We start from the raw sequence: 72,089 nt of genomic DNA on the forward strand, positions 1-72,089 counted from the left end.
TGCTATTTTTCTTATACAGCGGGTTCGGCTGCTGTTGTTCTGAGATCATATTAATCTTCAGTGCTCTGCACACAGTAAGTGCTCAATAAATACAACTGATTGATCAGAGATCTGGACATCCCTTCAGATGAAACTCCATCTGATCTGAGTTCTTCGAGATTTCTGGTCCATGTCTAGTCTTCTTTTGGACACATCATGCAACTCTGGGGTCTATTTCAATAGCGAGAAGAATGCTAGGCTTACGATTTTCCCTTTATTTTACGTTGTAGGTGTTGTAAGGATGAGAGGTGTGGCTCTCTCTCGTATTTACCACTATTTTCACCCTCACCTTTCTGAGAGAGAAAATCTAATCTGGTGGTTGGGATATCAGGACTGGATCACTGCCACTGTCCGCCTCCTTCGCTTTTATGCTCAAGCTGCCGAACACTGCTGGCGAAAGTCTAAACACCATGCCAACCTCGTTCACTTCAAGTTTATCCTTTCCTGCCTTAACTCAGCCCTCTCCTCTGCCAGACAAAACTATTTCTCCTCCCTTATTGACACCCATGCCCATCATCCCCGCCAGCTCTTCCGTACATTTAACTCCCTTCTCAGGCCCCTGGTTCCTCCCCCTCCTCCTTCCCTCACCCCCAACGATCTGGCCTCCTACTTCATTAACAAAATTAAATCCATCAGGTCCGACCTCCCCAAAGTTACTCCCCCCCTCTTCTCCAACCCCCCGGCTCTCAACACTCTCTGCTACTCTCCCATCCTTCCCAGCGGTATCCTCAGAGAAGCTCTCCTCCCTCCTCTCAAGTGCTACTCCTGCCACCTGTGCTTCTGACCCCATTCCCTCTCATCTCATGAAATCTCTCGCTCCATCCCTTCTCCCCTCCTTAACGTCCACCTTCAACCGCTCACTCTCCACTGGTTCCTTCCCCTCTGCCTTCAAACATGCCCATGTCTCTCCCATCCTAAAAAAACCCTCTCTTGACCCCACCTCACCTTCTAGTTATCGCCCCATATCCCTCCTACCATTCCTTTCCAAACTCCTTGAACGAGTTGTCTACACTTGCTGCCTCGATATCCTCAACAACAACTCTCTCCTCGACCCCCTCCAGTCTGGTTTCCGTCCCCTACATTCCACGGAAACTGCCCTATCAAAGGTCACCAATGACCTCCTTCTTTCCAAATCCCACGGCTCATACTCTATCCTAATCCTCCTCGACCTCTCAGCTGCCTTCGACACTGTGGACCACCCTCTTCTCCTCAACAAGCTATCCGACCTTGGCTTCACAGATTCCGTCCTCTCCTGGTTCTCCTCTTATCTCTCCAGTCATTCATTCTCAGTCTCTTTTGCGGGCTCCTCCTCCCCCTCCCATCCCCTTACTATGGGGGTTCCCCAAGGTTCAGTGCTTGGTCCCCTTCTGTTCTCGATCTACACTCACTCTCTTGGTGACCTCATTCGCTCCCACGGCTTCAACTATCATCTCTACGCTGATGACACCCAGATCTCCATCTCTGCCCCTGCTCTCTCCCCCGCTCTCCAGGCTCGCATCTCCTCCTGCCTTCAGGGCATCTCCATCTGGATGTCTGCCCACCACCTAAAACTCAACAAGTCGAAGACCGAACTCCTTGTCTTCCCTCCCAAACCCTGCCCTCTCCCTGACTTTCCCCTCTCTGTTGACGGCACTACCATCCTTCCCGTCTCACAAGCCTGAAACCTTGATGTCATCCTTGACTCCGCTCTCTCATTCACCCCTCACATCCAAGCCGTTACCAAAACCTGCCAGTCTCGGCTCCGCAACATTGCCAAGCTTCACCCTTTTCTCTCCATCCCCACCGCTACCCTGCTCGTTCAAGCTCTCATCCTATGCCATCTGGACTACTGCATCAGCCTTCTCTCTGATCTCCCATCCTCGTGTCTCTCCCCACTTCAATCCATACTTCATGCTGCTGCCCGGATTATCTTTGTCCAGAAACGCTCTGGGCATGTTACTCCCCTCCTCAAAAATCTCCAGTGGCTACCAATCAATCTGCTCATCAGGCAGAAACTCCTCACCCTGGGCTTCCAGTCTGTCCATCCCCTCGCCCCCTCCTACCTCACCTCCCTTCTCTCCTTCTCCAGCCCAGCCCGCACCCTCCACTCCTCTGCCGCTAATCTCCTCACCGGGCCTCGTTCTCGCCTGTCCCGCCATCGACCCCCGGCCCACGTCCACCCCCGGGCCTGGAATGCCCTCCCTCTGCCCATCCGCCAAGCTAGCTCTCTTCCTCCCTTCAAGGCCCTACTGAGAGCTCACCTCCTCCAGGAGGCCTTCCCAGACTGAGCCCCTTCCTTCCTCTCCCCCTCGTCCCCCTCTCCATCTCCCCCATCTTACCTTCTTCCCTTCCCCACAGCACCTGTATATATGTATATATGTTTGTAGATATTTATTACTCTATTTATTTTACTTGTACATATCTATTCTATTTATTTTATTTTGTTAGTATGTTTGGTTTTGTTCTCTGTCTCCCTCTTTTAGACTGTGAGCCCACTGTTGGGTAGGGACTGTCTCTATATGTTGCCAACTTGTACTTCCCAAGTGCTTAGTACAGTGCTCTGCACACCGTAAGCGCTCAATAAATACGATTGATTGATTGATTGAAATCTTGCTGCTGGCTCTCTCTATGACTGAGAGCGTTCCACTTAATCCAGCCATAAAAATAGGAACTTGCCTGGGGGATTAATAATAATTATTATTATTAATAATAATTTCTAGACTGTGAGCCCACTGTTGGGTAGGGACCATCTCTATATGTTGCCAACTTGTACTTCCCAAGCACTTAGTACAGTGCTCTGCACACAGTAAGTGCTCAATAAATACGATTGGATGAATGAACGAATGAATAATTAATAATAATGGTATTTGTTAAGTGCTTACTATGTGCCAAGCACTGTTCTGTTAGAGGTTAAGGAAAATCTGTCACTGCACCTTAAAGAAGCTGGATCTTCTCTGCTTTTCAGTCAATCAATCCATGGTATTTATTGAGTGCATACTCTGTACTGAGCGTTGATATGTAGCAAACGCTCAATAAATACCATTAATTGATTAATCACCAAGTGCTTGAGAGAGCACAGTATAAAAGAAAAGGTGTAAGTGATTACTGGCCAGAGGAGACAGACATTAAAATGAATTACAGAGAGATAGGTATATAATTATGATATTTGATAAGTGCTTACTATGTGCCAAGCACTGTTCTAAGCGCTGGGGTAGACCCAACGCAATCAGGTTGGGCCTAGTCCCTGTCCCACATGGGGCTCACGGTCTTAATCCTTATTTTACAGAGGAGGGAACTGAGGCACAGAGAAGTGAAGTGACTTGACCAAGGTCACAGAGCAGACAAGAGCAGGGATTAGAACTCACGTCCTCTAACTCCCTAACCCCTAATCTTGTCACTAGGCCATGCTGCTTCTACATAAGTGCTGTGGGACTGGAGGAGAGGTGATTATTAAAGTGTTTAAGGAGTATAGCACAACATAAAGGTGACTCGGAAGGGAGGGCTTAGGCAGGGAAGTGAGGGCTTAGTTAATAATAATAATAATAACTATGGTATGTGGTAAGCGCTTACTATGTGCAAAGCACTGTTCTAAGCGCTGGGGGGATACAAGGTGATCAGGTTGTCCCACTTGGGGCTCACAGTCTTAATCCCCATTTTACAGATGAGGTAACTGAGGCCCAGAGAAGTTAAGTGGCTTGCCTAAGGTCACACAGCTGACAAGCGGTGGAGCCGGGATTATTATTATTAATAATAATAATAATAATAATAATAATGGAATTTTTAAGCTCTTACTATGTGCAAAGCACTGTTCTAAGTGCTTGGGGGATACAATGCGATCAGGTTGTCCCACGTGGGGCTCCCAGTCTTCATCCCCATTTTCCAGATGAAGTAACTGAGGCACAGAGAAGTTAAGTGGCTTGCCCAAGGTCAGACAGCTGACAGGTGGCGGAGCCGGGATTCGAGCCCATGACCTCTGACTCAATCAATCAATCGTATATATTGAGAGCTTACTGTGTGCAGAGCACTGTACTAGGCGCTTGGGAAGTACAAGTTGGCACCTTTTAAGGTCCTATACAAGGGCAAGTTAATCAACTAGTAATAATAATAATAATAATAATGACATTTGTTAAGCGCTTACTATGTGCAAAAGCACTGTACTAAGCGCTTGGGAAGTACAAGTTGGCAACTTTTAAGGTCCTATACAAGGGCAAGTTAATCAACTAGTAATAATAATAATAATAATAATAATAATGGCATTTGTTAAGCGCTTACTATGTGCAGAGCACTGTTCTAAGCACTGGGGAGGATACAAGGTGATCAAATTGTCCCCCGTGGGGCTCACAGTCTTCATCCCCATTTTACAGATGAGGTAACTGAGGCACAGAGAAGTTAAGTGACTAGCCCAAAGTCACACAACTGAAAAGCGGCAGAGCCGGGATTCGAACCCATGACCCCTGACTCCCAAGCCCGCGCTCTTTCCACTGAGCCACGCTGCTTCCCCAAGGTGAATGAAGCTTGCAATTCACTGGAAGGATGATCGGAGCCAGGAGAAAGGAGGTCGAAGTTAGCAGACTTGAATTCTAAACTTGCCTCCACTGCTTGTCTGCTGTGTGACTTTGAGCAAGTCACTTCACTTCTCTGTGCCTCAGTTCCCTCATCTGTAAAATGGGGGTTTAGACTGTGAGCCCCACATGGGACAACCTGAGCACCTTGTATCCCCCCTGGGTTTAGAACAGTGCTTTGCACATAGTAAGCGCTTAACAAATACTATTATTATTGTTATTATTATTATTATTATTATTATTATTATTATTATTATTATTATTATTATTATTATTATAGTCTCCCTCCCCTCTAGGCTGGGACACCCTGTGGAACAGAGACTGTGTCTGTTGTGTTTTTATTGTATCCACCTCATTACTTACTTTGGTGCTTGGTACACATATACTGTGTGCCCACTTCTAGACTGTGAGCCCACTGTTGGGTAGGGACCGTCTCTATATGTTGCCAACTTGGACTTCCCAAGCGCTTAGTCCAGTGCTCTGCACACAGTAAGCGCTCAATAAATACGATTGAATGAATGAATGAATGAGAAGCAGCGTGGCCTAGTGGCAGAGCACAGGCTTGGGAGTCAGAGGTCGTGGGTTCTAATCCTGGCTCTGCCACTTGTCAGCTGTGTCACCTTGGGCAAGTCACTTCACTTCTCTGGGCCTCAGTTCCCTCATCTGTAAAATGGGGATGAAGACTGTGAGCCGCCCGTGGGACAACCTGATCACCTTGTATCCCCCCCCAGCACTTAGAACAGTGCTTTGCACGTAGTAAGCACTTAACAAATACCACCATTATTATTATTATTGTGGAATGAGTGTCATTTTTCAAACCTGATTACCTTGTATTTACCCCAGCGCTTAGAACAGAGATTGGCACATGGTAAGCGCTTAATAAGTGCCAAAATTATTATTATTATTAACAAATATGTCATTATTATCATCATTATCGTGATTCTCAATTTTTCCTAACTGTAATATTCGCAGCCATATCGGAAAACCATTTGAAGGCAAGGATCCCGACTACTAATTCTACTGTAGTCTCCTAGGCACTTAGTACAGTGCTCAATAAAGCAGTGTGGCTCAGTAGCAAGAGCCTGGGCTTTGGAGTCAGAAGTCATGGGTTCAAATCCTGGCTCCGCCAATTGTCAGCTGGGTGACTTTGGGCAAGTCACTTCACTTCTCTGTGCCTCAATTCCCTCATCTGTAAAATGGGGATTAAGACTGTGAGCCCCCCGTGGGACAACCCGATCACCTTGTATCCCCCCAGTGCTTAGAACAGTGCTTTGCACATAGTAAGTGCTTAACAAATGCCATTAAACAAATACTTTTGCTAGACTGTGAGCCCACTGTTCGGTAGGGACTGTCTCTATGTGTTGCCAATTTGTACTTCCCAAGCGCTTAGTACAGTGCTCTGCACATAGTAAATGCTCAATAAATACGATTGATTGATTGATTGATTGATTCTTTGAGTTTATCCCCCTCCTTTCCCTGTTAAACTGTATGCTCATTGAGAGCAGGAATTCTATTCTGCTCTCGCAAGTTTTTATTACAGAGCTCTTCAAACAATAGGTGCTCAATAAATTCTATTGCTTGACCGGTTGTTAATAATAGTAATAATTGTTGTATTTGTTAAGGGCTTACTGTACTAAGCCAGGCACTGTAGTAAGCTCTAGGGTGTATCCAAGCAAATTCATCCATTCATTCATTCAGTTATATTTATTGAGCGCTTACTGTGTGCAGAGCACTGTACTAAGCGCTTGGGAAGTACAAGTCGGCAACATATAGAGACGGCCCCTACCCAACAACGGGCTCACGGCCTAGAAGGGGGAGACAGACAACAAAACAGATAAGATTGGACACAGTCCCTGTCCCAAGTGAGGGTGCCGTTCTCAATCCCCATTTTACAGATGAGGCAACTGAGGCCCAGAGAAGTGAAGTGACTTGCCCAAGGTCACACAGCAGACAAGTGGCAGAGCCGGGATTAGAACCCATGACCTTCGGACTCTCAGTCGGTGCTCTATCCACTGCGTCACGCTGACTGGCTGATTTGGCCGCAATGGAGTATTTGAAGTGATGTAACCGGGATTATTATTTTTTTTTTTTCAGTTTGGGGGGACAAAACAATAACAAAAAAAGTCTCTGCCTAAATAGCCCAAGTTCCAGAATGGAATTCACTTAAGTGAGTTTTTGATCAAGAGACGAAAGTAATTTTCTTCTATTGACGGGTGCTATCAAGCCATTACTTAGTAACTTTTGATGTTTTGTTTTGTTGCCTGTCTCCCCCTTCTAGACTGTGAGCCCACTGTTGGGTAGGGACCGTTTTTATAGTTCATTCATTCAATCGTATTTATTGAGCGCTTACTGTGTGCAGAGCACTGTACTGTCATTCATTCAATCGTATTTATTGAGTGCTTACTGTGTGCGAAGCGCTTGGTTGCCCACTTGTATTCCCAAGCGCTTAGTACAGTGCTCTGCACACAGTAAGCGCTCAATAAATACGATTGAATGAATGAACGAATCTAAAGAAAGCCATAATAATGAGAAAATGTGGACTTTTTGGAAAATTCCCTAAACAGCATGAAACATTGCTGCATTTTTGTGTGTGTGTGTGTGTGTGTGAGTGAGAAGGATTTTCTAATAATAATAATAATAATGACGGCATTTATTAAGCACTTACTATGTGCAAAGCACTGTTCTAAGCGCTGGGGAGGTTACAAGGTGATCAGGTTATCCCCACGGGTGGGCTCACAGTCTTAATCCCCATTTTACAGATGAGGTAACTGAGGCACAGAGAAGCTAAGTGACTTGCCCAAAGTCACACGGTTGACAATTGGAGGAGCCGGGATTTGAACCCATGACCTCTGACTCCAAAGCCCCTGCTCTTTCCACTGAGCCACGCTGATTTTCTGGACTGTGAGCCCACTGTTGGGGAGGGACCGTCTCTACATGTTGCCAACTTTGTACTTCCCAAGCACGTAGTACAGTGCTCTGCACACAGTAAGCGCTCAATAAATACGGTTGATTGATTGATTGATTGATTTTTACACACACACACACAAAAAAAAAAACCAGCACAGCTTTTTTTGGCTGGTGAGACAGTTCCAGGAAAGGCATAGAAGGAAAACCACATGGTTACCAAGGCGACAAGCTGCCAGTATAGGCTCCATCCTTGGAAAATCCAGTCTCTTAAGCCCCTGATAGGAGTTTGGGTGTCGGATTCATGGGTTTTTACACCAAAGGATAAACTTGGGCTGCACAATCTGCACCAGACTCACTGAATTCCCTGCTATCGCCCTCTCTTTCCGCCCAAATCGCACCCAGAACTTAAGCCCAATCTCAGGTGACAACATAAGGCAGGCGTAAAACCCTTCAGCCAAAGGGACTCAGACGACCAAGGTACAGGAATGGATCCGTGTCTACATACGTACATGTGTGTTAAGAAAGAGACGGCCTCTTCATTTTCTAGTTTTCTAGAAATGACTTTATATTTTTATTTTCTTTTTTATCAAGATGACTTTTATTTTATTTTTATGCATTATTATTTATATTTCATTTTATTTTATTTTTATTTTTACTCTTAAAAGGATGAATTTTAATTTTTAGTAAGGTGACTTCATATTATTATTCTTCTAAAGATGACGCTGACTTTTCATTCTTCTAAAGATGACGTTGATTTTGATTCTTCTAAAGATGACTTTGATTTTTATTATTATTTGTATGAAGATGACTGATTTTTATTTTTCGTAAGGTGACTTCATTATCTTTATTTTATTTTTATAAGATGACGTATTTTTACTAAGGTGACTTTTATTTTCATTCTTATGAAGATGACTGATTTTGATTTTGATTCTCCTAAAGATGACTGATTTTCATTCTTATAAAGATGACTTTGATTTTGATTTTGATTCTTCTAAAGATGACTTTGATTTTTATTATTATTTGTATGAAGATGACTGCTTTTTATTTTTCTTAAGGTGACTTCATATCTTTATTTTATTTTTATAAGATGACTTGTATTTTTATTTTTACGCAGGTGACTTTTATTTTCATTCTTATAAAGATGACTTTGATTTTCATTTTATAAAGATTACTTTGATTTTGATTCTTCTAAAGATGACTTTGATTTTTATTATTATTTGTATGAAGATGACTGATTTTTATTTTTCGTAAGGTGACTTCATTATCTTTATTTTATTTTTATAAGATGACGTATTTTTATTTTTACTAAGGTGACTTTTATTTTCATTCTTATGAAGATGACTGATTTTGATTTTGATTCTCCTAAAGATGACTGATTTTCATTCTTATAAAGATGACTTTGATTTTGATTTTGATTCTTCTAAAGATGACTTTGATTTTTATTATTATTTGTATGAAGATGACATTTTTATTTTTCATAAGGTGACTTCATATCTTTATTTTATTTTTCTAAGATGACTTGTATTTTTGTATGACTTGTATGACTTGTATTTTTATTTCTACTAAGGTGACTTTTATTTTCATTTTCTTATTCAGATGACTTTGATTTTGATTTTGATTCTTCTAAAGATGACTTTGATTTTTATTATTTGTATGAAGATGGCTGATTTTTATTTTTCTTAAGGTGACTTCATATTTTTATTTTATTTTTATGATGACATATTTTTATTTTTACGAAGGTGATTTCTATTTTCATTCTTCTAAAGATGACTTTGATTTTGATTTTGATTCTTCTAAAGATGACTTTGATTTTTATTTTTCTTAAGGTGACTTCATATTTTTATTTTATTTTTTTAAAGATGACTTTTATTTTCATTTTTATTAAGGTGACTTTTATTTTTGTTCTTATAAAGATGACTTTGATTTTGATTTTTCTTAAGGTGACTTCGTATTTTTATTTCATTCTTTTAAAGATGACTTTTGTTTTTATTTTCATTAAGGTGCTTTTATTTTTATTCTTATAAAGATGACTTTGGTTTTGATTTTTATTCTTATAAAGATGACTTTGATTTTGATTTTTCTTAAGGTGACTTCATATTTTTATTTCATTCTTTTAAAGATGACTTATTTTTATTTTTATTAAGGTGACTTTTATTTTTATTCTTATAAATACTTTTATTTTTATTTTTATTCTTATCAAGATGACTTTGATTTTGATTTTTCTTAAGGTGACTTCATATTATATTTCATTTTTTAAAGATGACTAGTATTTTTATTTTTCCTAAGGTGACTTCATATTTTCATTTTATTTGTCCTAAGATGACTTCATATTTTTATTTTTTAAAAGATAACATATTTTCATTTTTATTAAGGTGCCTTTAATTTTTATTCTTATAAAGATGACTGATTTTTATTTTTATTCTTATAAAGATGACTTTGATTTTTATTTTCCTTAAGGTGACTTCATATTTTTATTTCATTTTTTTAAGATGTCCTGTATTGTTATTTTCATTAAGGTGACTTTCATTTTTATTCTTATAAAGATGACTTTGATTTTTACTTTTATTCTTCTCAAGATGACTCTGATTTTTATTTTTATTAAGGTGACTTCCTATTTTTATTTTATTTTCTTAAAGATGACCATATTTTTATTTTCTTTTTTAAAAGATGACGTATTTTTATTGAGGTGACCTTTTATTTTTATTTTATTTCCATGAAGGTGACTTTTGATTTTATTTTCTTTTTTTAAAGATGACATATTTTTATTTTCTTTTTTTAAAGATGACTTGTATTTTTCTTTTTATTGAGGTGACTTTATATTTTTATTTTATTTCCACGAAGGTGACTTTATATTTTATTTTATTTTTATAAAGACATATTTTTGTTTTCTTTTTTTAAAGATGACGTATTTTTATTTTTATTGAGGTGACTTTATATTTTTTTATTTCTATGAAGGTAACTTTTTCTTTTCTTTTTTTAAAGATGACGTATTTTTATTTTCTTTTTTTAAAGATGACTTGTATTTTTATTTTTATTGAGGTGACTTTATATTTTTATTTTATTTCTACAAAGGTGACTTTTGATTTTATTTTCTTTTTTTAAAGATGACGTATTTTTATTTTCTTTTTTTAAAGATGACTTGCGTTTTTCTTTTTATTGAGGTGACTTTATATTTTTATTTTATTTCTATGAAGGCGACTTTATATTTTATTTTATTTTTATAAAAATGACTATAATTTCATTTTTTAGATGACTTTATATTTTCATTTTATTTTTACAAAGATGTCTTTTTGCTTTTAATACGACAGCTTTTTTATTTTATATTTTTATGGCATGTGTTAAGTGCTTACTACATGCCGGGCACTGTACTAGCTAATCAGGTTGGACACCGTCCATATTTCATGTGAGGCTCCCAGTCTTCATCCCCATATTTAACAGATGAGGGAACTGAAGCCCAGAGAAGTTAAGTGACTTGTCCAAGGTCACACAGCAGACAAGTGATGGAGCAGGAATTAGAACCCAGGTCCCTCTGACTCCTCAATCTGTGCTCTACCCACTAGGCTGTGATGCTTCATCATATCCCAAGCGCTTAGTACAGTGCTCCGCACACCATAAGCGCTCAATAAATACGGTTGAATGAATATTACTCTCACCAACTCACCTTGTCAGTGCTGTGTTCCATTCAATCAATCAATCAATCAATCAATCGTATTTATTGAGCGCTTACTATGTGCAGAGCACTGTACTAAGCGCTTGGGAAGTACAAATTGGCATCACATAGAGACAGTCCCTACCCAACAGTGGGCTCACAGTCTAAAAGGGGGAGACAGAGAACAGAACCAAACATACCAACAAAATAAAATAAGTAGGATAGAAATGTACAAGTAAAATAAATAAATGAATAAATAAATAGAGTAATAAATATGTACAACCATATATACATATATACAACCATATATACATATATATATATATACATTCCTTCAGTTCATTCAATGGTATTTATTGAGCGCTTACTGTGTGCAATTCAGTACAATTCAGTACAAAGAAAGCACAATTCAGCAACAAATTCATTCATTCCATCTTATTTATTAATAATAAATAAGAAATAATTAAAAATAAATAACAAATAAGACTGTGAGCCCACCGTTGGGTAGGGACTGTCTCTATATGTTGCCAACTTGTACTTCCCAAGCGCTTAGTACAGTGCTCTGCACACAGTAAGTGCTCAATAAATACAATTGATTGATTGATGATAATAATGACATTTATTAAGCGTTTACTATGTGCAAAGCACTGTTCTAAGTGCCAGGGAGGTTACAAAGGTGATCAGGTTGTCCCACGGGGGGCTCACAGTCTTAATCCCCGTTTTCAATCAATCAATCAATCAATCAATCAATCAATCGTATTCATTGAGCGCTTACCGTTTGCAGAGCACTGTACTAAGCGCTTGGGAAGTCCAAGTTGGCAACATCTAGAGACAGTCCCTACCTAACAGCGGGCTCACAGTCTAGAAGGGGGAGACAGAGAACAAAACCAAACATACTAACACAAAAAAATTAATAGAATAGATATGTACAACTAAAATAAATAAATAAATAGTTTTCCAGATGAGGTAAATGAGGCCCAGAGAAGTGAAGTGGCTTGTCCAAAGTCACACAGCTGACAATTGGCGGAGCCGGGATTTGAACCCATGACCTCTGACTCCAAAGCCCGGGCTCTTTTTTTTTAAAAAAAATGGCATTTATTGAGTGCTTACTATGTGCCAAGCACTGTTCTAAGCGCTGGGGAAGTTACAAGGTGATCGGGGGGGACTTACAGTCTTCATCCCCATTGTACAGATGAGGGAACTGAGGCACAGAGAAGTGAAGCGACTTGCCCAAAGTCACACAGCTGATAAGTGGCAGAGTGTGGATTCGAACCCATGACCTCTGACTCCAAAGCCCGGGCTCTTTCCACTGAGCCACACTGCTTCTCGTGAAGCAGCGCTAACTGTGTGCGGAGCACTGTACTGAACAAACAGACAATCCCTGCCCTCCAGCGCTTAGAGCAGTGCTTTGAGCACTTGACAAATACCATCATCATCATCATCCTCTGTCTCCCCCTTCTAGACTGTGAGCCCACTGTTGGGTAGGGACCGTCTCTCTAAGTTGCCAACTTGGACTTCCCAAGCGCTTAGTACAGTGCTCTGCACACAGGGAGCGCTCAATAAATGCGATTGATTGATTGATCATCATCACAACGTTGAAACCAGCCCAGCCTATAAGGGAAACAGTTCCAAAAGCGTAGGAGTTTGAAGATACCGAATCAATGCCACAGCCTGCTGAGACAGTGCTCTGCACACAGTAAGCGCTCAATAAATTCATTCCTTTAGTCGTATTTATTGAGCGCTTCCTGTACGCAGAGCACTGTACTAAGCGCTTGGGAAGTCCAAGCCGGCAACATATAGGGACGGTCCCTGCCCAACAACGGGCTCACAGCCTCGAAATACGATTGAAGTAATGAAGACAGATCACTAGTTTGCCCGCACTGATATCAAAACCTTCCCAGTTGGCTCAGAAGTATAAATGACCATCGGAAAATGCCTTACCTCATCCTGAAGTCAAATAATAACAATAATGGTAGTATTTGTTAAGCGCTTAGTACGTGGTAAAAACTGTTCCAAGCGAAGCAGGATGGCCTAGTGGATAGAGCACCGGCCTGACAGTCAGAAGGAAGCTGGGTTCTAATCCAGCGTGGCCAGAAGCAGCGTGGCTCAGTGGAAAGAGCCCGGGCTTGGGAGTCAGAGGTCACGGGTTCGAATTCCAACTCCACCGCTTGTCAGCTGTGTGACCTTGGGCAAGCCACTTAACTTCTCTGTGCCTCAGTTACCTCATCTGAAAAATGGGGATGAAGACTGGGAGCCCCACATGGGACAACCTGATCGCCTTGTATCCCCCAAGCGCTTAGACCAGTGCTTTGCACATAGTAAGCGCTTAAAAATTCCATTATTATTATTATTATTATTAATACCGGCTCCACCGCTTGTCAGCTGTGTGATCTTGGGCAAGCCACTCAACTTCTCTGTGCCTCAGTTACCTCATCTGGAAAATGGGGGTGAAGACTGGGAGCCCCACATGGGACAACCTGATCGCCTTGTATCCCCCAAGCGCTTAGAACAGTGCTTTGCACATAGTAAGTGCTTAAAAATACCATTATTATTATTATTATTATTAATCCTGGCTCCACCTCTTTTCAGCTGTGTGATCTTGGGCAAGCCACTCAACTTCTCTGTGCCTCAGTTACCTCATCTGGAAAGTGGGGATGAAGACTGGGAGCCCCACACGGGACAACCTGATCGCCTTGTATCCCCCAAGCGCTTAGAACAGTGCTTTGCACATAGTAAGTGCTTAAAAGTACCATTACTATTATTATTATTATTAATCCCGGCTCCACCGCTTGTCAGCTGTGTGATCTTGGGCAAGCCACTCAACTTCTCTGTGCCTCAGTTACCTCATCTGGAAAGTGGGGATGAAGACTGGGAGCCCCACACAGGACAACCTGATCGCCTTGTATCCCCCAAGCGCTTAGAACAGTGCTTTGCACATAGTAAGTGCTTAACAAATACTATTATTATTATTAATCCTGGCTCCTCTGCTTGTCTGTTGCGTGACGTTGGGCAAGTCCACTCTGAAACCAAGAAATGCTACACATCATTAATCAATCAATCAATCAGTGGTATGTATTGAGCGCTTCCTGTGTGCAGAGCACTGTGCTAAGTGCTGGGGACAGTACATTACAACGGGCCCTTCCGGACTAAGCTACTCTTTTCCTCAGCTTCCGCCTCACCTTGACTCTCTCCCTTTGTCCTTCCCACCTCTCCCAGACCCACAACACTTGTGTATATGTCTATATATAATATATATATATATTTATAAATCTATTTATATTGATGCCTGTTTACTTGTCTTGATGTGCATATATCTATAATTCCATTTCTTTATATTGATGTCTGTTTACTTGTTTCGACGCCATTGAATGAACGAATGAACTACCATTAAAAAATGGGTGGGGGTTTTAGGAAATTCCATTTAAGAAGATTTGCCCCATATTTTTCTTTCCCTAGTTTTTAACTTGAAACATTATGTCATCTTCTCTCTGAGATTGTGGTTTAATGAACTGTTCTCAATTGATTGCAAAGCAAATCTATGTCATCGAAAGGTAAAGCTTTAAGAAAACACCGTACCCGAATTTCAATGAAAGAAAAATATGAATGACAGCCTTTTGGTCATTAGGTTAGATTTAGGCAACTAAATCCAAACATAAATATCACCAAGAAGGGTTACCATTAAAAAAATGACAACTGCCTTGAATTGTCTTGCTCAAACTATGCAGGGGCTAAAAGAAAATGAATTTGTCATCTAAAATTAGAAATATCGTTAGCCTTGGGCAGCTGGAAGCAAAAATGTGACTTCATTGAATGTCAGTTTGAAGGCCTGCTACAATGTGCATTTTCATATCTTTCATCTTCTTCTAAGCACATATCATCTTCGAAAATGCTAACCCTCTTAATTCTGTAGGAAATGCAGCTTGATGTGGAATATTAGTTTTTAACTTTAGAAAATTGTGATGTTTGTCTTTGAAAAATCTTTTTTTTTTTTTAGTAAAGCAGCCTCTCTCTCTCTCTCTGTCTCTCTCTCTCTCTCTCAAAATCCAGGCAATCCCAGCAGGGTTGTCATCTCCCGAGACCAAGGGGGCTTGCTACAGCAGGAAACCACAAAGGTGTGTTTTGAGGGAGACTCTTGACCAGGATTCACTGGAAGCGTACGGGATATTCACTCATTCATTCAATCCTATTTATTGAGCACTTACTGTGTGCAAAACACTGTACTAAGCGCTTGGGAAGTACAGATCGGCAACATATAGAGACAATCCCTATCCAACAATGGATGTCCTTTATCCTCTCCAAACCCTTCTCCACATTTATACACATAGATTGTGAGCCCCCCAAGGGAAGGCGGCAATGTTCAGTTTCCACTTCTGTATTCTCCCTGCTCTGAATACAGTAAGTCCTTAATAAATACTATTGCTACTACTACCAATACTATTACTACTGCTACTATTACTACGAATTCTCTGGAAAAGACACAATGCTAGGAAAAGCAGCAGAAGCAGCGTGGCTCAGTGGAAACAGCCCGGGCTTTGGAGTCAGAGGTCATGGGTTCAAATCCCGGCTCCTCCACTTGTCAGCTGTGTGACTTTGGGCAAGTTACTTCGCTTCTCTGCGCCTCAGTTTATCTCATCTGTAAAATGGGGATTAAGACTGTGAGCCCCCCGTGGGACAACCTGATCACCTTGTAACCTCCCAGGCACTTAGAACAGTGCTTTGCACGTAGTGAGCACTTAATAAATGCTATCATTATTATTATTATTATTAGGAAAAGTCCAGGGAAAACGTGGAAGAGGCAGACCGACAGCTAGATGGAGAAAGACCATAACAACGATAACGGAAGAAGCATTAGAAAGGTTGCGGATTATGGCAGAGGACGGGACGTTCTGGAGAAAGTATATCCATGGAGTAGCTGTGGATCAGAAATGACTCAATGGTACTTAATAATAATAATAACTGTTACTACTACTATTACTGCTACTATTATTTATTTATTTATTTCTAATTTATTTATTCTGTTTATTTTATTTTGTTAATATGTTTTGTTTTGTTCTCTGTCTCCCCCTTCTAGACTGTGAGCCCACGGTTGGGTAGGGACCGCCTCTATATGTTGTCAACTTGTACTTCCCAAGCACTTAGTACAGTGCTCTGCACACAGTAAGTGCTCAATAAATACAATTCAATGAATGAATGAATGAATGAATACTATTACCACTACTATCATTACTACTATTATTGTTACTAATACTATTACTATGACTACTATTATTGCTACTATCACTCCTATTCTTGTTACCATTACTACTGCTACTACTGCTACTATTACTCTTACTGGTATTTCTTAAGGGCTTACAGTGTGCCAGAAACTGTACTAGGCGCTGGGGTGGATACAAACAAATCAAGTTGGACACAGTCCTTGGGGCGTATAGCGCTCGCAGTCGAAATCTGCATTTTACGGATGAGTTTAATGAAGCCCAGAGAAGTGAAGTGATTTGCCAAAGGCCACACAGCTGACAAGTGGCAGAGCCAGGATTAGAACCCATGACCTTCTGACTCCCAAGTCTGTGCTCTAGCCATTACTCCATGCTGCTTCCCTGCTCCTGCTACCATAACTACTAACTTTGCCGCAGGTAAACACTCCTCACCCTCGGCTTCAAGGCTGTCCATCCCCTCGCCCCCTCCTACCTCACCTCCCTTCTCTCCTTCTCCAGCCCAGCCCGCACCCTCCATTCCTCTGCCGCTAATCCCCTCACCGGGCCTCGTTCTCGCCTGTCCCACCGTCAACCCCCAGCCCACGTCATCCTCCTGGCCTGGAATGCCCTCCCTCTGCACATCTGCCAAGCTAGCTCTCTTCCTCCCTTCAAGGCCCTACTGAGAGCTCACCTCCTCCAGGAGGCCTTCCCATACTGAGCCCCCTCCTTTCTCTCCCTCTCCTTTCCCTCCCCATCCCCCCCCGGCCTTACCACCTTCCCCTCCCCACACCACCTGTATATATGTATATATGTTTGTACGGATTTATTACTCTATTCATTTTATCCGTACATATTTATTCTATTTATTTTACTTTGTTAATATGTTTGGTTTTGTTCTCTGTCTCCCCCTTCTAGACTGTGAGCCCACTGTCGGGTAGGGACCGTCTCTATATGTTGCCAACTTTTACTTCCCAAGCGCTTAGTACAATGCTATGCATACAGTAAGCACTGAACGTACTTCCCAAGCACTTAGTACAGTGCTCTGCTCACAGTAATCGCTCAATAAATACGATTGAATGAATGAATGATTGAATGAATGAATGATTGAATCTAGCTTTATTTCTATTTATTCTGATGACTTGACATCTGTCCACATGTTTTGTTTTGTTGCCTGTCTCCCCCTTCTAGACTGTGAGCCCGTTGTTGGGTAGGGACCGTCTCTGTATGTTGCCAACTTGTCCTTCCCAAGTGCTCAGTCCAGTGCTCTGCACACAGTAAGCGCTCAACAAATATGATTGAATGAATGAATGAATGAGTGAATCATCATTACTATAAATAATTATTATACTATCTATATAATATATCTATACAATGATAACAATAATAATTGCAGTATTTGTTTAGCACTTACAGTGCGCCAGGCATTGTACTGAGTGCAGGGGTCTTGTTTTATGCCGTTGAGTTGTTTCCGACCCATAGCGACACCACGTACACATCGCTCTCAGACCGTCCAGCTCTCCATCTGCGATCTTTCTGGTAGTGGATCCGTGGAGTTTTCTTGGTAAAAATCCAGAAGTGGTTTACCATCGCCTCCTTCCACGCAGTAATTATTACAGTGCTTAATGATGACCACAGGTATTATTATAAATATTAAGGCGTCTGTTGTGTCATCCAAAACATGTCTTTACTGTTTTCCCTGGAGCAGCACGTGGAGGAAGATAGAATATTATTTTGTACTCTCCCAGCTGCTTAGAACAGTGGTCCACACCTAGTAAGTGCTCAATAAATACCACTGATTGATGTGAATTTATGACTTACATTGACAAGTTTTCATCTCTGTGGATTTGAATTAAATTCTGGGGTTGCCGGTTACAAGTGGCTCTTGTTGAAATCATTTATCCTTTGGATCTTTCTTGGATAGGTGTCCAGTCCAACACCCAAAAGCAGCCTTCTTCCTTGAATATGTGAGGTCGATGGACAGAATTTTGTTGTTCCTTCCCATGAAAACTCATCGATACTTATTGACATTTCCCCTAGTAATCACTATTAAAACTGTGGGACCCTTCTCATATGACCCTTCTTATATCCCCGAATGGATTACACAGTCTGTTAATTTTGTAATTTCATCTGTGAAAGATCTAATCTTGATCTTCGGCTCTCGATTCCCTTTAGCTTTTAACAGCTCAGCCCGCAAGGCAAAACATCTGAATGGAAATTGCACCGAGAGAATATTGCAGCAAATAGATTTTGTGACAAGGGGTTTTCTTACCTTTGACCCCTAAGAGACAGTGATTACGGTAGGAGAAATTCTGATACAAAAACTCTATTTTGCATCTCCAAAGTTGGTACAGAGGTGAGTTTGCATTGATAAGCGGGTTCCCCTTGCAATACACCAAAAATGAATTCTCTGACATTTACCTCTTAAACAAAATGTATATGTGTTGCCTGTCACATGCTATGTTATTTACACTCCACTGAAACTTCTAGGTCCCCTGAGCTAATCTTGGAGAATAGCGTTTGATGGGATATTATGGACAAGATTTACTTGATATCTGCCCTATTTCTAAATTTGCACCCTTACGTAAAGTGGTGCCCGGAAATTTCCATTGAGGAATGGCTTCTAGCATGAGCTGGTGGGATATGGGAGCTTAGCCAATCACCAATTATTCGCCAGTTAATAATATGTGCTGATAGGGCCTTGGGATGATGCATTTTAAGTAAAAGCAATGATTGAGAAGGCCATTCGAGGTCTAATAGAACAAAAATACATTTGGATATAAAAAAAGAAATAAGGTAGGCTGAAAAATCCTCATTGTTGATATGACTGGTGTTGTGAGTTGCAAAGAAATGTATTCTAGTCAACTCCCAAACTGGGCATCTTCCAAAAATCACACTCACCCGGAAAATATCACCCTTGAGATAACAAATATATGCAGAAAAAGCTAAACAACATATAATCTAACCCTTTACTGTTTGTTGAATATCATTCATTCATTCATTCATTCAATCGTATTTATTGAGCGCTTACTGTGTGCAGAGCACTGTACTAAGCTCTTGGGAAGTAAAAGTTGGCAGCATGTAGAGACGGTCCCTACCCAACAACAGGCTCACAGTTATACTGGCTGGAAAATCAGACCTAAGAAGAAAAGGTAAAGGATTTGCCCAGCAGAAGGTATGATTGAAGGGATGATTTTGTAAATGTCTTCACGTAAATAAGGGCTATACGTATGATTCTTCCCCATCACTGTCAGAGTGAGGCATTGCTGGAAATGATTCAGATATTTTTCAACCTAATCTATGTCAATATCCTTCAGGGATGCAACATGAGACCTGAAAGCTGGAAGGGGAATTTGTTTCCAATCTGCTTTGAAAGTCTTTGAGAATATAGTCCACGAGCAACATCAAAAATCTTTGAGACCGTAGTTGGGGAACTGCTATGTGCAGATAATGATGCAGCGTATGTAGATTTTTTTTTTATTTTCCACAGAGCTTTCACATCAATTATTTGAACTCTCTTCGTGACATCCATGAGAGCCAGGGGATTATTATTCCTAAAAGGAAACTGAGGCACCAAAAAGCTGAACGCTTGTCCCCCCAGTCACATAGTCTGGAGAAAGATTTGAGTAGAACCTCCATTTCCAGAATCCTAGCTCTACAATCTAGTAAACTGTAGATCAGAATGTAGTCCACTCATGGGATAATTATAATTAGAAATAGAGACCCCTCAATGGCACTCGATTCAGGCTTTGATTACAATCCAAAGAATCAGATACTTATCTACACCTTTTCCAAACACTCTGGACTCCTGGACCGTGAGGAGTTAATCAGGATGACACAGATCTCTGATGGAAGTTATAGTATACGAGCCATTGAGTTTCCCTCAAAACTGATTAATTCAGTCTTCTGGAGTATAGATGTGTTTCTGCATTCAATCAGTGTAATGATGACTCGCAAAGAGTCAGATTTCACAGGGTCTATTTCTTCTTTAAAGATTTTTTCTTTCTCCAAGAAAAAAACAAACCATAAACTTTTCTTTAAGTTTATAATGCTACCACTCGTGGCTTGACTGGCCTAGGGTGTCACACACAAAGCAGTCCACAGCGACTATCACAGTTGAATAGGGGGACTGATTGTGGGTTGGCATTCCTTTTTGGGGGAGGGAATGAGCGTGGCTCAGTGGAAAGAGCATGGGCTTTGGAGTCAGAGGTCATGGGTTCAAATCCCAGCTCTGCCAATTGTCAGCTGTGTGACTTTGGGCAAGTCACTTAACTTCTCTGTGCCTCAGTTACCTCATCTGTAAAATGGGGATGAAGACTGTGAGCCCCCCGTGGGACAACCTGATCACCTTGTATTCCCCCCAGCGCTTAGAACAGTGCTTTGCACATAGTAAGCGCTTAATAAATGCCATAAAAAAATGAAATAACGACGGCATTTGTTAAGTGCTTTCTATGTGATGGGCAATGTACTAAGCAAATCCCTGTCCCCCCAGATCTTATAATCTTAATCCCCATTTGACAGATGAGGTAACTGGGGCACAGAGAATATAAGTGACTTTCCCAAGGTCACACGGCAGATAAGTGGCGGACCTGAGATTAGAACCCAGGTCCTTCTAACTCCTAGGCCCATGCTCCATCTTTAGGCCAGGCTGCTTCTTTAAGAGATGGCACCAAGGAAAGGGAAGGATTCTCGGAAAGTTGTTTCTCACTTGGGGCAAATGTGAGTCAAGATGAACCTGTAGCACTATGACCTCCTGGCCAATGGGGTCCAAGGTCAAGGAAGACCTCATCATCATCATCAATTGTATTTATTGAGCGCTTACTGTGTGCAGAGCACTGTACTAAGCGCTTGGGAAGTACAAGTTGGCAACATATAGAGCCAGTCCCTACCCAACAGTGGGCTCACCTCCTCTCTCTCTCTCTCTCTCTCTCTCTCACACACACACAAAACCCCCCCCCCCAAAAAACCCTTAAACAGTAGGGGCAGAGCTCCTAATCTGGCCATTAACCAAAGAGGGGAAAGGTCACCTCCAGGAAAAAGGAGCCCAGAGCAAATAGAGGTGGACAGGACCTTGGACAATGAAGAGACAAGATGGATGGGATGACTCTGAAGATTTGTATAAAAATAGTCCACTGTAGGGGCTCAGCAAACAGCCTCCCCCAGGCATGGCTCCAGAGCTTTGATCCCCACCAGAAATAATAATAATAGTAATAATAATAATAATTGTATTTATTAAGCGCTTACTATGTGCAAAGCACTGTTCTAAGCTCTGGGGAGGTTACAAGGTGATCAGGTTGTCCCACGGGGGGCTCGCAGCCTTAATCCCCATTTTACAGTTGAGATAACTTAGGCACAGAGAAGTTGTGACTCGCCCAAAGTCACACAGCTGACACCCCGGTGGATCGTGGTTATGTCTGCGGTATTTTTTTAATTTTTTTAAACAATATTTATTAAGCTCTTGTTATGTGCCAGGCACTGCACTAAGCACTGGAGTAGATATCAACTGGAAGGAGAACAGGTATTGAATCTTCAGTTTACAAATAAATAAACTGAGGCACAGAGAAGTGAAGTCACTTGCCCAAGGTCACAGAGGCAATTGTTAGGAAGGGACTGCGAGGATTTGGGGATTGACTGAACATGCAGGTTGAAAGACAGGAAGGAGTAAAGAAGTCAGGTAATGTCAAAGCTCCTTGTTGGCAGGGAACAGTCGACCACCTCTACTATACTGAACCCTCCCAAGAGCCTAGTACAGTGATCTTCCCCCTCTCCATCCCCCCCGCCTTACCTCCTTCCCTTCCCCACAGCACCTGTATATATGTATATATGTTTGTACATATTTATTACTCTATTTATTTATTTATTTTACTTGTACATATCTATTATATTTATTTTATTTTGTTAATATGTTTGGTTTTGTTCTCTGTCTCCCCCTTCTAGACTGTGAGACCATTGTTGGGTAGGGACCATCTCTATATGTTGCCAACTTGTACTTCCCAAGTGCTTAGTACAGTGCTCTGCACACAGTAAGTGCTCAATAAATACGATTGATTGATTGATTGATTGATTAATGAATACCACTGACTGATTGATTGAATGAATGAGACAGGGAAAATGGTGGTGATGTCAACACTGATGGGAAACTAGGAAGAGGAAAGAATTTGGGAGGAAACATGAGTTCAGTTTTGGGAGTGTTGAGTTTAGGGTGCTGATGGGACAGACGTGGAGAAATATCCTGAAGGCAGGAGGAGGTGGAAGAGGTATGAGATTGCAGAGCAGGAGAAAAATCAGGACTAGAGAGGTAGATTGACTCGAGTGGTAGTTGAAACTGTGTGAAGAGATGAGCTGCCCAAGGGAGTGGACATTGATTGAGAGTAGATTGATTGATTGATTGATTCAGTGATCAATCAATCATTGATTGAGAGTAGAAGAGATACAGAACTGAGCCCTGAAGGACAGATACAGTTGAGACAGGGAAGACAGGTGAAGGAATATGACAAGGTGGAATCGGAGATATAGGAGGAGATCTGGGAAAGATGGACAGTATCAGAGAATCTGCCTCTTCTTCTTCATTCAAACTAAGTTGAGAAGCAGTATGGCCTAGTGGGTAAAGCACTGTCCTGGGAGTCTGAAGGACATGGGTTCTAACCCTACCTCTGCTGCTGTGTGACCTTGGGCAAGCCATTTTCCTTCTCTATGCCTCAGTTACCTCAACCGTAAAATGGCATTAATGCTGTGAGCCTCATGTGGGACGTGGACTGTGTCCAACCTAAGTAACTTAAATCTACATAGATATCTTATAGCTATGAAGCAGTGTGGCTCAGTGGAAAGAGCCCAGGCTTTGGAGTCAGAGGTCATGGGTTCAAATCCCGGGTCTGCCAATTGTCAGCTGTGTGACTTTGGACAAGTCACTTAACTTCTCTGGGCCTCAGTTACCTCAACTGTAAAATGGGGATTAAGACTGTGAGCCCCCTTTGGGACAACCTGATCACCTTGTAACCTCCCCAGCACTTAGAACAGTGGTTTGCACATAGTAAGTGCTTAATAAATGCCATTATTATTATTATTATTATTATTATTATTATTATTATTATTACTCCAGTGTTTAATTCACAGCTGGCACATAGTAAGCGCTTAGCAAATACTATTAGGAAATAAATCCTAACCGCTATCAAACTGGTCTAAGCACTTGTCATATCAGGATTTGACAACTGCATCATCTTCCTTCTTAACCTCCCTTCCCCAAGTCTTTTCCCTCTCCAGTCCGTACTTCACTCTGCTGCCTCTATCAGTTTCTAGAACATGATTCTGCAGATATTCATAATAATAATAATGGCATTTGTTAAGCGCTTACTATGGGTGAAGCACTGTTCTAAGCACTGGGGGGGATACAAGGTGACCAGGTTGTCCAAGGTGGAGCTCACAGTCTTCATCCCCATTTTACAGATGAGGGAACTGAGGCTCAGAGATGTTAAGCAACTTGCCCCAGGTCACACAGCAGACATGTGGCGGAGTCGGGATGAGAACTCATGACTTCTGACTCCCAAGCCCGGGCTCTTTCCACTGAGTCACGCCTCAAAAAGCTCCAATGACTCCTCTCCCTATCAGTGACAAACTGTCCACTGACTTCATGACATTCAGTCAGCAATCTCCCCTCTAATCCGTCTCTCAGTCATTCATATTTATTAAGCATTTATCATGTGCAGAACATGGTACTAAGGACTGGGGAGAGTGGGAAATATTGCTCAAGGCCACACAGCAGACAGGTGACAGAGCCAGAATTTGAACCCATGACTTTCTTACTCCCAGGCCTGTGTTGTATCCACTCCACGGTGGCTTTTAGAGGGCAGGGATCACGTCTTCTAACTCTATTGCACCCTCCCAAGCACTTAATAAAGTGTCCTACAGAATAAGCGCTCAATCAGTACTATTGATCGATTGTTTCCTGCTCTTCAGTCCCGTCTGTGAAATGGATAGCACAGGGACAGGAAAGATACCGGATCATCTGAACGCAAGACGACGGAACACATCACATGACTCCGTTCATGTAGACTTTATCTCCATTCGCTCTGATGCACAACCCTTCTCCAGACCCTTCAGCTACTCCGGGCGAATGATTGAAAAGCCCTGGTTAAGGCTGGAAATCCCGAGCTCCGGTAATGAGCAAAAATATACAGATGTGTTCCCTTTTTGCGCTTTCTTTTAGAATCAAGAGCTCAAGTTGGGTCTCGAAGGATTTGGATGGTCTTTAAGTGTCTATCCCTCATGAAAGCGTGCACAAAGAGGGTCTGAGCAGCTCTTAGTCTTGATTGGAAGTTGAGCGTTGGATATTGTGTGGCTTCTGAAGAGATTCTGCTGAAGCTAGGAGAGAGCAACCTTAAAAAAAACCCCTGTAATTGAAGAGGATCTTGCAATTTAGCACTAACACCTGATACACAATGGATATGCAATGCCGTATATTTTTAGCATTCCCCAATTAATTCCTCCACACTTAACTCCTTTTTTTAATGGTTTTATTAAGCGCTTACTCTGTGCCAGGTACTGTTCTAAGCGTGGGATAGATGCAAGCTAATTAGGTTCACTTACATATTCATTCATTCAATCGTATTTATTGAGTGCTTACTGTGTGTGGAGCAATGTACTAAGTGCTTGGAAAGTACAATTTGGCAGCAGAGACAGTCCCTACCCAACAATGGGCTCACAGTCTAGAAGGGGGAGACAGACAACAAAAAAAAACCAAGTAGACAGGTGTTAATGCCATCAAAAAATAGATAAGTAGAATTATAGATATATACACACCCACCTTACCTCCTTCCCTTCCCCATAGCACCTGTATATATGTATATATATGGTTGTACATATTTATCACTCTATTTATTTATTTATTTATTTTACTTGTGCATATCTATCCTATTTATTTTATTTTGTTGGTATGTTTGGTTTTGTTCTCTGTCTCCCCCTTTTAGACTGTGAGCCCACTGGTGGGTAGGGACTGTCTCTATGTGTTGCCAATTTGTACTTCCCAAGCGCTTAGTACAGTGCTCTGCACATAGTAAGCGCTCAATAAATGCGATTGATGATGATGATGATGATTAATAAAATAGAGTAATAAATACGTACAAATCTACACAAGTGCTGTGGGGAGGGGAGGAGGGGAGGGAAGAGGGAGGGAGTGGGGGCGATTGGGAGGGGAGGAGGAGCAGTGGAAAAGGGGGGCTCAGTCTGCAAAGGCCTCCTGGAGGAGGTGAGCTTTCGGTAGGGCTTTGAAGGGAGGAAGAGAGCTAGTTTGGTGGATGTGTGAAGGGAGGGCATTCCAGGCCAGAGGTAGGACGGGGGCCAGATGTCAATGGTGGGACAGGAGAGAACGAGGCCCAGTGAGGAGGTTAGTGGCGGCAGAGAAGCGGAGGATGTGGGCTGGGCTGGAGAAAGACAGAAGGGAGGTGAGGTAGGAGGGGGCTAGGGGATGGAGAGCTTTGAAACCAATAGTGACGGAGTTTTTGCTTCATGCAAAGGTTGATAGGCAACCACTGCCGATTTTTGAGGAGAGGGAGTGACATGCCCAGAGTGTTTCCGTAGAAAGATAATCCGGGCAGCAGAATGAAGTATAGACTGAAGCGGGGAGAGACAGGAGGATGGGAGATCAGAAAGGAGGCTGGTGCAGTAATCCAGTCGGGATAGGATGAGATTGAACCAGCAAGGTAGTGGTTTGGATGGAGAACGAAGGGTGGATCTTGGCGATGTTGTGACAGAGTTGGACAGATTAGACAGGTTAGACAGAGTCCATGTTTCACATGGGGCTCACAGCCTTAATCCCCATTTTTCCAGATGAGGTAACTGAGGCATGGAAAAGTGAAGCAACTTGCTCAAGGACACACAGTGGACAAGTGGCAGAGGTGGGATGAGAACCCAGGTCTTTCTGACCCCCAGGCCTGTGCTCTATCCACTGGGCAAAGCTGTTTCTTGTAATTTTCCTGTAATCTATTTTAATGTCTGTCTCCCCTTTTTGACTGTAACCTCTTCAGGTCAGAAGGAGCATGGCATAACAGATACAGCCCCAGGCTGGGAGTCAAAGTTTATGGGTTCTAATCCAGGATCTTTCACTTGTATGCTGTGTGACCTTGGGAAAGTCACTTCACTTCTTTGGGCCTCAGTTCCCTCATCTGTAAAATGGAGATTGACACTGTGAGCCCCATGTGGGACAACCTGATTACCTTGCATCTATTTTGGTGCTTAGAACAGTGCCTGACACATAGAAAGTACTTAACAAATACCAGAATTATTAAGCTCTTAGTACTGTGCTCTGCACATAGTAAGCGCTCAATAAATACAATTGAATGAATGAATGGCAGGCATCATGTCTACCAACTGTGCTGTAATTTCTCACGTGCTTAGAATGGTGTTTTGCACACAGTAAGTGCTCGTCAAATACCATTGATCGATTAATTAATTAACCTACCATCTTTATTCTAGAGAGTTACTACTGCACCAAATGGCGCACTGCCTGACATGGGTTCAGGAGAATTAGTATTAATAATAATAATAATAATAATGATGGCATTTATTAAGCACTTACTATGTGCAAAGCACTGTTCTAAGTGCTATGGAGCTTATAAGGTGATCAGGTTGTCCCACAGGGGGCTCACAGTCTTAATCCTCATTTTACAGATGAGGTAACTGAGGCACAGAGAAGTGAAGTGACTTGCCCAAAGTCACACAGCTGACAAGTGGCAGAGCCAGGATTTGAGCCCATGGCCTCTGACTCCAAAGCCCAGGCTCTTTCCACTGAGCCATGCTTATTCTCAATTAGTAGTTGTTGTTGTAGTAGTAGCAGTGGTAGTACTAATGGTATTAGTAATAATGGTATTAGTAATAGTGGTATTGATAGCATTCATTTATTCAATCTCATTTATTGAGCACTTACTCTCTGCAGAGCACTGTACTAAGTGCTTGGGAGAGGGCAATGCAGTAATAAATAGTCACATTCCCTGCTCACAATGGGGTTACAGTCTAGAGTGGGGAAGGCAAACATCAATACAAATAAATAAAATCACAGCCATGTACATTAGCACGGTGGGCTGGGGTGGCAGGGGAGAGCAAAGGGAGGCAATCAGAGAGACACAGAAGGAAGTGGGGGAAGAGGAAACGGGGGGTTTAGTCAGGGAATATCTCTTGGAGAAGATGGGCCTTCAATAAGGCTTTGAATGGGGGCAGAGGAATTGTCTGTCAAATTAGAGGAGGGAGGCCATTCCAGTTCAGAGGCAGGATGTGGGCTAGGGGTTGGCGGCGAGACAGGTAAGATGGAGGTCTGATGAGAAGTGAGACGGTAGTAGTAACACTAATAAAAGTAGAAATAGTAAAAGTAACATTAACAGTACTGGTAATAGTAGTAGCAGTAGAAATAGTAACAGTAATTCACTCATTCATTCAATCGTATTTATTGAGTGCTTACTGTGTGCAGAGCGCTGTACTAAGCGCTTGGGAAGTCCAAGTTGGCAACATATAGAGACGGTCCCTACCCAACAGCGGGCTCACAGTCTAGAAGGGGGAGACAGAGAACGAAACAAAACATATTAACAAAATAAAATGAATAGAATAAATGTGTACAAGTAAAATAGAGTAATAAATCCATACAAACATATATACATATATACCTATGCTGTGGGGAAGGGAAGGAGGTAAGGCGGGGGAGATGGAGAAGGGGAGGAGGGGGAGTATAGAAGTATTAGTAATAGTAATAATAATGGAATTGATTAAGCACTTACTATGTGCAAAGCACTGCTCTAAGTGCTGGGGAGGTTACAAGGTGTCCCATGGAGGGCTCACAGTCATCATCCCCATTTTACAGATGAGGTCACTGAGGCCAAGAGAAGTGAAGCAACTTGCCCAAAGCCACACAGCTGACAATTGACAGAGCTGGGATTTGAACCCATGTCTTCTGACTCCAAAGCCCGGGCTCTCTCCACTGAGCCACGCTGCTTCTCTAGTAGTAGCAGTAATATAATAGTAGTAGTAACAGTCAAAGCCCTACTGAAGGCTCACCTCCTCCAAGAGGCCTTCCCAGACTAAGCCCCCCTTTTCCTCAGCTCTTCTCCCCTTCCCGTCGCCCCTCCCTGCTCCCTTTGCTCTATCCCACCGTCCCACCATACAGTACCTGTGTACATATGTACACATCTATAATTCTATTTATTTATATTAATGCCTGTTGACTTGTTTTGGTGTGTATATATATCCCAGACTGAGCCCCCTTTTTCCTCTCCTCCTCCCCATCCCCCCCACCCTACCTCCTTCCCCTCTCCACAGCACCTGTATACATGTTTGGACAGATTTATTACTCTATTTATTCTACTTGTACATATCTACTATTCTATTGATTTTGTTAATGATGTGCATCTAGCTTTATTTCTATGTATTCTGATAATTTGACACCTGTCCACATGTTTTGTTTTGTTGTCTGTCTCCCCCATCTAGACTGTGAGCCTGCTGTTGGGTAGGGACCGTCTTTATATGTTGCCAACTTGTACTTCCCAAGAGCTTAGTACAGTGCTCTGCACACAGTAAGCTCTCAATAAATATGATGAATGAATGAATACAATTATATTCATTTATATTGTTGCCTGTTTACTTATTTTGATGTCTGTCTCCCCCCCTTCTAGACTGTAAGCCCATTGTGGGCAGGGATTGTCTCTATTGTTGAATTGTACTTTCCAAGTGCTTAGTACAGTGCTCTGTACACAGTAAGCATTCAATAAATATGATTGAATGAATGAATGAATAGTAGTAATAATGGCAGTAGTAGTAGTAGTAGAGAAGCAGCATGGCTCAGTGGAAAGAGCCCGGGTTTTGGAGTCAGTGGTCATGGGTTCAAATCGTGGCTCCACCAATTGTCAGCTCTGTGACTTTGGGCAAGTCACTTAACTTCTCTGTGCCTCCTTACCTCATCTGTAAAATGGGGATTGACTGTAAGCCCCCTGTGGGACAACCTGATCACTTTGCAACCTCCTCAGCACTTAGAACAGTGCTTTGCACATAGTAAGTGCTTAATAAATGCCATTTTTTTTAGTAGTACTTATTGAGCAACCACTTGATACGGTGCATTGTACGATGAGTTTGGGCAGTGCAGGATAAAGGAGTGACATCTTCCCTGTCCAGGAAGACTTACTCTATAACATGGGGAGACATATATGAAAATATTTACCCCATGAGAGGTCAAAATAAATGACCAAGTCCGCACTTACACAGGAGGACTGGGGATGGAAATGAGCGCTCATGAATTGACAATTGGAACCATTTAGACCTGGGTTCCTAGAACCGAAAGAGATTGTTTTCTGAGCAGGTTATTCATTTGTGCCTGGCACAAAGCATTTCTGCAGACAGTTTTCAGACTTACACAATTTTCCTAGGCAACAAAGACTCCCCGTGAGGAAGGCTATTTCCTAGGGGTGCCCATTTGAGTCCCAACTTCCTGCTGGTGCTAAACAGGCTGTCTTGCGTGGAGGTTTGACAAATACGTTGAACTCCCGTTACAATCAACCCAGATCGGGTGTAGTGAGTTTCCCACTGTTGGTTGTTATCCGGGTGGAGGGAAGGAGGTATCGGTTTCTCCCCAACCAACCCCTCTGCCACCCGGGCCTGGAGTCCCCCCTGTTGCAGCCACCTCTTTGCCAGTGCTTGCGTTTCAGCTGGTGATTCCCTCCACACGCCATACTCTGGGAATCTTCCTCCTGCCAGAGCTCCACGGGCATTTTCCCTCCACTCTGCTCCAAGGTTCAACAAAGGGAGAACCGTGGTTTCCTGCACAAAGCGAAATCCATTTCGCATACAATAATAATGATAATAATAACAGTGGCACTTGTTGAAAGCTTACTATGTGTCAGGCACAAGTAAATCGGGTTAGACACAGTCCCTGTCCCGCACGGGGCTCACAGTTTCAATCCCCATTTTACAGATGAGGTAACTGAGGCCCAGAGAAGTGAAGTGACTTGCCCAAGTTCACCCAGCAAAAGCAGAGCTGGGATTAGAACCCATTTTTCTTATCCCAAAAACTACGTGAACCATCTTTTAGACTGTGAGCCCACTGTTGGGTAGGGACTGTCTCTATATGTTGCCAACTTGTACTTCCCAAGCGCTTAGTACAGTGCTCTGCACACAGTAAGCGCTCAATAAATATGATTGATTGATTGATTGATTGATTGATCCCTCTCGACTTTATGATGATTTAAAAGATGCAGAAAAAAAAAAGCCAGAGCCTCACTTTCAGCAGAAAATGTTCTAGTTAGCAGCACAATGGCAGGCAGTGCAATTTGAATATGGTAATAAGGTTAATGTCTACTTAATTGCACCTTCTCCCTCTGCTTCAAAAAAAAAAAATGGAAATAGAAAATCTTGGGCTCAAGATACTGTACACAAAAGGTAATGAACATATGGAAAAGATGAACAGGCCTGGCAAATGAAAAAGAAAATCATCTTGACTCATTTCAGGAGAGGGAAGGAACCGTAGCAGATGGCGAAACATCAGGAATGTGGGATTGCGATAAATTTCGAGAGGACAGGTGCAAAGGCAGGCTGGCCTTTTCTTCCTCCTAATTTTCTTCTCTTCTTAATATTTCATTTTTTTTCTGCCGGATCCCAAGGTGCTCTCCGAAGGAAGTATCCATTCTGACCTGTTCTTAAAAACTGTGCAATGTGTCTTGTCTAAATTAAGTAGCTGAACTCTAATACATTGCTGAAGATATTTATTGTGAATTATCTCTTCAAACCACATACACCATAGCCTGAATGTTTGGTCCCATGGAATATTCATATGCCTTCTGTAGTTATACATCTAATCAAAGAACTGGGACATTTTTCACATTTTTTCAAATTTTGATTTTAAGGCAAAGCAAACATTTTTACCCCAAAAGATGGACTCCGATTTTCTACTTTCATCTTCCTCTCAAGTTTTTGATCCCTTCCAGGCACTAACAGACTGAGTTTCTCTTATCTATAGTAATCTCTCTTCCAGTAGGCACACCCAAGTTTATTTGATTTCTGAAAAATTTGGGGATGTGTAATTCCTTCAGACATCTTCGTCACTCAAAGGTTGCAGGGTTGAAAAGAAGTCTGGATCACTCATGAATTCAGAAATAATTCTTAGGTGTTCTTAGAAATGGAGCATTTTCACTGGGCCAACAACAGGTCTTTTAAAGAAACAAATTAATCGCTGGACAGCAGGATGGAAACCCTGTTTCCAACCTGAAGAAGCCGTGTAGCCTAGTAGAAAGACCTGGGGGCTTGGGAATGGGAGGATCTGGTTTCTGATCTCAGCTCTGCCACTTGTCTGCTTATAATAATAATAATAATGATAATAATAATAATGTTGGTATTTGTTAAGCGCTTACTATGTGCAAAGCACTGTTCTAAGCGCTGAATGCTTGTGCGTTTGGGCAACTTCTCCACGCTGGGAAAAGTACAATACAGCAGAGTTGTCATGCTTGGTTTGGAGTAGTTCTTTAACTCTGTAAGCCTTTTTCATTTTTCAATTTCCATTGTCTATATTTAATAGAGTACTAGGATTAAGTCATTACTCAGGCACCACTAGATGTAATAATAATAATAATAACGATAATAAGAATTTTTATTATGCACTCACTATGTGGCAAGCACTTTGTACTCAGTTTTGAGGTAGACAAAAGACAATAATAATAATAATAATGGCATTTGTTAAGCTCTTACTATGTGCAAAGCACTGTTCTAAGCACTGGGGGGAATACACTGGTCAGGTTGTCCCATGTGGGGCTCACAGTCTTAATCCCCTTTTTACAGATGAGGTAACTGAGGCTAAGAGAAATTAAGTGACTTGCCCAAGGTCACACAGCAGACATGTGGCGGAGCCGGGATTAGAACCCATGACCTCTGACTCCCAAGCCCGTGCTCTTTCCAAGTCTTCTAGACTGTTGGGTAGGGACCGTCTCTATATGTTGCCAACTTGTACTTCCCAAGCTCTTAGTACAGTGCTCTGCACACAGTAAGTGCTCAATAAATACGATTGATTGATTGATTTCCACTGAGCCACGCTGCTTCCAATCACATCCAATCACAATCCCATCCCTCATGGAGCTCACGGTCTGTGTATAAGGAAGAGCAGGTATTGAATCCCCATTTTGCACATGAGGGAACCGAGGGAACAGAGAAGTTAAGTGACTTTCCCAAGGCCACACAGCAGAGCCATGATTAGAACCCAAGTCTTCTGACTCTCAGTCCTAGGTTCTTTCCATTAGACCATTCCGCTTCACTGTATTAAGCACTCGAGAAGTCTAAAACAGAGAAAGCTCCTGCCTTCGCTCTAGAGGGGGAGACAGGCAGACAAAGATTTACAAAAAAAGGAACGAGAATAAAGAATCAAATGGACAAAATGCTTTGAGGCTTTGAACAGCTGTTTGGTAGTGGCAGAAAATACAGTTGATTGATTTGTTGGCTGATTGGCAGGGAAATAGAGCCCTACTACTCTAGACATGGCTGAACCCAGTAATAGTTATCCTCTGAACAACTGTGGTATTTCCATTTTACTTCTCCATTAGGAGAGGTAACTCTAAAGGCGCCGCGACTCAGGGACACTTTTATTCCCGTAAGAAAAAAAAAATCTTGTTTTCCACATCCTATAATGGGCATAAATATATTTATCAACATTTCTCTCCTTAGGTGTCCTAGGCTTTCCAGTAATGATTCCCAAGTTTTCTTTTCTTCAAATAATGAAAGATTCTGAGGAGACGGCACCATTCCCAGAAGAACTGCAAACTAAAACCTGCCCGGATTAAAGCACACTATAAGAAATGAAAACCTCTTCTTCCTGCTTTTCTTACTTGATGCGCTTAAATTACATACAATTTAAAATGCTAGAATGTAGATGAATGCCAGACAATCAGTGAGGTTTATTCTCAGTTACTATGCGTAAGAAACACTTTAATTAAAATTTTCCCTAACTTAAACAATGTATTTTAGGATTTTATCTTCGAAATTAAACAGTGTGCATTTGTTTTCTCAGAGAAAAACAAGAATCACACCACAAGATCAAATCACTTCGGTGTTTTCTCTGAAAGCTTACCGACTTAGGATGGCAAAGGAAGTAATCCATCAATCAATTGTATTATTGAGTGCTTACTGTGTACAGAGCACTGTACTAAGCGGTTGGGAGACTAAAATATTATAGAGTTGTTAGATACGTTCCCCACTTACAACGAGCTCACAGTCTAGAAGGGGAGAGAGACAATAATGTAAATAAATAAATTACAGATATGGACTTAAGTACTGTGGGACTGTGGGAGAGGTGAATAAAAGTTGTAAATTCAAGTGCATGGGTGATGCAGAAGGGTTGATGCAACTAATTGTGTATTCAGGCCCAAACCTTGATTGATTCATTCGTTCAATCGTATTTATTGAGCGCTTACTGTGTGCAGAGCACTGTACTAAGTGCTTGGGAAGTACAAGTTGGCAACATATAGAGATGGTCCCTACCCAACAGCGGGCTCGCAGTCTAGATCTAGCATATAGTACAGTGCCTGGCACGTAGTAAGCGCTTAACAAATACCATAACTATTATTATTTATTTTGGGAATAATCAGGTGGTTTGAGGCTCAAAGCAGGGAATTTCACTGGAATTATCTGGACTTTTTTTTCTCTAAAAAGAGCAGCTATGATAATCTAGAGTGCTTCTGAGTCCAATCTAAACCTGTTCCATACAGACTAACCTTCCCACCTCTCTCCTGAACTGCCAGGGTGGTTGCCTGCCTACCAGATATGGGAAAGCATGGCTCAGGGGAAAGAGCCCGGGCTTTGGAGTCAGAGGTCATGGGTTCAAATCCCGGCTCTGTCAATTGTCAGCTGTGTGACTTTGGGTAAGTCACTTCACTTCTCTGTGCCTCAGTTACCTCATCTGTAAAAATGGGGATTAAGCCTGTGAGCCCCCTGTGGGACAACCTGATCACCTTGTAACCTCCCCAGTGCTTAGAACAGTGCTTTGCACATAGTAAGTGCTTAATAAATGCCATAAAAAAACTCATCAGGGGAGTCTGAAGATCAAGAGATTCTTTCCTTTCAAGTCCTACAGTCTTGGTTCAGAGTGGTTTTGGATTCCACTTCTCAGGACTTCAGTTTTTTACAACAGTATTTAATTAGCACTTACTATGTGCCAGGCACTGTTCTAAGTGCTGGGGTAGATACAAGGAAGGTTGGACAGAGTCCATGTCCCACTTAATAATAATAATGGTGGCATTTATTAAGCACTTACTATATGCAAATCACTGTTCTAAGCACTGGGGAGGTTACAAGGTGATGAGGTTGTCCCTTGGGGGGCTCACAATCTTAATCCCCATTTTACAGATGAGGGAACTGAGGCACAGAGAAGTTAAGTGACCTGCCCAAAGTCACATAGTTGACAATTGGCAGAGCTAGGATTTGAACCCATGACCTCTGACTCCAAAGCCCCTGCTCTTTCCACTCAGTCTTAATCCCCCTTTTACAGATGAGGTAACTGAGGCACAGAGAAGTGAAAAGGCTTGCCCAAGATTCATTCATTCATTCATTCAATCGTATTTATTGAGTGCTGATTGTGTGCAGAGCACTGTACTAAGCGCTTGGGAAGTACAAGTTGGCTACATATAGAGACGGTCCCTACCCACCAGCGGGCTCACAGTCTAGAAGGGGGAGACCACACAGCAGACCCCTGGCAGAGCCAGGATTAGAACACAGTTCCTTCTGACTCCCAAACCTGTGTCCTTTCCACGTGGTAAGCCACTTTTCATTTGCTCCAGGGCAGCTAATTCCTTCCTTCTACATCTGAGTAAAGGTGTGTTGACTGGTTGGACTCCATAGGATGAGACACATTTTCACATAGGATTTCCAAAAATAATGTTTCTGTTTCTGAATCTACAGGAGTCAACCCTATTTTTTTCAATGGTATTTATTAAACGTTTGCTACATGCCAAGCTCTGGGGTAGATGCAAGATAATGTGGCCTCCAAAAGTAAGTTTTTGATCTAAAACGGGTGCCATTTCATTTTTTTTCCTGTCTAGAGAGCTAGACTTTTGTCCTGAACTGGCCAAGAAATTGTCCCAGCAGAAGGATCCCTGCCCACCTTGGGACAGGCAATTTTAGATCCCGAATTTAGGATGCAGGCATGCGTGATCCACGCTTGCAGTCTTCCAACACCATGTCTATTTCAGAGATCTGGACCCAATAATAATAATAATAATAATAATAATAATAATAATAATAGTATTTGTTAAGCGCTTACTATGTGCCAAACACTATTCTAGGTGTGGTCCATCCTTTGGAATTTCCCAGTCCTTTCTTTTTTTTTTGCTTTTCATAAAACCCAGGAAATTATTGTCCAATAAAAGCCCGGTTACACTAATGAATTAATTAAGTTGTCATAGATTGCAAAAGGCTAAAAATAAATATAAATGAGGAAGGAAATTCATTCATTCATTCATTCAATCATATTCATTGAGCACTTACTGTGTGCAGAGTACTGTACTAATCGCTTGGGAAGTACAAGTTGGCAACATATAGAGACAGTTCCTACCCGACAACGGGCTCAAAGTCTAGAAGATGGGATCACTGAAAACCTGGTCACGGCGGGGAAGGGATGTTGTTGGTTGCATTAAAAACACCAGGACGATAAAAAATGATGACCCAGTAGGCCACAATATTCTAGATTTTTCGAGATGAACTTTTTCTTACCCTTAATGAGACAACTCTAAAGTCTCTGCGTGGATTTATACTTTCCTCATGAAATGCCAAATTCTCATTTATTCCCACAAAGCTCCGAGCCATGAACAGAATACAGAGTTTTTCAAATTGAAGGAGCATATTGTGCCTGTAGCGAGGATTAAGCATGTTAAAACCCCCTGGACGTGGTTTTCCAAATGTTGCCTGATCCCCACCATTTCTTCCAGCCTAGCGAGTCTCCTTCTTCCCCTAAGACAAGAGTCAGGATAATAGGGTATGCTTTGTGCTACGGCTTGAAGTTCAAAAATCCGGAGACCTACATTCTAAACCTTTTTTAAAATTTCCATGTAATTTCCTTCCCCTGGAGGTACCTCTCATCCTCCAAATAAACCGTTTCAATCTTGTTCTTCGAGGCCTGTTCCTTTTGTGGCGGCTCTCATTACGCGTGTTATGTGTGATTGCAAATCGCAATCAACTTCTGAGCCAGATGTAAATCACGTCGGAAGGTAGAATGAGCCGATTGTGATCAGCAACAACATAGAATCAGACAAAGTGATAGCCACCAGATGCTCCCACTTTGTGTGTTGGGCTTGCGATGTCTTGGAATTAGAAAGTCTCTCGGCGCTACTTTTGTCTTCACTCTGGTTATGGGTGTGTTTCCCCTTGTTCAGGTTTGGTTGTGGCATTGTGATGTGCTACTTGGTATGTCTGCATAATTTCCAATAAAACCAAGTGGCTGATCTTGTACAAGATCTGTTACAAGGTTTCTCTTAACCACAGAAATAATGATGATGATGATGATAATAATAATATTAATAATTCTGGTATTTGTTAAGTGTTTACTGTGCCCCAGGCACTGTACTAAATGCTGGGGTGGATATGAGCAAATCGGATAGGATACAATCCCTGTCCCACTTGGGGCTTACAGTTTTAATCCCCATCACAAATGAGGTAACCGAGGCACAGAGAAGTTGTGACATTAATATTGTTATTATTAGTGACATTTACTAAGGTTTTGTAATGAGATAGGACACAATCCCTGTCAATCAGGGCTCCTAATCTTTCTTATCTCCACTTTACAGATGATTACAAATTCATTGTGGGTAGGGAAGGTGCCTGTTTACTCTGTTGTAGTGAACTTTTCCAAGAGCTTAGTACAGTGCTCTGCACTTAGTAAGCACTCAATAAATACCAGTGACTGATTGATGAGGAAACTGAGGCCCAGAGAGCCTAAATGATTTGCTCCAGGTCACACAGTTGGAAAGTGGTGTTGCTGGGACTCAATGAAAGGTCTCCTAATTCCCAGCCTGGGCTCTTTCCTCTAGGCCTCACTTCTTCCACTTCCCCTTCTTCTTATTATGATTTTGAATTTGGGGGTCCTTCGGAGGAGTCTAGTGGGGATCATAGCAAGTACCATCCCCTCTGCCTTACCTCCTTGCCCTCCCCACAGCACCTGTATATATGTATACATGTTATATGTTTGTATGTATTTTTTACTTTATTTATTTATTTTATTTGTACATATATATTCTATTTTTTATTTTGTTAATATGTTTTGTTTTGTTCTCTGTCTCCCCCTTCTAGACTGTGAGCCCACTGTTGGGTAGGGACCGTCTCTACATGTTGCCAACTTGGACATCCCAAGTGCTTAGTACAGTGCTCTGCACACAGTAAGCGCTCAATAAATATGATTGAATGAATGAATGAAAGTACCAGTGGCCAAGTTGCAGTTCTACCGAGATCAAGAGAGGAGGGCAAGTGAAAGCAGGTTGCCAAGTTATCTCCCCTCCACAATCCAGCCCTGGTCCAACCCCGGTTCCCAGAAGCTGCATTCCTACATTCCAGGAATTTGCATAGGTGAAGGAAAAGGGGCAATCTGGTCCTGTTTTGGAGCCTAGACAGTGTTCCAGGCTTGCTAGAGAGGAATGGATTTTGGTATAGGCTGGAAGAAAGATAGGATACAAAATTTCAGAACTAAATATCTCTATTTTCCTCTGGTGCACTGCTCTATTAGACTGTCATATTGTACTCTCCCAAGAGCTCAGAAGGGTGCTCTGCAAATAATAAGTGTTCCAGAAATGTGGTTGATTGATTGACTGATTGGTTGATCAATCAATCAATCAATCAATCAATCAATCATATTTATTGAGCGCTTACTATGTGCAGAGCACTGTACTAAGCGCTTGGGAAGTACAAATTGGCAACACATAGAGACAGTCCCTACCCAACAGTGGGCTCACAGTCTAAAAGGGGGAGACAGAGAACAGAACCAAACATACCAACAAAATAAAATAAATAGGATAGAAATGTACAAGTAAAATAAATAAATAAATAAATAAATAGAGTAATAAATATGTACAACCATATATACATATATACAGGTGCTGTGGGGAAGGGAAGGAGGTAAGATGGGGGGATGGAGACTTGATTATACCAAGTCTCTGGTGAGGCTGAACAGAAGCAGCAAGCCTGAAGTCCTAGAGAATGCTTCATATTTGGGAGGACATGCATAACTCTCCACATAATACCACAACTTTTACTGTAATGGAGTGATTGCCACGGCCAGCCAGAAAATTGTAATAATAATAATAATAATAATGGCATTTATTAAGTGCTTTCTATGTGCAAAGCACTGTTCTAAGTGCTGGGGAGGTTACAAGGTGATCAGGTTGTCCCACGGGGGCCTCACAGTCTTAATCCCCATTTTACAGATGAGGTAACTGAGGCACAGAGAAGTTCAGTGGCTTGCCCAAAGCTGCCAGAGCTGGGATTTGAACCCATGACCTCTGACTCTAAAGCCCGTGCTCTTTCCACTGAGCCATGCTGCTTTTCTAAACTTCTGTAAACTCCTGATGGACAGTGATTATGTTTACTAACTCTACTGTACTCTCCCAAGTGTGCCTAGTAGATAGGACACAGGGAGTCAGAAGGACCTGGGTTCCAATCCCGACTCCGCCACTTGTCTGCTATGTGACCGTGGGCAAGCCACCTCACTTCTCTGTGCCTGAGCTATCTCATCTGTAAAATGGGGATTAAGACTGTGAGCTCCATGTGGGGCAGAGACTGTCACTAAACTGATTAGCTTGTATCTACCCCAGCGCTTAGAACAACGCTTGACACATAGTAAGCACTTGGAAAATACCATTAACATTATTATTAGTACTACAGTGCTCTGCCCTTGGTAAGTGCTCAATGAATAGGATTGATTGTTTGGGAAAATTGTGGGAAGGGAGCCTGTAAGCTTCACCATGGAGGAACTCCTGGAGGAAAACTAGGAGAGCGAAAGCCATTTTCAGAGCACTTGGTCTGAAGGTTCACTGTTTTTCAAACAAATTTATAGAACCTTTCTCTTTGGCAATTGATTAAAAGCTCTTATAGTTGCATAATGTTAAGACGAAGAGAGAAAAATCACCTTTTGAAAGAGAGAAATTGGAATTATTGAACCTCTCCATATTTTTTTCCAGGCTGGGAAAATAAAAATCAGACATTGGGAGGAAAAGAAACTGTCTTCCCGATAATTAATTAAGGGATTTTGAAGCCAGGTATAATTCATCGTGATATAAAGTGCTTTGGTCTGCAAGATCAGAAGCAGACTTACGTTATTGGTTATTGGGGGCTGTTGGGGATTATATGTTATTGGGGATTAAAAATGTGAGCCCACCATGGGACAACCTGATCACCTTGTAACCTCCCGGCGCTTAGAACAGTGCTTTGCACATAGTAAGCACTTAATAAATGCTATTATTATTATCATTATTATTATTATTATTATTATTATTGGTCTACATCCACAGAGTTGAACTATGTCTTCTGTTCTCTCCACCAATATTTTATTAGTTGTCATTCAGAGGAAAATTGAGATGGGGCACCAAAGCGCTTCGAACCGAATAACCGGAACGTCCTGGATTGCATTTCCCATATATTGCACAATACGGGTGCTTAAAAATAATCACTCATAGAGCAGTTTTCTTTCAAGAGTCTCAATTCCACTGCTTTTTATAAACATCACCCTTCTCCATAGGTCACGACTATTGTTATCGACTTTCTACAGAGGGGAGAGAAATGCCACACGAATAAGTAAAGACACTTTCAGTGTCAGAAAGCAATTTAGGGGCAACAGAATGAACATCTTGGATATCTCTCTTAGTGACATCTCTCCCAGTCATTGACAGGGCTCTCAATCTAATTACAAATAATCTTGGATTAGAGGTCTGGGACAGTTTCAAGAGTATCATAGGTGTTTCAAGGTATCTTTCTGTTATCATTTGTGATTTGTGATCGCCGCTAGTGTACGGATTACCTACGGGTTAGTAGAGCTTGATTGTGCAACTCTTCAGACCCATTTGGGAGGCTTACTCTGTGCGTAACACTGCGCTAAGCACTTCCTCAGTGGCACATGGCTACTACTACTACTAATAATAATAATTATAGTAATATTAGCCAACCCATAAAATAATAATGCTATCCGTTATGCACATACTATGTGTCAAACACTGTACTCAGCGCTGGGGTAGAAACAAGATAATCAAGTCCCACATGGCGTTCACAACTTAAGTAAGAGGGAGAACAGTTATTGCAATTCCAATTTGCCGATGAGGGAACTGAGGCATGGAGAAATGAAGTGACTCAGGATCACACGTGTGGTAGAGCTGGAATTAGAACCGAGGTCCTTTGACTTGCAGGCCCCTGATCTTTCCACTGAGCCTTGCTTTGCTTTGCTCATACTGTTGAGAGGAACAAAAAATACCAAAGGATTTCTTCCACACAGTGAAAACCCTGCTAGCCCAAGGTGATATCTTCCCTGTGGAGTAACACGGGCAAATCTACAGGGGCACAAAGGAAAGACCAGTGGGGAGCTCTCTCTGGGGAACAATAAGTTGACACTCAAATAAGAAAGCTTCAACGGGATCCTGGAAACATTTCGATTGTTGTAGGAGTGAATGGCTAGATATGTTTCATCTCCGTGGGCAACCCTCCTTTCAGAGTTAGGGCTGCTTTTCACCTCCCTAATTCTAACAAATCTGAATCTTTGCTCTGAAACCGGTGAGAGGATTTGATGAAACATCCAGGGAAAGAGAAGCTTCATCTTTATTCATTCGTTCAATAGTATTTATTGAGGACTTACTGTGTGCAGAGCACTGCATTAAGCGCTTGGAAAGTGCAATTCAGCAACAAAGAGAGACAATCCCTGCCCACAATGGGCTCACAGTCTTGAAGGGGGGAGATAGACATTAAAACAAGTAAACAGACATCAATATAAATGAATATAATTAGAGATGTAGATGCACATCAGAACAAGTAAAACAGGCATTACTATAAATAAATAGAATTATAGATATGTACATATGCGCACGCAAGTGCTGGGGGGTGGGGAGGGAGGTAGTAAAAGGCAAAGAGTCAGGGAGAGGTGGCGGGGAAGGGGAGCTGAGGAAAAGGGAGGTTTAGTCTGGGAAGGCCTCCTGGAGGAGGCGAGCCTTCAGTAGGGCTTTGAAGGAGGTAAGTGTGATTGTTTGGTGGATTTGAAGAGGGAGGGTTCCAGGTTCCAGAGGTAGGATGTGGGCCATGGGACGATGGTGGGACAGGTGAGAACGAGGCCCAGTGAGGAGGTTAGCAACAGCTGAGGAGCAGAGTGTGTGGGCTGGGCTGGAGAAGGAGAGAAGGGAGGGGAGGTAGGAGGGGATGAGGGGATGGACAGCTTTGAAGCCAATAATGAGGGAGTTTTTGCTTCATGCGAAGGTTGAAAGGCAACCACTGGAGATTTTTGAGGAGGGGAGTGACATGCCCAAAGCGTTTCTGTAGAAAGATAATCGGGGCAGCAGAATGAAGTATGGACTGAAGCGGGGAGAGACAGGAGGTTGGGAGATCAGAAAGGAGGCTGATGCAGTAATCCAGTCAGGATAGGATGAGTGATTGTACTAACGTGGTAGTAGTTTGGTTGGAGAGGAAAGGGCAGACCATGGCAATAATGTGAAGGTGAGACCGGCAGGTTTTGATGACAGATTGGATGTTTGGGGTGAATGAGAGATGTGGGCTTGCGAGATGGGAAGGATGCTAGTGTTGCCACAGTGACAGGAAATTCAGGGAGAGAACAGGTTTGGGAGGGAAGATAAGGAGCTCAGTCTTGGACGTGTTGAGTTTTAGGTGGCAGGAGGACATCCAGTGAAAAGAGCCCGGGCTTTGGAGTCAGAGGTCTTGGGTTCAAATTCCGGCTCCGCCAACTGTCAGCTGTGTGACTTTGGGCAAGTCATTTCACTTCTCTGGGCCTTAGTTACCTCATCTGTAAAATGGGGGTTGACTGTGAGCCCCCCGTCGGACAACCTGATAACCTCCCTAGCACTTAGAACAGTGCTTTGCACATAGCAAGCACTTAATAAATGCTATTATTATTATTATTATTATTATTATTATTATTATTATTATCCAGGCAGAGATGTCCTGAAGGCAGGAGGAGATGCGAGTTTAGTACAGTGCTCTGCACACAGTAAGCGCTCAATAAATACCATTGAATGAATGAATCAATGCGAGCCTGGAGGGAGGGAGAGAGAACAGGGGAGGAGATGTAGATTTGGGTATCATCCATGTAGAGATGATAGTTGAAGCTGTGGGAGCGAATTAGTTCACCAAGGGAGTGTAGATGGAGAATAGACGGGGACCAAGAACTGACCCTTGAGGAACCCCTACATTAAGGGGATGGAGAGCGGGGAGGAGCCTGCAAGGGAGACTGAGAATGAACAGCAAGAGAGATAACAAGGAGAACCAGAAGACGATGGAGTCCGTGAAGCCAAGTTTGGATAATGTGTTAAGGAGAAGGGGATGGTTCACAGTGTCAAAGGCAGCTGAGAGGTTGAGGAGGATTAGGATGGAGTAGGAGTCGTTGGATTTGGCAGGAAGGAGGTCATTTGTGACCTTTGAGAGGGCAGTTTAGTGGAGTGGAGTGGATGGAAGCCAGATTGGAGGCAGATCAGGAGAGAGTTGGAGGAGAGAAATTCGAAGCAGCGAGTGTAGACGACTCGGTCCATGATTTTGGAAAGGAAGGGTAGGAGGGAGATGGGGCGATACCTAGAGGGGGTTAGTGTGGATGAGAACTGTCAGGTACAGTTCATTCAGGAGGAGCAAGTCATTTAGTCAGTCATCATTGTCAGTGGCATTTACTGAGTGCTTAATTGGTGCAGAGGACTGTAATAATAATAATAATAATAAAAATACTTGTTAAGTGCTTACTCTGTGCCAAGCACTCTTCTAAGCACTGGGGTAGATTCAAGGTAATCAGGTTGGACACAGTCCCTGTCCCACATTGGGCTCACAGTCTAAATCCCCATTTTATAGATGAGGTCACTGAGGCACTGAAAAGTTATGTAACTTGCCCCAGGCCACACAGCAGACATGTGGCGGAGGCAGGATTAGAACCCACATCCTCTGACTCTCAAGCCCATGTTCTTTCCACTAGACCACAATAAGCACTTGGTAGAGTATAATACAACAGAGTTGATAGACACAGAATTGGTAGAAGAAATGCCATAAAAAAATGATCTCAGTGGCATTTATTGAAAGATTATTGGATGCAGAGCACTGTAAAGGTGTCAGGAAAATACAGTACAGTAGAGTAGCTAGACTCATGCGCCTTATGATCTAATGGTGGAGACAAATATTAAAGCAGCATTCATGTATATTACATGGCATTTGCGTCTACATACTTCCATTCTGCAGTTTCTCCTCTCTGTAATTTATTTTAATATCTATGGTCCCCACTAGACTGTAAGTTCTTAAAGCATGAATTATGTTTACCAAATCTATTGTACCCTACCCAGCACTGAGTACAGTGCTCTGCACATAGTAAGTGCTGAGTAAGTACCATTGAAGCAGCTTGGCTCAGTGGAAAGAGCCCGGGCTTTGGAGTCAGAGGTCATTGGTTCAAATCCCGACTCCGTTAATCGCCAGCTGTGTGACTTTGGGCAAGTCACTTCACTTCTCTGGGCCTCAGTTACCTCATCTGTAAAATGGGGATTAAGACTGTGAGCCCCCCATGGGACAACCTGATCACCTTGTAACCTCCCCAGTGCTTAGAACAGTGCTTTGCACATAGTAAGCGCTTAATAAATGCTATTATTATTATTATTACCATTGATTGAAAAATTACAGATAAGGGAAGCAGAAGAGTATCAGGATCATTTTGTAAAAACTGTCCCTAATTCCATTTACAATGATGGAATCTTCCGTTGTAAGTAAAAGATGCGGTCATGAACGACCGAGAACTTTTGCAAAAGAATCATTTCCGGTGTTAGTGGTGTGCACAGCGTGACTCGCACTCCTTCCTCCTGTCTGGTAGTGTTCCTGCTTGGACGTGGAGTGTCAAGAGTGAGTACTTCAGGGAGGGATGAAACCCACTGTGAAAAGCACACAGTGATCTTTTTTCACAAAGGAGAACACGGGAGTGGGAGTCAAAAGAACCTGGATTCTATTCCCAGCTCCAACATTTTTCTGCTGCCTGACCTCAGGCCTCAGACTGATGACTTCAGACCAAGAGAAGCAGCGTGGCTCAGTGGAAAAGTGCCCGGGCTTTGGAGTCAGAGGTTTGGGTTCAAATCCCGGCTCCACCAACTGTCACCTGTGTGACTTTGGGCAAGTCACTTCACTTCTCTGTGCATCAGTGACCTCATCTGTAAAATAGGGATTAAGACTGTGAGCCCCCCGTGGGACAACCTGATCACCTTGTAACCTCCCCAGAGTTTAGAATAGTGCTTTGCACATAGTAAGCACTTAATAAATGCTGTTATTATTATTAGGAGAAGCAGCGTGGCCCAGTGGAAAGAGCCTGGGCTTTGGAGTCAGAGGTCAGGGGTTCAAATCCTGGCTCCTCCAACTGTCAGCTGTGTGGCTTTGGGCAACTCACTTAACTTCTCTGTGCATCAGTGACCTCATCTGTAAAATAGGGATTAAGACTGTGAGCCCCCCGTGGGACAACCTGATCACCTTGTAACCTCCCCAGTGCTTAGAACAGTGCTTTGCACATAGTAGAGAAGCAGCGCGGCTTAGTTGAAAGGGCCCGGGCTTGGGAGTCGGAGGTCATGGGTTCTAATCCCGGCTCCGCCACTTGTCAGCTGTGTGACCTTGGGCAAGTCACTTCACTTCTCTGGGCCTCAGTTACCTCATCTGTAAAATGGGGACAACTTGATTACCTTGTAACTATCCCAGTGTTTAGAACAGTGCTTGGCACATAGTAAGCATTTAACAAATACCAACATTATTATTATTAGTAGTAGTAGTAAGCACTTAATAAATGCCATTATTATTATTATTAATGACTTCTCTCTCCTTTAGACACAGCTCCCCAACAGTTGCTCCGCTTGCCCTCTCTTACTTTTTTCCTTCTCTACCTCACTCACTCTGCCCTCCTCTCCCTGCCTGTTCATATCCCTTCAGATTAAATCTCCTCTGCCATTGGCTATTACCTGTTAATCCTGGAGTGGTCAGCAGGTAAAAGATTGACACAAGATACTAATTGACTTCTCCAATTGGGAGACTTCTGTGAGTGAATGGCTGCTGAAAATGTTATCCAGAAGAAGCACCAAGGTAAGCCAGGCCTCTTCGTTTGCCTATTCAGCTGCGTTAATCTATTTCTCTCCATGAATTATTCTGGCTTCTGCCTCGTCAGGTGTACGTGAAAATAACGAATCAAATCACTCTAACGAACTTGGAGCTCCTTTTCTCAGCAATTGTTAAGTTGCTTTTCTCCTATAGTTCTTTGTTTCTGTTTGTGTGAGTAGGGTCGCCTATAATGGGCAATCATTAAGATGGTGAGGGGCATAGGTAATGATAATAATAGTAATAATGATGGTACTTCTTAAGCGCTTACTATGTGCCAAGCACTGGGGTAGATACAAGGTAATCAGGTTGTCCCACATGGGCCCCACGGTCTTAATCCTCATTTTACAGATGAGGGAATTGAGGCAGAGGGAAGTGAAGAGGCTTGCCCAGGGTCACCCAGCAGATGTGTCTTTCGACTCCCAAGCCAAGGCTCTTGCCACTAGGACATACTGCTTCTTTTAGAAGGGACTGAACCGTTTTAGTTCAACAGGCAAGCCGGGATAGAAGCATTTCACAGGTAGCCAAAGTTCTCCAATTTTCAGAGCTTTATTTGGGCTCATGAATCAGGGTGTAGCTGCACTATGAAAAATAAAAATTAAGGAATGTGATAAATAGAATAATAAATCCCCCACCAATCAGGAAGGCAGTTGGATTTTTAAGTCAAAATTATCTACTCTAAAGCATATTAAAGATGAGCCTTGAGTGAAATTGGTTGCTGAGTCGAAAAACAGTCACCCAATTTAATTTTAGCCTGTGACTTCCAGCTTTAGAACCAAGTTTTATTCAAAACCGATTCTCTCCGGTTTCGTACTTTTAACTTTTTTAAACCTCTCAGACATATCTGTGATTTTCTTTAAATACACTCAGCCTCTAGGAAAGGACCTTCAAATGAACTTGCCGGTTAAAGGGGTTTATTAATGCATGACATGGCTCAGTGAAATAATTTCATATTTATATCAACCGGGAAACCTTGTAACATTTGGGTTTAGCATTCAGGGTGCTTTCTTATGATAAACATTTGTCAGTATAAAACTGGGATGGGTTGGCTAAATCGTCTTTTCCTCATGACCTTTTCTAACCACATTCGTGTTCCCTTTCTGCTGCTCTGAGAGAGCTTTAACAACATTCTAATCATCATGAAGAGCAATTAACTGTCTTCAACCAGCTGTGCAGGCAAATCCTTCGGGGACCTGAATAAAACTTGTTCTTTAGTGCTGATCTGTCCAGCCAGCCCAGTTTTGGCAGGTTTTAAACTGTGAAAAATGAGGCCTAACTCAGATTACAAACCTCCCCGAGGGATGGGGACTGTATTCATTCATTCAGTCATATTTATTGAGCGCTTACTGTGTGCAGAGCACTGTACAAAGCACTTAGCTTAGTATCTGTGTATCACAGACTGTATCTGTGTATTCTTCCCCAGGGCTTAGTGTGTTGCTCTGCACAAAGTAAGCGCTTAAGAAATCGTATCGTTACTACTATCTTGGGAAGCTAGAGGAAGTTTTGGCTTTCTTAGCTTTCTCTGTCTTTAGAGGGGGGTGAGACTGAGAAGCAGAAGCAGTGGGGATACAGCACGGACCCGGATAGCAAAAGGATCTGGGTTCTCATCCTGATACCAGCAGGTGCCCGCTGTGAGACCTTTGGCAAGTTATTTTGCTTTTCTGGGCTTCAATTGCCTCATCTGTAAAATGGAGTTTAAGACTGTGAGCCCCAAATGAAACACGGACTGTCCAACCCGATTAACTGGTATCTGTCCCAGCGCTTAGTACAGTGCCTGGTACGTGCTAAGCATGTAACAGATACCATTAGAAAACAAACCAACAAAAAACCTGAGGGTGATGAAAGAGTCATACAGCTACACTTTCCAGAAAGAATTAAGTTATATTTTATTATTTTACTATCTGCACCTGGAGAATTTCTAGTACTCTACCAGTCTCAGCTATGGGAGGGAGAGTCAAGCAGAGGCATGCACTTAGTACAGTGCTCTGCACATAGTAAGAGCTCAATAAATACGATTGATTGATTGATTGATTGATTGATTCCATTCCTATGTTGGGCAGTGGCTAGCGGGGGGCAGGCTACAAGTCAAAAGTCACCCGTGCTGGGCAGCAGCAGCCTGGGGGAGAGTCAAGGGTGGAGAATCAAGTTTACTGCACCTAAGGTGGTGATGGTAAACCACTTCTGGATTTTTATCGAGAAAACTCTCTGGATCCACTACCAAAACGACTGCAGATGGAGAGCGGGGCCATCTGGGAGAGATGTTTCCATGGTGTCGCTAGTTATAGGAAACGACTCGGCGGCATAAAACAAGACATTTAACAGGATCTATCAAGGTAGCATCAGTAAGCCATTAACTAATTCATTCAATCGTATTTATTGAGCGCTTACTGTGTGCAGAACACTGTACTAAGTGCTTGGGAAGTACAAGTGGGCAACATATAGAGACGGTCCCTACCCAATAACGGGCTGTGGCTTTCTGATGGCAAAATCCCATTTCTGTTGAAAAAAGACAAAGAGCCCAATTGAATCTCTTCACTGTATTTTTTTGTGAAGCAACTAGTACTAATAGTATTAGCAACAATGGCAGTATCCGTGAAGAACTTTCTAGAGTCTAAGCACGGATCCAGGTAGCGGGGTGAAAGACAAGATCATCAGCTTGATTCAGTCTCCATCTTCATTAAGGCTGACGGTCTGAGTGAAAACAAAGATAGCTGTGGTATCCTTGAAGTACTTACTATGTGCCAAGCTAAGCACTGGGGTAAATACAATGCAATTAATCAGATACAGTCTCTGACCCATATCACTCAATCAGCGGTATTGATTAAGTGCTTACTGGGCACAGAGCACTGTGTTAAGTGCTCAGGAGAGTACAATACAGCAGAGTTGGTAGATATAATGATAATAATGATAATAACGGTATTTGTTAAGTGCTTACTACGTGCCAAGAACTGTTCTAAACGCTGGGGTAGATACAAGATAATCAGGCTGTCCCACGTGGGGCGCACAGTCTTAATCCCCATTTTACAGATGAGGTAACTGAGGCCCGGAGAAGTTAAGTGACTTGCCCAAAGTCACCCAGCTGACAAGTGGCGGAGCTGGGATTAGAACCCATGACCTCTGACTCCCAAACTCGGGCTCTTTCCACTAAGCCAAGTGGCTTCTCGATTTAAGAACAAAGTTTCGTTCTTAGACCCCTTCCCTCTGTGGCAGGCTTCCTGCCTACTTTTTCACTTTCCAAAATCGTTCACCTATATTGTTTTAGCTTAAGCAATCTCTCCAATAGACAGCTGCTAATGGGGGAGCTGTATATTTGTTGAGCTACTCTGGGGAGGGTTAAGTAGGTGCCAAAAATCAACTGGGAATACAGGTCCCAGTTTTGGGGAACACTGTCCGGAAAAGTGATTATTTCTATTTATTCACTGAACCGATCCCTTCTCTCCACACACTCCCACATCCCCCCACCGTCCACATACATGTATAAGAATCCACTAGACTGTAAATTCGTTGTAGATAGGGAATGTTTCTAAGGACTATTATATTGTCATATTGGACTCTCCCAAGCACTTAGTATGGTGTGTTACACCCAGTAAGTACTCAATAAATGTCATTAATTAGTTTATTGAAGCATAGTTCTCTGGAGGATGGTGAAAAAATACATTCTGAGCAGATAAATCCAATTCTCCTCCAGTAATTAAAACTTGAGTAAAACTAGGGGGAGGTCAAGTTACCTCGTGAAATTTCTGATGGAATCTATAGACTCTTAGCTCATTGTGGGCAGGGAAAGGGTCTACAAACTCTATAATAATGTATTTTCCTACACAGAAAGTGCTCAGTAAATGAGTGATTGAATATGCTCAAATCGATCTGATGATGGACTACCAGCCTTCAAAAATGAGTAATATTTTGACATTTACAGCTGACATGGTTGTGAGGAGGAGTGGGCAGGTTAGTTAAGTGGGTTTAGCTTAAGAATGAAAGAAAAGGATGTGAGGGCTGTGGTGTGAGATTATTTTCCCTCCGTTCATCAGTTATGGTGAAGTGTGGTGGGAAACCTGAACAGGGGCTGCAGGGCAGGGTGGAACATGATGACCAGAGCAAGGGCCCTGGAGTCTAAAGGACCTGGGTTCTAATTCTGACTCCACCACTTGTCTGCTGTGTGACTTCGGGCAAGTCACTTCACTTCTTTGTGCCTCAGTTCCCTCATCTGTAAAATGGGATTGAGACTGTGAGACCTGCATGAGACAGGGAACCTGCATGGGACAGGGACTCTGTCCAACCCGATTTGCTTATATCCATCCCAGCGCTTCGTACAGTGCCTGGCACATAGTAAGCATTTAACAAATACCATTATTATTATGTGGGATAGGGACTGTGTTTGACTGGATTACTTTGCATCTAATCCATAGTTTAGTACAGTGTTTAGCACATTGGATGTACTTGAATTAGCAGTGTGGTTTAGTAGAAAGATCCTGGGCTTGGGACTCAGAGGTCATGGGTTCTAATCCCAACTCCCCTACTTGTCAGCTGTGTGACTCTGGGCAAGTCATTCAACTTCTCTGCACCTCAGTTATCTCATCTGTAAATGGGGATTAAGACTGTGAATAATAATAATGATGGCATTTATTAAGCGCTTACTATGTACAAAGAACTGTTCTCAGCGCTGGGGAGGTTACAAGGTGATCAGGTTGTCCCCTGGGGGGCTTACAGTCTTAATCCCCATTTTACAGATGAGATAATTGAGGCACAGAGAAGTTAAGTGACTTGCCCCAAGTCACATATTCTCTCTCTCTCTATCTCCCTCCCCGCCCGGTCCCCTCTCATTCTTTGTTTTCCAAAACTTCTTAAAGAAATTCTACAAAGGAGAGCAGGATTTAGCAAACCTAAAAGGATGGAAAAGCAAGATAGTTGCTACTTACGATTAGTTGTTTCAGCCCAACAAAAGACTGTTCCACCGAGTTGGCATTCAAAACCTGTCTCTTCATTGCAGCTTTTTCACCCAAAAAATGAAGCATCAAGTGAATCCCATGTCAGATAACCTGATTACCTTGCATCTCCCCCAGCGCTTAGAACAGTGCTTGGCACATAGTAAGCACTTAACATATACCATCATTTTTATTATCTGTACCCTTTAGGCACTTGATATTCGCTCCATCTCTCATTCATTGGATTGTATTTATTGAGCATTTACTGTGTGCAGAGCACTATACTAAGTGCTTGGGAAGTACAATTCGGCAACAGATACAGAAAATCCCTACCCAACAACGGGCTCACAGTCTAGAAGGGGAGAGACAGACAACATAGCAAAATAAAACAACTAGACAGGCATCAATGTAAATAAATATAATTACAGATATATGCACATCATAAATCAAATCAATAGAATAATAAATGTGTACATATATATAGAAATGTTGTGGGGAGGGGAGAGCAGTGGAGCAGAGTAAGGGTGTCCGGGCGATGGGGAGGGGAGGAGGAGCAGAGGAAAAGGGGGGATCAGTCTGGGAGGGCCTCCTGGGGGAGGTGAGCTTTCAGTAGGGCTTTGAAAGGGGGAAGTGTGCTGGGTACACATCGGCAATTCATTTTAATGTCTAGATTGTAAGCTCCCAGTGGGCAGGAAACGTTTCTACTAACCCTATTGTACTGTATTCTCCCAAATGGTCAGTACAGTGATCTGCACACAGTAAGAGCTCAAATACCACTGTTGAACAAATACCACTATTTTTATTAATGGCATTACCATCTCCCGTGACTTCAAAATCAGACTACATATGTGTTGAGGTGGAAATCGGCTTGGAAGTCTCTGTCCTGTCGGCTGACGCGCTCGCTTTATCTTTTATATTGGTTTTGTGCTCTTATTATTTCAGCCTTCCTTCTGTCATCCATTCCCTCTCCCCTCCTCACTGACAGCTTGTAACCCCTCAAAGGCCAGGGACTGTGCATCGCTTCGCACCTATTTTATATTTTCTCCTTGAGCTTGGTTCGTTATTCTGCAAAGATTAAATAAATTCCATGAACTATTTTGGGGGTCCCGGATGACTCTTCTAGCCTTCCCTCCATTGTAGAAAGGAAAAATCGGAGGAAGATCAAGCAGGAAGAAAAAGAAATGAGAACAGGGAGAAGAAATGATGAGGCAGGGCAAGCAAGATCGAAAGTACTGGGGTAAAAAGACTGGTCAGAGCCTGAGACATGGAAAAGAGAGAGGGTGAGAAAAAATATAACACGAGCAATGAAGGCCATTGGGCAATAGCTGGGAAGAGGCCAAGATACTTGCAGGAGGAAAAGAAAGAGAAGTGGACAGAAAGAGATAGAAGTATGAAAATTATTGTGTCTGTTTCACCCAGGTAAAGTATGGTAGTACCTACAAATCCCACATTTCTGTGGAAATGTTTGAATAGTTAAAAAATCAGGAAGGTTAACCCAACCTCCTCTTAGGCCCATCCTTGATATTGAACTACTTAATAATAAATAATAAGAATGATTATGATATTTGTTAAGCACTTACTACATGCCAGGCACTGTACTAAGCTCTGGGGAGGATACTAGCAAATCAGGTTGGGTACAGTCCTGGTCCCACAGGGGTGCTCACAGTTTCCAATCCCATTTTACAGATGAGGTAACTGAGGTCCAGAGAAGTGAAGAGACTTGCTCAAGGTCACATGAGAACCGATGACCTTCCGACTCACAAGCCCAGGCCCTTGCCACTAGGCCATAATAATGATGGCATTTGTTAAGCGCTTACTGTGTGCAAAGCACTGTTGCCATGCTGCTTCTCTGATTTGATAAGGGCTTAATAAAGGAATAAGACTGCCTCAGGATCTTCTGATCCCCTTCTAGACTGTGAGCCTGCTGTTGGGTAGGGACCGTCTCTGTATGTTGCCAACTTGTACTTCCCAAGCACTTAGTCCAGTGCTCTGCACACAGTAAGCGCTCAATAAATACGATTGAATGAATGAGTGAATGATGCTGCTTGTGATGGAGAAGGATCAAAATCTAACTTGCAACTCGTAATTCTTTACTATCTTATGGCCATTTAGATGGAATATTTTATTCTTAGATTTTTCTCCCATATCAAAACTAATTTTTAAACCGGATGGAAGCTTGTTTTTTCGCAGTTTCAAAAAAGCACATGTGCTCTTGAATCTTGCAATCCCTAACACTAGAAGATTCCAAATACATTCTTCACGCAAGCCATATTTTTGCTTATTGCTGGACCGCCGGAGGAGCCAAAGGCAAAAATGTCCAAACCAAAAGCTAGGCCAAAATGTCAATTATGCTCAGGTCCTTAGGGAAGGCAGCATTTAAGATCACCAATCTTCTAGACTGTGAGCCCACTGTTGGATAGGGACCGTCTCTATATGTTGCCAACTTGGACTTCCCAAGCGCTTAGTACATGCTCTGCACATAGTAAGTGCTCAATAAATATGATTGATTGATTGACCACCAAGTGCAAGTCAGTATGGTTTGTATCTGGTGCTGTAGGGTCAGCAGGCTTTGCCATAGTTCCAGGAGATATAATGATGACATTTATCATCATCATCATCATCATCATCAATCGTATTTATTGAGCGCTTACTATGTGCAGAGCACTGTACTAAGTGCTTGGGAAGTACAAATTGGCAACATATAGAGACAGTCCCTACCCAACAGTGGGCTCACAGTCTCAAAGGGTGAAGCACTTACTATGTGCAAAGCACTGTTCTAAATGCTAGGGAGGTTACAAGGTGATCAGGTTGTCCCACGGGGGGCTCACAGTCTTAATCCCCATTTTACAGATGAGGTAACTGAGGTAACTGAGGCCCAGAGAAGAAGGAGAGTCACTCATTTCCTAAATAACCTTTGACAAGCCACTTATTTTAGCATCAATTGTCACTTTGATAAAATGGGGCTGAAAATAATTGCTTCCTCTCTTTTACAGGGACATTTGAATGATTTAATATGAAATCGTGGATCTAACTTTATGGTAAGCAAGGATGAACATAAAGGTTCTCTGGGAGACAAGCGATCATGAATGCAAGGTACATTAAGTCTTCCTGGACAACAGGATGCCATTTGGTAAATTACCTCTTCCAGGGTACAAAATGGCACCTTGGCACGGTCGAAGAGTTAATGGGCTCCACATAGGTGAATCTAGCATTCCCAGAGAGATTGTTCTAACCCCAATTCACCACAGGATCCGACCAATCGCCAATTAACATCCACAGGAGAAGTACAAAACCGAAAGGCAAAACAAGCTAAGGTCCTGTGTTCCTAGGAGCCGAAGACCGAAGTCTGCGGGGATTGGAGAGTTTGGGAGATCATTTAAGGAATGTAAACTACACCCTTCATTGTGTATTTTCTCTTTTTAAAGATAACACGAACTATATCAATCAATCAATCAATCGTATTTATTGAGCGCTTACTGTGTGCAGAGCACTGTACTAAGCGCTTGGGAAGTACAAGTTGGCAACAAGTTGGCAACATATAGAGACGGGCCCTACCCAACAGTGGGCTCCCAGTCTAGAAGGGGGAGACAGAGAACAAAACCAAACATATTAACAAAATAAAATAAATAGAATAGATATGTACAAGTAAAATAAATAAATAAATAGAGTAATAAATAGGTACAAACATATATACATATCCTTGACTTGATACAACTATAGCCTTTAATGTACTAAACTATCCAGATATGGGGAACAAAGAGGATTTTTCACTGATATTTAACAACTTCTTAACTCACCTGCATTTTTATATGCCATATTTACTAACATAATGGCCTCAGGCTGATTTGGTATAATTTTGGCAACCAACAAACAAGGGAGGGGCTGTTACACGGGGAATTGTATCCAGCAGTGAGGGGAGAATGAGGGGGAAAAAAATAAGAGTAAAAAAGAAACAAGTGGGCACTTGAGACTGTGTTTCTTATTTCTAATGCACTCTCCCAAGTGCTGCATACAAGCGACACCCACTAAATTACAGTAACCTGCCCTCTCCTACCCAGTGTGAACAGCTTTTTGTTAAAAATTATGGTACGACTTCCCCCCATCAGCCCTGCCCTCCCCACGACTAAAAGCCAGTCATTTACTTTTCCAGAATGGCCCACATTTCTGGTTTGAAGATGATTGTCAGGGGGCCGGGGGTGATTGGTGATCAAACCAATGACAATGGACCCTTCTATATGTGGGGCATGAAAAATTCTCCCATGATGCGCTGCCGCTTGTCTGCTGTGTGACCTTGGGCAAGCCACTTAACTTCTCTGTGCCTCAGTTACCTCATCTAGAAAAAACAGGGATGAAGACTGTGAGCCTCACGTGGGACAACCTTATTTCATTGTATCTGCTCCAGTGCTTAGAACAGTCATTGGCACATAGCAAGTGCTTAACAAATGCCATACTTCTTTGTTATTACCCACAGTTCCTTCTTTCTATATCGTGGGTTCTAATCCTGGCTCCACCACTTGTCAGCTGTGTGACTTTGGGCAAGTCATTTAACTTCTCTGTGCCTCAGTTAACTCATCTGTAAAATGGGGATTAAGGCTGTGAGCCCCACAGCCTGATTACCTTGTCTCCCCCACTTCCAGCACTTAAAACAGTGCTTGACACGTAGTAAGAACTGAACAAATACCATCATCATCATCATCATCATCAATTACCTTGTCTCTACCCCAGTGCTTAGTACAGTGCCTGGCACATAGTAAGCCCTTAACAAATACCACAATTATCAATATTATTCTTAACATTGTTATTTGTATTTGTATTAATGTCACCATCTTTCCAGATCCCCTGCTTTCTATCATTTATCCCATTTCTGATGGCTTTGTGGTAAGCTGACCCTCTCTCAGCAGCTGATGCTGAACGTGTCATCAAAGACTTTATTTGGAAGCTCAACAGCGTTTTCTTATTTAATTCAGAGATATGGTTATTGCTAAGGCAACCTTAATTTTCTAATTTCCACTGCTGAAGTCTGGACTCTGTAGCCATGTGTTACATTTCCGTAGCTTTTTCAATTTAATCTATTCTTCATCATTCTTTATAGTCACCGTTAAATATTGCCTCTTTGAATTAACAATGGTGAACACTAAAACAGAAAGGGCATGTTGGGCAAATGATGATTACGGGTTTAATCTTGGGTAAAGGATTCATTTTCCACCTCTCTGTCTATCTATTCATCTCATTCCTAGGATCGTTTCAGTCAGGTATTTGAGGAGACTTCTGAGCAGGTCTTTGGGGAAGCAGCATGGAGTGGTGGATAGAACACCGTACTGGGAGCCAGAAGGTCATGGATTCTAATCCCGGCTCCTCTACTTATTAATAATAATAATAATGGTATTTATTAAGTGCTTACTATGTGCAAGGCACTGTTCTAAGTGCTGGGGGGATACAAGGTAATCAGGTTGTCCCACAGAGGGCTCACAGTCTTAATCCCCATTTTTACAGATGAGGTAACTGAGGCACAGAGAAGTTAAGTGACTTGCCCAAAGTCACACAACTGACAGTTGGCGAAGCCGGGATTTGAACCCCTGACCTCTGACTCCAAAGCCCGTGCTCTTTCCACTGAGCCACGCTGCTTCCCCTAATAATAATGGCATTTGTTAAGTGCTTACTATGTGCAGAGCACTGTTCTAAGTGCTGGGGGGGGTTACAAGGTGATCAAGTTGTCCCACGTGGGGCTCACCGTCTTAATCTCCATTTTACAGACAAGGTAACTGAGGCTCAGAGAAGTTAAGCGACTTGCCCAAGGTCACACAGCAGACATGTGGGGGAGTCGGCATTCGAACCCATGGCCTCTGACTCTAAAGCCCAAGCTCTTTCCACTGAGCCACGCTACTTGTCTGTTGTGTGACCTTGGGCAAGTCACTTCACTCCTCTATGCCCCAGTTGCCTCATCTGTAAAATGGGGATTGAGGCTGCGAGCCCCATGTGGGACAGGGGCTGTGTCTGACTTGATTTGCTTGTATCCATCCCAGCTTAGTACATTGCCTGGCACATACCATTATTATTATCATTATTATTATTACTATCGCTCTCCAAGGGTGGCAACCAGATACTTATAGGAAGCTTGCGTGATGACAGCCATCCTGGATATCCATCCTAATGGGAAGAGCTGGACCATCTAACACTCACTAACTTTGCTCTCAACATCTTTAACATCCCCTATAGTTAATAATAATAATAATAATGATGATGAAGGCATTTGTTAAGTGCTTACTATGCGCAAAGCACTGTTCTAAGCTCTGGGGAGGATACAAGGTGATCAGGTTGTCCCACGTGGGGCTCACAGTCTTAATCCCCATTTTACAGATGAGGTAACTGAGGCACAGAGAAATTAAGTGACTTGCCCAAAGTCACACAGCTGACAATTGGAAGAGCCAGGATTAGAACCCATGACCTTCTGACTCTCAGGCTCATGCTCTATCCATCACACCTTGCTGCTCCTCCATGTGTCACTGTGTAGGGCACTGTACTGAGCTCCAGGATTCAATACCTGTTCCCAAATAATAATAATAATAATGATGGTATTTGTTAAGTGCTTACTATGTGCGAAGCACTGTTCTAAGAGCTGGGGGGATACAAGGTGATCAGGTTGTCCCACATGGGGCTCACAGTCTTAATCCCCATTTTACAGATGAGGGAACTGAGGCCCAGAGAAGTGAAGTGACTTACCCAAAGTCACCCAGCTGACAATTGGCGGAGCTGGGATTTGAACCCATGACCTCTGACTCCAAAGCCCGGGCTCTTTCCACTGAGCCACGCTCAGTGGCCACAGTTGCCACAATTGTCATTACACGGTAGGAGCTCAACATACGCTACCCTACTTTTCCACTAGACTGACATCTCCTCTGTGAGCCCACTGTTGGGTAGGGACCGTCTCTATATGTTGCCAACTTGTACTTCCCAAGCGCTTAGTACAGTGCTCTGCACACAGTAAGCGCTCAATAAATACGATTGAATGAATGAATGAGGGCAAGGATCATGTCTATTACCTCTAGTGTCCTCTCCCAAATGCTTAGTAGAGTGTCCTGCACCAAGTAGGTGCTCAATAGGATGTGAACGTGAACACACCCTGTGGGATGGGGACTGGGCCCAACCCGATTATCCAATATCAATCAATGGCATTTATTGAGAGCCTGCCAAGTGCAGAGCACTGTACTAAGCACTTAGGAGAGTACAATACAAAACCACTGGTAGTCAAGCCCCCCCCACCCACAATCCATCTCAGCACTTAAAATAATATTTGGCACATAGTAAGCACTTAACAAATATCATTATTATTATTATCAGAGGTAGGTCACGGGCATCTCCTTTCCCGACTCTCTCCAGGAAACGGTGGGTAAGGGGGAATTGAGTTTATGGTGCTTCCGGGCTATTAAATCACTTTTCAATACTTTCTTCCAATTGGATAGATTTAGTTTGGCTTGGAAATACTCACCAAAAGCTATAGCTCAGTGTTTCAGCACACATAATGCCACAATTTATATGGTGTCTATCAGTGACTAGGAAATATTATAAAAACATATTTAAGTCTTAGGCTTCCCTAAACTTAGAGTGATAGGTACTTTAAAAATTGCACCGATAATTGTCAGTGCGATTTGTACGAGAACATAGTGATAATGGAAACATTTTACCTTGACATGACAGAACGTGTAGAAATCTTGAGAGCTCCTCATGGAACACGCTCACTATTTCAAAATCAGAGGCAAGTTTTCCAAAGTGATCTTTACAAAACGATGTTTTCTTCAATGATAGGAAAATACTCACGATCAAATTACTTCGAAGCACTTTCAAACTGACTTTTATCTCTGCGCCTCCCTCTCTTGTTAACTCTATCCCAGAAATGTGCTGTTTAAGTGTCTTTGAAGACATTACTTTCTCATTCTGTCATTTCACGGGGTAATACCTAGCCAAAGAGGAAATCATAGCCTTTTAATCTCAAACCAAGTCGGTGTTAATCCAGTTCGCTGCCAACACTCGTCAGACGGTTAATGTCTATGAACTTCCTGCCTCTCTCCCTTCCCTGAAGTCTGGTATCATAAGTTGCTGAGTACCACACGACAAAAAATACGCGTGAAGGTTTTATGAAACCATAACGCGCAGCAGAGGTTGTCACAGTCACAAGTCAATTGTTCTAACATTGGGAACTGTCATACAGGAAAACTTCGGGAGCAAGCTGGGTGGGACTTCTATATGTAAAAGCTTTGACAGGGGAGAATTCTCGTGCATTGGAATTCCAAGAATTACAACTCATGGAGGTAAACTGTTGATGACTGTTATCCCGATCCTTGGCTTCACTGATAGTTTCCTGTCCTGGTTCTCTCCTATCTCTCTGGCCGCTCATTCTCGGTCTCTTTGGCGGGCTCTACCTCCCACAGACTAACTTTGGGGGTTCTTCAAAGTTCAGTTCTGGATCTCCGTCTATTCTCCATCTCCACCTCTTCCTTGGAGAACTCGTTCACTCCCACGGCTTCAACTCCCACCTCTGTGTGGATGATTCCCAAATCTAAATCTCCAACCCCGATCTCTCTCCCTCTCAGCCGTCTCACGTTTCCTCCTGCCTTCAAGACATCACTACTGGATGTTCTGCCGTCTCCTCGAACCTAACATTCCCAAAACAGAGCTCCTTATCTTCCCACCCAAACCTTGTCCTCTCCCTAACATTCCCATTAGCCAAGACAGGGCCACCATCTTTCCTGTCTCACAGCCCCGTAACCTTGGCATTTCTTTGACTCCTCTCTTGGCTCAGTGGAAAGAGCCCGGGCTTGGGAGTCAGAGGTCATGGGTTCAAATCCCACATGTCTGCTGTGTGACCTTGTGCAAGTTACTTAAGTTCTCTGTGCCTCAGTTACCTCATCTGTAAAATGGGGATTAAGACTGTGAGCTCCATTTAGGACAACCTGATCAGTTTGGGCAAGTCACTTAACTTCTCTGTGCCTCAGTTACTTCATCTGTAAAATGGGGATTAAGACTGTGAGCTCCAAGTGGGACAATCTTATCACCTTGGAACCTTCCCAGCACTTAGAACAGTGCTTGGCACATAGTAAAAGCTTAACAAATGCCATTATTATGTATTTATTATTTAATTCAACCCCCATATTCAATTTATCACCAATGCTTAGAACAGTGCTTTGTACATAGTAAGTGCTTAATAAATGCCATTATTATTATTCTTTGTACCTCAGTTACCTCGTATGTAAAATGGGGATTGACTGTGAGCCCTCCGTGGGACAACCTCATCAATTTGGGGAAGTCACTTAACTTCTCTGTGCCTCAGTTATCGTATCTGTAAAATGGGGATTAAGACTGTGAGCCCCAAGTGAATTATTATTTAATTCAACCCCCATATTCAATCTATCATTAACTCCTATTGATTCAACCTTCACAACATTAGTACAGTGCCTGGCACATAGTGCTTAACAAATACCATTATTATTATTAAAATGCACCCTTTCCTTCCCATCGAAACTGCCACCATGTTAATCCAATCACTTAACCCATCCGCCTTGACTACGGTACCGGTCTCCTCGCTGACTTCCCTTGTCTCTTGTCTCTCCAAACTCCATCCCATACTTCACTCTGCTGCCTGGATCATTTTTCTACAAAAACGTTCAGTACGTGTTTCCCCACTCTTCGCCTTCCAAGCCTTATTGAAGGCACATTCTCTCCACGAGGCCTTCCTTGATTTCTTTTCTCCCATTCCCTTCTGTATTGCCTTAATTTGCTCCCTCTTTTCACCACCCCCTTCAGCCCCACAACACTTATATTCATAACTATAATTTAATAATAATAATAATAATAATTATGGTATTTGTTAAGTGCTTACTATATGGAAGGCACTGCTGTAAGCACTGGGGAGGATACAAGGTGATCAGGTTGTCCCATGTGGGGCTCACAGTCTTAGTCCCCATTTTAGATGAGGTAACTGAGGTCCAGAGAAGTGAAATGACTTGCCCAAAGTCACACAGCTGACAATGGGCGGAGCCTGGATTTGAACTCATGACCTTTGACGCCAAAGCCCGGGCTCTCTTCCACTGAGCCATGCTGCTTCTCTTTTATGAATTTATTCGTATTAATGACTGTCTCCCTCTCTAGACTGTAAGCTTGTTGTGGGGAGGGAATGGATCAGTTATACTGTATTCTCCCCAATGCTTAGTACAGTGTTCTGCACACAGTAAGCCCTCAACAAATATAAATGATTGATTGATCGCCAATCCACTTTAAGGTCTGGCTTCCCCTGTAGACTGTAAGCTACTTATGGGCAGAGATCACATGTACCAACTATGTTATATCGCACTTTCCCAAGCACTTACTATACTGCTCTGCACACATTAAGTGGAGAAGCAGCGTGGCTCAGTGGAAAGAGCCCGGACTTCGGAGTCAGAGGTCCTGGGTTCAAATCCCGGCTCCACCACTTGTCAGCTGTGTGACCTTGGGTAAGTCACCTAACTTCTCTGGGCCTCAGTTACCTCATCTTTAAAATGGGGATGAAGACTGTGAGCCCCCCGTGGGACAACCTGATCACCTTGTAACCTCCCTAGCGCTTAGAACAGTGCTTTGCACATAGTAAGCACTTAATAAATGTTATCATTATTATTAAGTGCTCAATTTATACCAATGGTTGAAGTCACGTTCTAGGTGTTCCATTATTTCAAGAATATTCTAGACTGTCAATGGTCAACAGGTTATGCAGTAAAAAGGTCATTTTCACACTCATCTTTAGGTCAAGCATATTAATTGAGCATCTATCATGTGGCAAGCACTGAGTTAAGCACTTGGAATTTCAATGGTATTTAAGGAGCACTCACTTTATGTAGAGTGTCGTACTAAGTGCTTGGGAGAGTACAATATAATAGAATTGGTAGACATGTGCCCTAATGGAAAGAGTACCAGAATATGAGTCAGAGATCTTAGGTTTTAATCCTGTCTTTGCCGCTTGCCTTGTGTGTGACCTTGGGCAAGTCACTCTCCTTCTCTGGGTCTCTTTCTCCTCATTTTTAAATATGGGGATTAATACCTGTTCTTCCCCCTTCTACTTTGACCTTGAGTCCCATGTGGGACAGGGACTGTTTCTGACCTGATTATCTTGTAGCTCCCTAGTGATTAGAACAGTGCTTGGCACAGAGGAAATGCTTAACAAATACCTCAGTTATTATCATCATTAATAAGGAAGGAGTTTAAAGTCTAGTGGGAGAGACAGGAGCAAAGTCAGTTATAAAATAAACTGTGGCAGGTGTTGCTGGGAAGGAGCAGGCCTGATGCTAACAGTAAGCGCTCAATAAATACGATTGAATGAATGAATAGCAGAAATCCAATAGAAACGAATGCTGACTTTAGATCTTCGATGTGAATAGGGCTCCAAGAATGATCTACCGACAAAATAATAGTTTCTCTCCGCATCCCCACCTCCTAGTTTCCCCTGCCTTCCTCCCTTCTGCTTTCCCGCTTCATTCTTCTGTGGCACAGCAGTCAGGCTAAAAAAATATCAGTTCGACTAAAAGGTGAACTTTGTGCATTCCTACTGCTTTCAGATAATGCCCAGGTCTCTACCCTGAAGAATAGACCATGTAAAGATGGCAAGAGAGAGAGAGAGAGAGAAAGAGTGTGAGTCTCTCCATAATCCAGGACAAAGATGTTACCTAATCCAACTGAGGAGCATTGAGGTGACTCACCTAATTCTCAGGATATCTTAGAAGAAGAGTTACCATGATTTAGGCCAGTGGCTAGGAAGTAATAGGGTTTATTGAACACCTGATGGGTACAATACAATGTTCTGAGGACTTGGAAGAACAAAATGAAAGAGCATGGGACCACGTCAATATCATTCTGCAAATTTTCCTGCTGCTTTCGCCCAGTTCTACTCCATCTCTTCCTTCAGGTGACAATACACATTACCATAGCTGCATTGTATTTTTTCCCATCCATGAAAGTGGGTTTCAGAATAAGATTATTGTGCTTATTATGTCTCAAGCACTGTTCTAAGAGCTGGGAGAGATTCAAGTTAATCTGGTAATAATAATGATTATTATTGTTGGTATTTGTTAGGCGGTTACTATGTGTGAGGCACTGTATTAAGCACCAGGGTGGATCCGAGCAAATCAGGTTGGAACCACATGGGGCTCACCGTCTCCAACTCCTTTTTACAGATGAGATAATTGAGGCCCGGAAAAGGGAAGTGACTTCCCCAAGGTCCCACAGCAGACAAATGGCAGAGCCGGAATTAGAATGTATAATAATAAGAAGAATAATGGCATTTGTTAAGTGTTTACTATGTACAAGGCACTGCTCTAAGTGCTGGGGAGGATACAAGTTGATCAGGTTGTCCCACGTGGAGCTCACAGTCTTCATCCCCATTTAACAGATGAGGGAACTGAAGCAAAGAGAAGTGAAGTGACTTGCCCAAAGTCACAGAGCTGACAAGCGGCAGAGCGGGATTAGAACCCATGACCTTTGACTCCAAGACCTGTGCTCTCTCCACTTCTCCATGCTGCCTTAGGTTGGGCACAGTCCCTGCCCCACGTGGGGCTCACAGTCTAAGGGAGCAGGAGAACAGGTATTGAATCCCCCATTTTACAGATGAGGAAACTGAGGCACAGAGTAGTTAAGTGCCACTTACTCAAGTGCAGGCAAGTGGCAGAACCACTTGGTATTTGGTATTTGGTATCGGGGAAGCAGCATGGCTCAGTGGAAAGAGCCCGGGCTTTGGAGTCAGAGGTCATGGGTTCAAATCCTGGCTCTGCCACTTGCCAGCTGTGTGACCTTGGGCAAGTCACTTCACTTCTCTGAGCCTCAGTTACCTCATCTGTAAAATGGGGATTAACTGTGAGCCCCCCGTGGGACAACCTGATCACATTGTAAACTCCCCAGCGCTTAGAACAGTGCTTTGCACATAGTAAGCGCTTAATAAATGCTATTATAAATATAACCAGAATTGGGACCCAGGTCTCCTAATTTCCAGAACCCTAAACTTTCCCCTAGACTTACTGCGGGGCCGAGCATGCAAAGCAGCATCCTCTGTGGATTCATTCATTCATTCATTCAATCAATCGCATTTATTGAGTGCTTACTGTGTGCAGAGCACTGTACTAAGCGCTTGGGGAGTACAAGTCGGCAACGTATAGAGACGGTCCCTACCCAACAGTGGGCTCACAGTCTAGAAGGGGGAGACAGGCAACAAAACAAAGCATGTAGACAGGTGTCAAAATCGTCAGAACAAGTAGAATTAAAGCTATATGCACCTCATTAACAAAATAAATAGTAAATATGTACAAGTCAAATAAATAAGGTAATAAATCTGTACAAATATATATACAGGTGCTGTGGGGAGGGGAAGGAGGTGGGGCGGGGGCGATGGGGAGGAGGAGAGGAAAAAGGGGGCTCAGTCTGGGAAGGACTCCTGGAGGAGGTGAGCTCTCAGTAGGATTTGGATGACACGACATGATACTTTAAGGGTATCAAAAAGAGGAAACATGTTTACTCATTCATTCATTCTTTCAATCATATTTATTGAGCGCTTACTGTGTGCAGAGCACTGTACTAAGCACTTGGGAAGTACAAGTCGGCAACATATAGGGACGGTCCCTACTCAACAACGGTCTCACAATCGACGGGTATATTTGGCTTTGAAATTTTGAAAACTTTTAAGTGAAGAAATGTGTGGATGTTTCATCTAGGAAGGGGTTTTTACCAAAATGTGTGGGCATCCCCTTTTGAGTCAGGTCTTTCTGACTCTTGGTTCTAATCCCGGCTCCGCCACTTCGTTCCGTGACCATCTCTGTGACTCAGTTCCCTCGTCTGAAAAATGGGCATTAGGACTGTGAGCCCCACGTGGGACAGGGACTGTGTCCAACCTGATTAGCTTGTATCAAGCCCAGAACTTCTTACAGTGCCTAGAGCATAGTATTCATTCATCAATTCATTCATTCATTCAATTGTATTTATTGAGCGCTTACTGTGTGCACAGCACTGTACTAAGCGCTTTGGAAGTACAAGTTGGTAACATCTAGAGACAGTCCCTACCCAACAGTGGGCTCACAGCCTAGAAGGGGGAGACAGAGAACAAAACATATTAACAAAATAAAATAAATAGAATAAATATGCACAAATAAAATGGAGTAATAAATTCATACAAACATATACATATATACAGGTATATACATATATACAGGTATATACATATACATATACATATATGAATATATATATATATATATATATATACATATATTCATGTAACAAATATCATAAGAAAAACCCACCCCCAACAACAAAAACAACTTTGTATTCTTCATCCAAGTGCAGAGTGGATAGAGCCCAGGCCCGGGGGTCAGAAAGTTGTGGGTTCTAATACCTGATCCACGGCTTGTCTGCTGTGTGACCTTGGGCGTGTCACTTTACTTCGTGCCTCAGTTACCTCTTCTGCAAAATGGCGATTGAGACTGTGAGCCCCACATGGGACAGGGACTGGGTCCAACCCGATTTGCTTGTATCCACCCCAACACTTAGTACAGTGTCTGGCACATAGTAAGTGCTTAACATTCATTCATTCATTCGCATTTATTGAGCACTTACTGTGTGCAGAGCACTGTGCTAAGCACTTGGAAAGTATAATATGGCCTGGAATGCCCTCCCTCCGCACATCCACCAAGCTAGCTCTCTTCCACCCTTCAAAGCCCTACTGAGAGCTCACCTCCTCCAGGAGGCCTTCCCACACTGAGCCCCCTCCTTCCTCTCCCCCTCCTCCCCCTCCCACTCCCCCCCGCCTTACCTCCTTCCCCTCCCCACAGCGCCTGTATATATGTATATATGTTTGTACGGATTTATTACTCTATTCATTTATTTTATTTGTACATATTTATTCTATTTAGTTTATTTTGTTAATCTGTTTTGTTTTGTTGTCTGTCTCCCCCTTCTAGACTGTGAGCCCACTGTTGGGTAGGGGCCGTCTCTATATGTTGCCAACTTGTACTTCCCAAGCGCTTAGTACAGTGCTCTGCACACAGTAAGCACTCAATAAATACGAATGAATGAATGAATGAGCCCCCTCCTTCCTCTCCCCCTCCTCCTCCTCCCCCCCCCCGCCTTACCTCCTTCCCTTCCCCACAGCACCTGTATAGATGTATATATGTTTGTACGGATTTATTACTCTATTTATTTACTTATTCTACTTGTACATATTTATTCTATTTATTTTATTTTGTTCATCTGTTTTGTTTTGTTGTCCGTCTCCCCCTTCTAGACTGTGAGCCCGCTGTTGGGTAGGGACTGTCTCTAGATGTTGCCAAGTTGGACTTCCCAAGCGCTTAGTCTGGTGCTCTGCACACAGGAAGCACTCAATAAATACGATTGATTGAATGAATGAATGAATGAATGAATGAATAAAGAGAGATAATCCCTGCCAACAACAGGGATTCTTTGTGCTCGTGTAGGGTCCATTTCTAGCTCTGCTAAAATGGAATTCCTTTACGCACAGAATGACTGAGAACTGTCATTTTGCCGAGCTTCTGCATGGTGACATTTAGCCTTATTAATTCTCCTCTAGACATTGCCTTAACAATGTGGATCATTTACATTGATCCCGAGCAACTGAACGTCACATCATTCAATTTATTCTCAGCCCATTTTGCTTATACTGTCTGCTCCCCTGACTTCTCTTCAGAGCTCACGCCACTTTTGTCGTCCAACATTTGTAAAAACCAGTCTGTTCTTCCTACCCAGAAAGTTACAACATTAAGATATTTTCCTCGGTCTGTTGTGATGGATTTAGGAACTAACAGCTCAATCCTTATTTCCCAGTCGACCCAAACATTAATTCTCTTTCAGGGCCATGCTTTCTATACCATTACCGGGGATTGCACTGGGGAATCTTTTTGCCTTTTTTATTCTGCTGTATGGGGCAGATACTCATTCCTGTCCATACAATGAATGTTAAATTCTTCACATGCATAAGATACATAATTCAAAGACAAGAATGTAACAAAAGAAAAATCCAGTACCGGCAATCTTCGACGGTTGGCTACCGCTCGGGCTTTGACCAGGCTTTGGATAATCTTCTGAAGCAGCAGTGTGGCCCAGTGGATAGACCAAAGGCCTGGGTGTGAGAAGGACCTGGGTTCTAGTCCTGCCACCTGTCTGCTGTATGACCTTGGGCAAGTCACTGAACTTCTCTGTGCCTCAGTTCTCTCACTGCTTTCAGAGTCAGGTGTGACTCTGAAAGCAGGTGCCTCAGTTCCCTCATCTGTAAAATGGGGACCGTAGAAGTAGTGTTTTTACGTGAAGCAATCTGGCCTGGTGGGAAGTTCACAGCCCTGGGAGTCAGAGGACCTGGTTTCAACCTTGCCTGCTGTGTGACCTTGGACAAATCACTTCATTTCTCTGTGCCTCAGTTTCCTCATCTTTAAAATGAGGATTAAGCACTTTTTTAAATAGCATTTATTAAGCTCTTGCTATATGCAAAGCACTGTTCTAAATGCTGAGCACTGTTCTAAGTGCTGTTTGTTCTGCCACCTAGATTGTGAGCCCTATGTAGGGGAGGGACTGTGTTTGACCTGATAATATTGTATCTACCCAAGCTTAGTATATCAATCAATCACATGTATTGATCACTCACTGTGTGCAGATTACTGTACTAAGAAATTGGAACAGAGTAACCTTTTAACAAATACCACAATTTTCATTTTAACATTTCCCCGCTTATGCTTAGACAGTGAGCCTCAGGAGGACTGGAGACAGAGTGTTTATTAATATTAATAATAATAATAATAATAGCATTTATTAAGTGCTTACTATGTGCAAAGCACTGTTCTAACTGCTGTGCAGGTTATAAGGTGATCAGGTTTTCCCACATGGGGCTCACAGTCTTAATCCCCATTTTACAGATGAGGGAACTGAGGCACAGAGAAGTGAAGTGACTTGCCCAAAGTCACACAGCTGACAAGTGGTGGGGCCAGAATTTGAACCCATGACCTCTGACCCCAAATCCTGGGCTCTTTCCACTGAGTCACGCTGCTTCTCCCGGGTACATTTTCTCAGCACTTAGGTCAACATTTTAAACACAGTAGGTGTATCATAGAGAAGCAGTGTGGTTTAGTGGAAAGAGCACAGGCTTGGGAGTCAGAGGTCATGAGTTCTAATTCTGACTCCGCCACTTGTCAGCTGTGTGACTTTGGCCAAGTCACTTCACTTCTCTGGGCTTCAGTTCCCTCATGTGCAAAATGGGGATACAATACCTGTTGTACTTAGACTGTGGGCCTCATGTCAGGCAGGAACGGTGACCGACCTGATTAACTTTTCATTCATTCATTGTCATATTTATTGAGCACTTACTGTGTGCAGAGCATTGGACTAAGCGCTTGGGAGGTACAAGTTGGCAACATATAGAGACGGTCCCTACCCAACAGTGGGCTCACAGTCTAGAAGGGGGAGACAGACAACAAAACAACACATATTAACCAAATAAAATAAATAGAATAGTAAATACGTACAAGTAAAATAGAGTAATAAATCTGTACAGACATATATACAGGTGCTGTGGGGAGGGGAAGGAGGTAGGGTTGGGGGGATGGGGAGGGGGAGGAAGAGGAGAGGAAGGAGCGGGCTCAGTCTGGGAAGGCTTCCTGGAGGAGGTGAGCTCTCAGTAGGGCTCACCTACTGTATCCACCCCAGTGCTTAGAGGTATTTGACACAGATTAAGCACTTAACAAATGCCATAGTGAATTAAGAGAGTACAATCTTGCCACTTTCTTTTTATGTGACCGTGGCCAATCACTTGACTTCTCTGTGCCTCTGTTTTCTTATCTGTAAAATGAAGATTGAATACCCATTCTCCCTCCTATTTAGACTGTGAGCCCCGTCAGTCAATGATATTGGAGAACGTACTGTGTACAGAACACTCTACTAAGAGCTTGGGAGAGTAATAATAATAATAATAATGGTATTTGATAATAATACTACTACTAATAATAATGATGGTATTTGTTAAGCACTTACTATGTGTAGAGCACTGTTCTAAGCACTGGGAAGGTTACAAGGTGATCACATTGTCCCATGGGGTGTTCACAGTTTTAATCCCATATTTTACAGATGAGGGAACTGAAGCCCAGAGAGGTTAGTGACTTGCCCAAAGTCATCCAGCTGACAGTTGGTGGATCCAGGATTAGAACTCATGACCAGAGTACAGTGTAATGGAGTGGGTAGACACATTTCCTGCCTACAAAGACCTTACAGTCTAGATTACTGAGAGACGGAGACTGTGTCAATCAATCAATCAATCAATTGTATTTATTGAGCGCTTACTGTGTGCAGAGCACTGTACTAAGCGCTTGGGAAGTACAAGTTGGCAACATATAGAGACGGTCCCTACCCAACAGTGGGCTCATAGTCTGTATCTATCCTAGCGCTTAATACAGTGCTTGGCACATAATAGGCTCTTAAAAAATGCCATAACTATCTTTGTTAAAATATGGAGGTCCCTGCCCTGCTCTGCTTCCAATCTTCTCAGGGATATAAAAACGATAGTCATATTTAGGAAGTAGGGGAAGCAAAGGATTAGCTCTTATCCTAAAAAATATTCTAGGATTTAGTTAGACACCTACGAATGTGCATGGGGAGGCAGGGAGTCTTAAGGAAAAACAAGGAAACTGGATTAACGGAAGGCATTTGGGAGAAGTAGTGTTTTGTTCGAACAAAATTCTAAGAAATCCAGTGTTCTAACATCTACTCTTTTGACGGGGGAAAAGTTGAATTTCTTAAAAATTATTTTCATACTTTATGCCCTATAATTTTGGGCAACATAGTGCTAAAATATATTCACCCCCATCCCATCGTTGACAGCAGTATGTTACCTTCTATGTATGACATTGAAAAAATATCCAAGCTCTAAGCTCGTGAGGTTATATTTTCTTAGGTATCACTTGGGCCCTTCTGCATCAGTCAATTGAATTTCATGTTTACTTTGTGCAGAACACTGTACTAAGTGCTTGGGCGATTACAATATAAAAGAGTCGGCAGACATTCTGCTTCAATTCTATGAGCATTTGGGTACTCAAAATCTTCCTTCTCTCTTCTCTCTTCGAAGGGAAGCAGCGTGGCTGAGTGGAGAGAGCACGGGTTTGGGACCTTGGGTCAGCTGTGTGACCTTGGATAAGTCACTTTGCTTCTCTGTGACTCAGTTCCCTCATCTGTAAAATGGGAATTAAGACCGTGAGCCCCACGTGGGACAACCTGATCACCTTATATCACCCCAGTGCTTAGAACAGTGCTTTGCATGTAGTGAGCGCATAATACCAACATTATTATTATTATTCTATACATATTAACTCACCAACCCTACTACCTAAGCATAGTTCAAATAGAGAATGGAGTTCAAACAGAGAAGCAGTGTGGCTTAGTGGAAACAGCACAGACTTGGGAGTCAGAGGTGGTGGGTTCTAATCCTGCCTCCGCCACTTGTCTGCTCTGTGACCTTGGGCAAGCCACTTAACTTCTCTGGGCCTCAGTTCCCTCATCTGTAAAATAGGGATTAAGACTATGAGCCCCATGTGGGACAATCTGCTTACCTTGTATCTACTCCAGCGCTTGGCACATAGTAAGCACGTAACAAATACCATAATTATTAAATGCATAGCCACTTTTTCTTTTTCCTCCTATCAGCAAATTCAGTGTCTGTCTCCTTCCGTCAATGGTATTGATTGAGGGCTTGCTATATGCAGAGCACTGTATTAAGCATTTGGGAAATTACAGTGCAAAATAATTAACAGTCAAGTCCCCTGCCCATAACGAGCTTGTTAGGTCTGAAGGCACTTTGCAGACAAGGATAAAAATAATAATGATGGCATTTATTAAGCGCTTACTATATGCAAAGCACTGTCCTAAGCGCTGGGGAGGTTACAAGGTGATCAGGTTGTCCCACGGGGAGCTCACAGTCTTAATCTCCATTTTCCAGGTAACTGAGGCCTAGAGAATTTAAGTGACTTGCCCAAAGTCACACAGCTGACAATTGGCAGATCCAGGATTTGAACCCATGACCTCTTTCATTCAATCGTATTTATTGAGAGCTTACTGTGTGCAGAGCACTGTACTAAGTTGTCCCATGGACAGTCTTCATCCCCATTTTCCAGATGAGGTCACTGAGGCCCAGAGAATTTAAGTGATTTGCCCAAAGTCACACAGCTGACAATTGGAGGAGCCAGGATTTGAACCCATGACATCTGACTCCAGAGCCCGGGCTCTTTTCCACTAAGCCATGCTGCTTCTCTAGGATCATGGCCTACTATTTCTACTTTACTCTCTGAAGCTCTCAGTACAGCCCTCTGCACACAGTAGGTACTCAATAAATTCTATTGATTGACTGATTGAATTTGAAACAAAAAATGGGGATCCGGTGCCACTTATCTGCTAATTTGTCCATGGGAGCTCCTATGGTGGGCCTGATATGGAACTCCATCGAATAGTGGACAACAATGTTGTTGTTTTATGCTGCCAAGTCGAGTCCGCCCCATAGCAACGCCATGGACACATCTCTCCCAGAAGGTCCCACCTCCATCTGCAAACATTCTGGTAGCAGATCCACAGAGTTTTCTTGGTAAAAATCCAGAAGCGGTTTACCACTGCCTCCTTCTTCTCAGTAAACGTGAGTCTCCGCCTTCGACTCCCTACCGTGCCGCTGCTGCCCAGCACCGGTGAATTTTGACTTGTAGCAGATGGCCTTCCACTCGCCAGCCACCGTCCAAGCTAGGAATGGAAGGGACATTTTAGACTTTAAAATGTTTTAAAATGCCCCCTTTTAGACTTCCCCCTTTTAGACTTCCTCTTTTTAGACTGTGAGCCCACTGTTGGGTAGGGACTGTCTCTATATGTTGCCAACTTGTACTTCCCAAGCGCTTAGTACAGTGCACTGCACACAGTAAGTGCTCAATAAATACGATTGATTGATTGATTGATTGACAGGCCTTGGCTTGACTCTCCCTCCTGTAGTCGACACCGGTAGAGGACTGGAAACTCTCCAGGTGTGACCTTGAGAGGTTGCATCAGAATGCAGTCTCTCAGTATCTAGCATTTGACTTGATTTAGCTTGATTTAGCTTCTCAACTATGGCTCTGGAAAATGTCTTGTAACATTCTTTCATTCATTCATTCATTCATTCAATTGGATTTATTGAGCACTTGCTTTGTACAGGGGGCTGTACTAAGTGCTTGGGTAAATACAGAGGTCTGGAACTTGTGAGGCAATGGTCAGCCCAGTCCTTATCCCCCGGCAGGGCTGCCGTGATCCTGCCAACCTGCTGAGGGATGACGATCAGATAATCTGAAATTGGACCACTGATGCCTCCATGATATATATCTCCAGTTTGGGAGCTGAAAAATCGGTTTGGAGATTATACAATGACACTTGGCTTGTTTGCTGTGTAGAAATGGGACCTTTCCAGAGTCTCAATCAAAGGACGTGCCCCCCGCCCCCTTTTTTTCCCTGTGTCCCTTGGTATCACTCTCCCTTCTTGCATTGGCATCTCCTG

General features: G+C 42.6%; 1 long non-coding RNA gene across 2 annotated transcripts; it reads left to right on the plus strand.

Annotated features, from left to right (window-relative positions):
• Positions 1 to 7,830: 7,830 nt before the first annotated feature.
• Positions 7,831 to 15,942, plus strand: LOC119950010. Of its 2 annotated transcripts, none has more exons than XR_005457323.1 (3): positions 7,831 to 7,964; positions 15,184 to 15,248; positions 15,905 to 15,942. It is a non-coding gene; the product is annotated as an uncharacterized LOC119950010 (long non-coding RNA). The 2 variants fall into 2 exon arrangements; XR_005457324.1 differs by lacking the exon at positions 7,831 to 7,964 and adding an exon at positions 13,622 to 13,661.
• Positions 15,943 to 72,089: the final 56,147 nt, after the last annotated feature.

Source organism: Tachyglossus aculeatus, chromosome X1 (genome assembly GCF_015852505.1).
Source record: "Tachyglossus aculeatus isolate mTacAcu1 chromosome X1, mTacAcu1.pri, whole genome shotgun sequence".
Classification (NCBI taxonomy): domain Eukaryota; kingdom Metazoa; phylum Chordata; class Mammalia; order Monotremata; family Tachyglossidae; genus Tachyglossus; species Tachyglossus aculeatus.